The 72,089-nt window shown below is 35.7% G+C and overlaps 3 protein-coding genes and 2 long non-coding RNA genes across 10 annotated transcripts; 4 read left to right on the plus strand and 1 right to left on the minus strand.

The window, feature by feature from the left end:
• Window positions 1-20,084: 20,084 nt before the first annotated feature.
• Window positions 20,085-21,229, minus strand: LOC108339675 (N-terminal acetyltransferase A complex catalytic subunit NAA10). The gene is made up of 2 exons (XM_017576862.2): window positions 20,885-21,229; window positions 20,085-20,553 (listed from the first exon to the last, which is right to left on the minus strand). Exons 1-2 carry the CDS (start codon window positions 21,182-21,184, stop codon window positions 20,293-20,295), a joined length of 561 nt encoding a protein of 186 aa, XP_017432351.1. The 5' UTR covers window positions 21,185-21,229; the 3' UTR covers window positions 20,085-20,292.
• A 16,179-nt stretch (window positions 21,230-37,408) lies between these two features.
• LOC108340153 (uncharacterized) lies at window positions 37,409-39,664 on the plus strand. Its single transcript, XR_008249112.1, has 4 exons — window positions 37,409-37,491; window positions 37,574-37,648; window positions 37,759-37,839; window positions 39,433-39,664. It is a non-coding gene; the product is annotated as an uncharacterized LOC108340153 (long non-coding RNA).
• Window positions 39,665-45,778: 6,114 nt separating this feature from the next.
• Window positions 45,779-56,011, plus strand: LOC108340313 (uncharacterized). 6 transcript variants are annotated; one of them, XR_001833200.2, is made up of 8 exons: window positions 45,779-46,117; window positions 46,185-46,714; window positions 47,105-47,261; window positions 47,482-47,593; window positions 47,986-48,039; window positions 48,186-48,270; window positions 53,488-53,610; window positions 54,933-55,141. It is a non-coding gene; the product is annotated as an uncharacterized LOC108340313 (long non-coding RNA). The 6 variants fall into 6 exon arrangements; XR_008248802.1 differs by having other exon boundaries at window positions 47,487-47,593; XR_008248803.1 differs by lacking the exons at window positions 47,105-47,261; window positions 54,933-55,141 and adding an exon at window positions 55,695-56,011 and having other exon boundaries at window positions 45,780-46,117.
• A 5,759-nt stretch (window positions 56,012-61,770) lies between these two features.
• On the plus strand, window positions 61,771-63,374 carry LOC128196748 (uncharacterized). Its single transcript, XM_052878283.1, has 5 exons — window positions 61,771-62,690; window positions 62,768-62,872; window positions 62,939-63,014; window positions 63,103-63,198; window positions 63,279-63,374. The coding sequence occupies exons 1-5, from the start codon at window positions 61,879-61,881 to the stop codon at window positions 63,372-63,374; spliced, it is 1,185 nt and encodes a 394-aa protein (XP_052734243.1). The 5' UTR covers window positions 61,771-61,878.
• Window positions 63,375-65,727: 2,353 nt separating this feature from the next.
• On the plus strand, window positions 65,728-67,287 carry LOC108340117 (MLP-like protein 43). The gene is made up of 2 exons (XM_017577341.2): window positions 65,728-65,958; window positions 66,740-67,287. The coding sequence occupies exons 1-2, from the start codon at window positions 65,772-65,774 to the stop codon at window positions 67,009-67,011; spliced, it is 459 nt and encodes a 152-aa protein (XP_017432830.1). The 5' UTR covers window positions 65,728-65,771; the 3' UTR covers window positions 67,012-67,287.
• Window positions 67,288-72,089: the final 4,802 nt, after the last annotated feature.

The raw sequence follows: 72,089 nt of genomic DNA on the forward strand, positions 1-72,089 counted from the left end.
ATTTTCTTTGACATAAAAAAATACCATGTTTTGATCCAGCTACTTCAATACCCAAAAAATATTTAAGGTTTCCAAGTTGTTTCATCTCAAATTGAGATGCAAGGTATTGTTGTAAGCTAGAAATCTCATCTTGGTCATTTCCTGTAACAATCATGTCATCTACATATATAATCAAAGTTGTAATTTTTCCTTTTCCTTTCTTCAAGAATAAGGTGTGATCAGAGTTACTTTCTCTATAGCCAAAAGCCTTCATAGACTTGGTAAACTTTCCAAACCATGCTCTTGGGGTTTTAATCCATATAAAGCCTTCTTTAATTTGCAAACCTTTATTCCAATTGAATCTGTCATGCCTGGTGGAGAATCCATATAAATTTCTTCTGAAATTTCTCCATGTAGGAAAGCATTTTTCACATCAAATTGTAGAAGAGGCCAATCTTGGTTTGCAGCTAGTGATAGAAGAAGTATTCTCACAGTGTTGAGCTTGGCTACCGATGCGAACATCTCTTGGTGATCTACACCATAAGACTGAGTATAACCTTTAGCCACAAGTCGTGCTTTATACCTCTCAATAGTTCCATCAGCTTTATGTTTGATTGTAAAGACCCATTTGCAACCCACCGTTTTCTTCCCTCTTGGTAAGGACACAAGATCCCAAGTGTTGTTTTTTTCTAAAGCTGTCATCTCCTCAGCCATTGCTTTGGTCCATCTAGGATCTGCCAAAGCTTCTTGTATATTACTAGGAATAGGAATTGAAGATAATTGAGATACAAAATGATGCATATGACTAGGATAACCTATGAGATGACACATATTTACTAATGGGATATTTAACTTTGGCTTGGAGGTCTGGTTCATATTTAGCTGGAGGTTGACCACGATTAGAACGAGGTGGAAGAATATATTGAACAGTAGTAGACTTAGTGTTTGGTGTGCTGGTGGTCTCACGAAGACAAGAATCAATTACATGATCAACTTCATCTAAATTAGTATTAGCAAAGATAGGATCAGAAGGTACCTTTAAAGAGTCAAGCTGAACCTGTGGAGAAGATTGAGCCAATTGGTTATGATCAAAAGACATTGTATTATCCAGAAAAGAAGTGTCCACATTTAGGATTGGCTCACTTCCTGCAGAATGATCCTCACACGATAATTTATCTTCACAACATAATTTTATATCTGAGATATCAAACATACTAACATCATGATTATGCACTTCACTTTCATTGCCTCCCTAAAGTGGAGAATCAACATAAAAAAATTCATGCTCATTAAATGTCACATCCATAGAAATATAATTTTTTTTAATGGTGGATGGTAAGCACGATAACCTTTTTTAGTTGATCCATACCTAACAAAAACACATTTGATCGCTCATTCTTCAAGCTTTGTACGTTGATGTGGGTGTAAGTGAACATATATAACACATCCAAAAATATGAGGTGGTAAATAAACTATGGGAGGAAGGATACAATGATCAGACAACACATCGAAAGGCCTTCGAAATTTAAGCACACTAGAAGGGGTTCGATTAATTAAATAAATGACAAAGCTCACAGCCTCACCCCATAAATGAGATGGGACATTACCATCTATCAAAAGTGATCTTGTCACCTTTAATATATGTCTATTTTTCCTCTCATCCACTCCATTTTGTTGTGGTGAATAAGGACATGTAGTTTGATGCAAGATGCCTTTAGAGTTCATGAACTCTATTAATTCAGTCTTAAAATATTCCCCTCCATTGTCTGATCGAATAACCTTAATAGATGTTTTAAATTGTGTAACAATCATATGATAGAAGGAACAAACCACATCACACACATCAATTTTATGTTTAAGCAAATATACCCAGGTTACCCGAGTACAATGATCAACAAAACTGATAAACCATTTTTTCCATTATGTGTAGATTGTGGGACAGGGCCCTAAACATCTGTGTGAATTAATTAAAAAGGAAAATCAGTTTTGTTATTGCTTAAAGGAAACACAATATGATGATTTTTTGCCATAACACAAGTTTCACAAAAAAAATCAGAAATATTGCATTTATGAAATAGTGATGGAAATAATTTTTTTAAATAACCAAAAGAGGGATGTCCCAACCATCTATGCCATAACCAAATTTCCCTTTTGTTTTTATCTTGTATGTGATCATTCGCAATACAAGTCAACCCTCTTTTATGAGTTTGTTGTGAGACATTTTCAAGATAATACAGTTTTTCACTCTCTCTACCACTGGCAATCTTCTCCTTGGAATGGATGTTCTGAAAAGACAATGGGTTGGGTAAAACAAGGCAACACAAGAATGTGATTTGGTTAACTTGTTGACGGAGATAAGATTACAATTTAATGTAGGAACAAATAAAACATCAGGAATCGATAAGAAGGATGAGAGGGCACTAGAGCAAAAAGGACTTTAGACGTTTGTTATTTTGGGCTTTTAACGTCTGATCTCTGTCTGACGTCTATATGGGTGACGTTAATGAGACGTCGGACCCTTTAGGTCAGACGTATATATAGGTCCGACGTCTATATAGACGTCCGATCCATACAGGTTAGACGTCTCTGAGGTTGCTCCTGACTCATGGTGATTCGAGTTTACAACTTTATATTTTAGTTGAAGAGAATGTATTGTACATTTTTTTTATTGGATGGTTTTAAAAACATAGTGGAGGGAATTGGAGGAGTACAAAACGCAAGAAATCGCCGCCATAGAACGCCGCCTAAAGACACGAGAATAACTGCACCAAAACCCAACGAAAACGCATTTTAATCGGTTCAAATGAACGATAATGCATCAAAGAGTGATGTAATCGAAGTAAAATTAATTTAAAACGGTCCAAAAGTGAGAAAGCGAACCTGAAAAGCGTAACCCGTAGAGAGAAAACGCGACGAAGATTATGAACAATGAGTGCGCGTAACGGTTGTCTCGCGTTCACGGTGTTTTAATGCACAAATTTAGACGTCGGTTCCCCCAATTAACAGACGTCTAAAGTGCTTTAGAAGTCGGAGTGGCGGGATCAGACGTCTAAATAGAGTCAAAAAGTTACTTTTTTAATTTCTGGATTTAGGGTTTAGACGTCGGTTCCCCCAATTAACAGACGTCTAAAGTGCTTTAGAAGTCGGAGTGGCGGGATCAGACGTCTAAATAGAGTCAAAAAGTGACTTTTTAAATTTCTGGATTTAGGGTTTAGACGTCGGTTCCCCCAATTAACAGACGTCTAAAGTGCTTCAGAAGTCGGTTCCCTCCATAACAAACGTCTAAATAGAATAAAAAATTATTATTTTTTAACTTTTTCATTTAGTTTTGACGTCTATTCGGGGGAGCTAACATATATGAGTATTTAGACGTCGGGCCCTTCCATAACCAACGTCTAAATAGTTGTTTTATTTACGAAAAATGCCACCGGTCATTTTTTACGTTGGATATTCGAGGGTCAGACGTCTAAAGGGTGACGTTAAAGGTCTTTTTTGCACTAGTGGGGATACAGTACATATACCTTCAATAGGAGATGAGACTCCATTGGCATTAATAATAACAGTTTTAGAACAATTAGAGGAAAAATTAGTAAATATATGAGGATCACAAGTCATATGATCAGTAGCACCTAAATCAATTATCCAATCACTACCCTTAGTAACAACAGAAAGATTAAGGGCAAAGTTAGATATACCTGACTTGGTCACAAATCCGACAGTAGTAGAAATATAACTCATGGAAGCCGCGGAAGTTCTAGAATCATGTTTCTCCGATTGATTTTTATCAGAAGAAGCCATTAGAAAATATTAAAAAAAAGCATTGATTCCTATATTGCAGAGGATATTAGTGTTTGGCTCTTGATGCCATATTAAGAAGTGAGTTTTTAAGCCTAACTCAAATCCACAAATCGGCTTGTAAAGTGAGGTTTGCACCCCATTTATATATTATAATTTGGCCTTATCTCTAGTCGATGTGAGACTTCCAACACACCTCCTTCACGCCGAGTTATAGACATCTCGTGCGTGATAGTAGAAATTGGATGGTCCGATAACGACGCGATAGCGAGTGGAATGGAAGAATAGAATACCCACATAGATCTCGTTAGGATAGGCTTGAACCATGGCTCTGATACCATACTAAAAAGGTTTAAAGAATAATTCTTATGTATATTTCAAAGAGTAGAGTAGTATATATATATATATATATATATATATATATATATATATATATATATATATATATATATATATATATATATATATACACACACACACACAAGGATCTTATAATCCTTCATCTATTAAAGGAATGACAGGTGCACAAATCTGCACAAATTATAATAATATCTAAATTATAACTAACATAATATTTGATTTTCTAATATCCATTAATAAAATATTTGGCATATCTTAACAGAAATTTGCTTAAATTTGATCCTCGTTTACAGTTGAAATTTCATTGAGTCGATTTTCAATTAAAATTCGATCGAATGAGTCGATTTTGATCAAATTTGATTGAATTTGACTGAGTTGATTCTGATTAAAAGTTGGTTGGGGATTGTCATGACCAAAACTTGGTTAAATTAGTCTCAATCAAAATTTGATTAAATTCGGTTGAGTCAACTTTAATCGAAAATAGGTTAAAAATTGATTAGAAGAATTACAACTGAAATTCAGTTGAGTTGATTTTGACTGAAATTTAACCAAGTCAGTCACGAACAAAAATCAGCCAAGACGGCCACTATTGAAACTTGGTTAAGTTAGTCCCGACCGAAATTTAGTCAAGTCGTTCGGATCGAAAATCGGCTTGTCAGACCTCGGAAAAACGCACCAAAACCCCACCTGTCTAATCCATTTAAAACGCACCCAAAACTCTGTAAACTGACGCCAGGTGTCAAGATTGGAAGATTCAAAAATCAGTAGTGGAGGACGGGTGTCTACAGGAGAGTGTACGTCCGTTGGACGTGGGGTAGACAAAAATGATTTTTCTGAAAAACCCTGCTCATTCTGATCTGCATGCACCTTCTCCTTCCAAACTCTGATCTTTCATTTTTCTCCTCCTTCTCACTAGGATTCCTACCTTCTCTCTAAGAAAACTAACCTTTCCTCTTCTCCGATCATCATTCAGAAACCGTAGAACCGTTCCCGGTGTCTTAAGCTTCGTTTTGAACCGATCACTTCAACGTTCTGATACTGGTAAGTCTTCTACTTCTTAACCGTTCGTTCTGGCCAGCATGCAAACCAAGTTCTGATTTCATGAGTCCTTAGTTTAATTCTGAATCATTGTTGATCTGTTATTTGATTTGGTTCGTAGAATAGTTGAGCTGTTAAGGGTAGAAGGAAACCTTAGTTCTTTGGCAAACCAACTTCAGTCAGTAGGACGTCCGTCTACACTAGAGGTAAGGGAAGCTTATTTGATTTAATTCGTATGTTGTGTTTTGTATGAATGTTCGTTAATTGACTGCATGAGTATAATGCATGATGTTTGATGAGATTGAATTGTATGAACGTTCGTTGATTTATGGTTGGGAATGAAATACATGAATTTACATGATATGGATTGTATGAAATGTGAGAGTTGATGTTGATATGAACGCATGAAACTATGAGATTGCATGATGAGAAATGAACTGGAACGAAAATGGATTGTATAAGAATTTCCCCATAATAATGTACGTTCGTTGCTGAACGGTCTTTGACCGTTCAGTTTTCCCTTGTAACATAGTAAAAATGGGATTCTTCATTTGGATAGAACCCTAGTTGAGGACGAGCGTCCTCGAGTTAAAATACTATGCTTGAGCGTTAGGCCAAGCACAGTTGTATCTAGTTTTCTTGGATAAACTCCATTCTTTTATATATATATATGTAATAGTATATTTCCCCGTTCATAAACATTACCTTGACAGCCCCTTAGTATATTTATCAAATCTACTATTATAAGTTAAATGGTGCTCGGTCTTATACCAAGCGCTCGTACTGAGTAGTGCTCGATCTTACATCTAGCGCTCGCTCTAAGTGGTGTTCGGTCTTATACTGAGCGCTCGTACTCATTCTTATAAATTAGTCTTAATGAAATAGCGTTCGTCCAACTTCAGAAGAACTTTCCTTTACCACGTTCGGTCATTGACTGGTAGTGGATTTCAGTATGAGAATTATTCTAAATATGGTTCGTTAACGTCTTGAGGTGTCTACATTCTATGTATTCGGCCTGGAGCCTCCACACTTAAATTATCCCTTGAAGTATTGGTTTGAATTCACGAGGGTCAGTTCATTAAACTGATTCACATGGTAAATAACGTTCGTCCCTTGGAACCTGATATTATTCAAATCTGATAGTAACTCCGTCGTTCGTACTCTGATCTAGAACGGGCGTCTTCTTGGTCCCGTCCACAGCGTTCGTCCTCGTTTTGAAAGAGGAGTGAACGTTCGGTACCTGATGTCCTTAATAAATCTTGGAACAAAGAGGAAATTGAAATGATTGGTAATGAAAGACAAACTTGAGATGATTGATAATGATTGATGAAGAAAATATGAGATGAATGGAATGTTGTGAATTTGAACGAGCGTTCCAGGGAGGAACGACTCAGGTTTGAGAATTTGAGATTTGTAAAGTATGACTGTGGTTATGCTAGTGCTGGCAGTTCATCCTGATGTTTCGTGGGTACTCGTCCTCACGTAGAGGAGGGTAGGTCATGTGTGGAAACGGCAGGAGGTCCCATTCTTAGGGGTACTTTGGATGAATAGGACTAACCTCGGGTGGCAGCTGATGAGAGTATTCCAGTTACTACATCACCCGGGTGCAAGAACGTCTGTAGCTACACAGATTCATACAGTCCGGACAGTCCGTCTAGTGTTAGTTTTCGTATAATTATATGTGTTGAACTATTTTTGTGTTGATTGGAAATGTTTAATTTAAGTGTTGATGTATGAATTAAATTACATAAGCTTATCCTGTGTTTCCGTGTGGATGTGAGCAGATGGAAGCGCGCTACTTGAAGAGGCGCTGGAAGAAGAAAATTTGGAAGATGCGAACCTCGTAGATGTGGAAGTTAAGACCGAACAGTAAGACGTTCGGCTAGTAGTATAGGTGTTTGATAGAGTGGTCGTTCGACCACCTTATCTGTTTCTTTTGTTATGTTCGACCGTTCGGTATTTTCTCCTGTAAACCGTTCGGTCAGGTACTACTTATGTTTGGCTTAAATTTTTGTAACTCGCATGTAAGGACGTTCGTCTTTATGCTTTCGTTCATTAGTGGAAAACTGTACTGAATTATTATTAAATGTGATTATTCTAATATATAGTTTATGGCTGTATATTTGGGATGTTATACGACTAAACTCAGTCAAGACAACAATAATCAAAACTTGGTCATGTTTGTTCCAACTAAAATTTGATTGAATTTGACCAAGTCAACCTTAACTAAAAATCCACCGAATTTGGTTGAATATACCAGGACCAAAACTCAATTGAGTCGATTGTGATGAAAATTCGATTGGGTCGAGTCTTGCCAAAGTTTGGTTGAGTTCACAACAACCAAATTAAACTTCAACCTTTATATACTTTTAAACAAATAAAAAGTATAAAATAATTAAAAATATAAAATAAAATAGTTTTATGTTAATAAATAGTTAATTGAATTACAATTTTCAAGGTTTAATTTTTTAAAATTAAATTATAAAATATTACAATTTAGTTTTTAATATAAACAGTTCAATATTTTTAATATAATATAGTATAATTAATTAATAATTAGTTAATTTTACTCTCTAAAATCTCATTCTTCACAGTCAAAACCTTTAATAGAATGAAATTAAATTAAAATATGTGTGAGAGCAAGAAGCAACTTAACATCAATGTTAATGTATCATTGAATTCTATATCTTCTCAAACTCTCTTTAGCTTAAAAAATTAGCCTCGTAAATTTGAAAACTATAAATATGTTAACGTTAATAAAAAAAATCATACACATGCATTGTTTTACTGATCACATTAAAGACCACCACAAGTTGGAACATAGAAAGTTGTATTGTATTTGTAATTTTATTGTAATCTCTTCGGTTTTATGACATGGTCGAAAATTATACATGCATAGTTGTTTCATGTTTTCAAAAATGTTTGTGAAATCATGTATATATATATATATATATATATATATATATATATATATATATATATATATATATATATATATATATATATATATATATATATATATATATATATATATATATAGTCGTGTCATGGTTTTAGCATTTAAATTTATTTTATTTTATTAAATTGTCTATTTTTATGAAGATACAGAAAGAGTTTTAATAAGTTCTAAAAATTATTGAGATTTAATTTAATCTGCTGTTCGATGTACAATTCGATGTCTCAATTTTACAGAAATTAAATTTGAAATAATTATTTCATTGTATTTGATAGCAACGTTTTTATTTGAAGTTGCTGAGCCACTAAAATAATTTATAAATAGTAATTAGACATAGAATTTAGCGGGGTTTTATGATTTTATATAAAAGAAAGTGTTTGTAAACAAAAATGAAGTGGTCATAATTAATGACTGGTTTTTCTAACACCTTATACTCAGTTAACCACTTTGTCGACTTGAATAAACGGGCTTATAATGCTTAACATGTGTCAAAATTCTAAACAATTTAAAGAGAATTTGTATTTCTTTTTTGGATTTTTTGTGTTGTCTATACTGAATTCTTAAAATATATTAATGTTAATGTATTAAAAATATTTAACATATTTTAGAATATCAAAATGGGTACATAAGTATATTTTAAAATCTTAATATAAAATACTGCTAAAAATACCAATAACCAATATATACAGATTTAAAAGAGAGAAAGTTAAAGATAAATGACATGTATAATGGGATGTTCGCACGAGAAAAGACAATACACTAACAAAAAAATGTTTTTTAACGCGCTATATACGCCTCGGTTTTACTGAAACCGAAGCGTATAAAAGCGTGGTGGCAGTTTTGTAAATACTGAGTGATTATATGTCTCGGTTATTTTTGAACTAGTGCCTATGTCTGTTACTGTCTCAGATAGAAGGACAACCAAAGCATAAAAGTCATGTCACTTCACCACTGTCAAGGGGTTTATTTTCTGACAAAGCGCTATCACCTCGGTTCAACTCAGAACCGAGGAATAATATGCGTTACTACTTCGGGTACAGGCCCAACCGAAGCATAATGGGCTGTAGACTTCACTGCAAAATTAGGCCCTTAGGTTAAAATCTGCAAAAGGCTTTTCTCTTTCTCTCTCGCACGGGATTTTTCTCTCATCTTTGCCTCTCCGCCGAGCCATTTTGCTGGTCTGTGCCTCCCTCCGCCGGTGCTTCTTCCAAGGACTCCACGGTGCCTCTAGTTCTCTCGCTGTTGCCGCTTATTCCTCCGACAACTGACGTCGCTGCTCCAGTTCTCACCTCTCACTGATCTCTCTACTCTTCCTCTGATTCTAACTCAAACCCTCCCGCCAGACCCTCCCAACCCATCATCATCCAACCAGTTTCCTACCTTGTCAAGCCTAAATCCCCGCAGCTAGAACCCTCGCCGGAATCCTCACCACCACCTGCCGAACCGCAATCCCTCCGCCCGCCATCGGACTCGCAGCGCGCATGGAGGCGCGAGGACATCCGATACGTGAAAGACGCCACCAATGCCAGATCTGTGGTCATCGTGAGCCTCCAGAATCTCCTTCACGTCTTTGTCTACGGGGAACATGCCTATTCGGCCACCATCGCGCGTTTCTCCCCCAACGGCGAGTGAGTCGCCTCCGGTACCGTTAGGATCTTGGGCACGTGAAACGACTTCGTTTTGAAGGAGTTCAGAGTCCTCTCCGGGAGCATCGACCACCTTCAGTGGTCCCCCGACGGCCTCCGAATCGTTGCCTGCGGCGAAGGCCTAGGATCTTCTCGAAGCTTCTTTGTGTGTGTGTGTGTGTGTGTGATATTATGTTTGACTTCGTTTATATGTGTGTTGTTGTTCTTACTGAAACATGCTTTGAGTTCTTACTATGCTATGAACCCCCAAAATGAAGCCTTGAGTTCTTACTGTGCTTTGTATGTTGTTGTTCTTACTGAAACATGCTTATTGGTTGGCTGACAGTGAAGAGATGATGCCTAAGCCAAAGGAGGAGCAAGAAGTGAGGAAAGTGGTGATTAGGAAGGAAAGCTTTGGGGACTCTGAGCTTGAAGGTAGCAGTGGTCAACAAATAATGTCAAGGATATGAGGATCAAGGAGATGAGGATGGCTATTTACCAGCTTTGGGAACATCATAAGATCATTTCACAGTGAATCAGTATCTTAAAATTTGAAAAAAAAGAAAACAAGTTACCGCTTCGGTTACCTAAAAACCGAGGCATAATCCATTCCTTTATGACTCAGTTCATAACCGAGACATAAAACCTATGTCTTATTACCTCGTATGTATATGCTTCGGTTGTAAAACCGGTGCGTATAAATAAAACCTATGTCTTAATAAAATATATTTTTTCGTACACTATTAAAGATTATAATTATAATATATTATTTGAACGAAATCGTACTATATTATATACGTCCAAGTATGACTCGAACATGTAAGTACATGACCTACTTCCTGTTAAACACATGTCGACCTATTAAGTCGATATGTACCCAACCTACACTTACTCAACCAAGACAACATCATGTTAATTGTACTTAGTCACAATAATTCATAAGTTAAACTAAAAGATTTACAATTATTTATTATAATTCAAGATTAACAAGTAATTACGTCACATGGCCCAGGCCCATCGAGATAAAAGATCATAAGTAGTAAGTATAAATAGCACATTTTAAGAAGTACATTGATTACATTCATTAATTACCACATTTATTACCTGATGATGCACTTGATTAACTTGAGCATCGAAATGTCTTCTGTAGGCACAACCCCTACCTGACTAAGAGAGGACGAGTACCATTGGAGAGGATGAGTACCCCTGAAGTTGAAAACCTAAAGTGTTCAAAGTGCTTGTTGGAATCTATACAATATATATATATATATATATATATATATATATATATATATATATATATATATATATGGCCTTGTAAAAATAATTGGAATGTTGTGATGCACAAATAGAGCTTGTTGGAGAAACTAAGATATTTTCGTTACAAGAAGGTTGAGGTCTAAAGATAGGAGCAATAACGAATGAAGAAGGAGAGAAGGCTATAGGTCAAGTTCTATTTTACAATGCTAACTTATTTGAATGGACCCTAGCCAACCTCCCAAGGGTCGACCTAATGGTAGCCTCCCATATGTTGTCTATCTTAAGAGAAGCTAGGTCAGTCTTGCAAAAAAAGCTAGAAGAAGAAAGAAGGCTAGTTGCTAAGGCCAAGGTAGAGAAGTTGTTACAAGACAGATTCGTTAAGGAAGCACATTACACAACATGGCCCAAGGACGCCTAGCCACTATCTAGCATCGACCAACCCATAGATGGAGTTGTCTGCTACAATGTTTTAAGTTTCCTAGACACTTACTCAGACTATAACCAGACTTCTATGACTCATAGTGATAAGTTGAATACTACCTTCATTACGGAGGAAACGAACTGCTACCACGAGGTCATGCCCTTTAGCCTAAAAAACATTAAGGCAACATACTAAAGATACATGGATAGGGTGATCAAACACCTAATCGGCAAAAGTGTTGAGGTGTACATAGATGGCATGATGGTAAACTCACCCACCCTTGTCCACCATTCTCAAAGAAGTTTGTGTTTAGAGTAGATGGAGAAAATTTCCTAGGATTTATTTTGACACATAGAGGAATCAAGGTGAACCCTAAAAAATGTCAGGTCAAGATTGACATGAGGAGTCTAAAGAATGTCAAATTGGTCCAACATCTCATTGGGAGGTTAAGGGTCATCTCTCGCTTCCTCTTAAGGTTTGTTGAGAAGACTCGACCAATGCACTTTTCATATTAGCTTAAAACTATCAAAGTTGCAAGCAATTGTCAACTTACCAAGAAATTTACATGGAAGCTTAAACCCTAACAACGTTTTTAGCAAGAAGTTTACATGGAAGCTGTTCAAGGTACCCACAACCCTCTTATCCTCTTTAGATAAGATGTCCTTTAGTCATTCCTTGTATCTAAAAGGGTCATCAGTCAAATAAAAAGGAAGCTTTGGCTTGCTGTTCTCATCATAAAAGTGAGTTTGGGTAGTTAGATTCACCACTACCTTGAAAAACCATTTTTGAACGATTACGAGTACACACTAAGTAAATATCTACTAGCTTTTCTCACTAAGGACAACCATATGACGAGTGTCCTAAGCCAAGTCAGGTAAAAATAAAAAAGCATTCATGTAAAGAAGACAAGTATAACACTTGACACACTAACCTAAATGCCTGCAGAGAACCCCAACTGTTTGGATGAAGTCCTGTTGGCACAACGTTAAGAAGACGTAGAACACCCATGGTGAACTCGTCAAAAGGTAGTTGATATGTTGTTGACTAAATAAAAACATATACACGTTATCTATGGCGCTTACCCTCCTAAATGATAATGTGTTCTCTACCCCTTCATTCACGAACATGTATATGTTATTCAACCACGAGTTAAGTATCCTCAACCACCTAAACTTGGAGAAATATTTCCTCACTAAGGCTTTGTTCACATGAGATGATTTGTGGGAGATGATTTGGGAGAGAGTGATTGAATGGATTTGAGGGTAAATTTTTTGTTGTTTATTTGAGTGGATTTAGAGATAATTGAGAGTGGATTTGGAAGTAAAGTTTGTGAGAATTAGTGTAGGATTTGATTGATGTGATAGATTTAAAAAATTTGTTTAAATGGTAGAAATTAAAGATTACCAAAATGTCCCTAGTTATTAAAGTAATATAAAATGTTAATTGTTAATGTTATATGTAATTGTAAAAATGTTTATAAAGAGTAAAAAAATTAAAAATAATTATTAAAATTAATTTTTAAAAAGTAAAAATATTATAATTTAGTAAAATGAATTTATTTTCAAATGTAGTATTTGTTTGTAATATAATTTACCACCAAGTCACCTGTCTAATGGCCTTGTTACAAGATTTGAAAGTAAGAAACAAATACAATTTACACAAAAGAAAGAGGAAAGTGGGGCAATGCAGCTCTGGCTTCTCTCAAAGAAGGATTTACTGATTTTTGGACAAGCAAACAAGTCTCACAGTTGTTGGGAATGAGGATTTTAAACTGCTGTCAATAGTGGCTGTAGTAGCAGCGTTTTGTGAACACTGACAAGGAAAACCATGAAACTGCTACACCAAAAATCATTTCCAATATTCATCTTTCCTTCCTCCAATCTACTTCCTAGGATGCTACCAATGTTGTAGGACTGCTTGGGATACTTCTGCACCGAAAATAGAACTCAAATGTACCACCATCAAGTAATTAAAACGTAAGAAAATCAGCCCTACTGCTGCCAGAAAATGCTAAACCAGAATGCACCACTGAACTTTCATCAAACAGTTTAGGTGCAGGATTTTCAAACAACTCAAATCAATCAATTAATCGGTTTTCAACGAAAGGTGACACTCAAAAGGAACTTAGGATAGGCTCTAGAGTAGATTTAAAAAGCAAGAAACGCTTACAAGTTGTGTAGACAGTGAATTTGAACTCAAATTCAAAATAGGTAAAACTGTTTGTTAAAATGCCTAAGAGAGTTTTGTGACTAATGCACCAGAATTAAAAATTTTGCTTGGCACTGGTTCAAGCAGCCTTTTACTGTGCAGTCTTTTATTAATTTTGAACTGTGCACTTCTTTTTAATCAATTGAACCAAGCTTTTGCTACCAATTTAAGATAGAATTCGGTGCAATAATCACATCAAACAGTCAATACTAAAAATCTGCAACATATATCAGAAAAGTGTTGAAAAATTGGTGGTTTGGATAGCACTTTTGCACAAATGAATTAGAACACTTAATTTTATGATTTGAGCAACTTTGTTTTACCAAATAGGACTTCTATAAGCTACCAGTAGAGGCTAACTATTTGCATATCAAAATTTCATTGTATGAGTTGCTCTTAACATTAAAAATTGGTCCAATTCACCAACCAAATTTCAACAAAAGATTCAAATGGGAATGGAAACAAGTCTTATGACTTTAGGACAACAAATTAAACTTAAACAAGACTCTAGGATTGAATTTAAAGATGTTCAACAATGAATTCTATACTGAAACAGATTTAAAACCAAAAGAACTCAAGCAAAGATTGGTGCAGTTCGGTCAAGCTGCTATAATGTATTTTTCTAGACTTTGCAGGATGGTGCAACCAAGTTTCTTGTCTTAGACAATTTATTGTTCATATGGTATGCACACATCACATTTGCAACATTCAAACACATCCAGAAATGACACTTCCATACGGTGCAGTTTCAGAAAAATAAAATTCAGATTTTAATAAATTTGGCTACTGCATTGGTACTGCACTTTGAGCTCTTTGAATCATTGCTCTTATGATGTGCAGGTATTGAATTACTTCTCATGTCAAGCAGTTCTACCCATTCACATATTCAACTCAGAAATTTTGACATCAATAAACCAAATGAACATGACTTTGACATGACAGTATAAGATTGCAAAATAAAAAGACTCAATACAAAAATTGACCCGATTAAAATGATGAAACTAAATCAAATAAAAGTTGAAACAATTAAATGACTCGATGGATAGCTACTGAAACCCAGAAATCAATGTACCAATGCATTATAAAAGCAAAAACATGAAGTAACTATGTTGACAAATTAGAATGAAAGAAAAATGACTTAGCTGGAACAACCACACAACACCGTGAGCAACCTAGGCTCTGAATACCACTTGATGAGGTTGCTCCAGCATGGGGAATGGGTTGAAGACAGCGAAATATTGAAACCAGATTAGGCATCGAATATGTAGCAAATATGGGTAATTGGTGACATATCGGTCGTCCACCACCAACGAATACGCTCCATCGAACCGAATACGGCGTTGTTGCGAGAATGGGGAACTGAATACGCCGTTATTGCCAGAATGGGGAACCGAATAAGGGGCTGTGCAAGAATGGGGAACCGAATACTACTATGCCAGGAATCGAATACAGCTCCTTTGTGAATGCTTTGCAGGCCTCGAACCGAATACTCTAGGTATGGAACCAAATACGCTTCCTTCAATTTCGTGATGAAGCACTGTTCATCGTCTTCTTCACCTTCAAACACGCGCATTCCACTTAACAACTTTCTTCTTCATGCCATCAGCTCCTTCTTCGTCCTCATCTACAACCCTGCAACTCAAAAAGAAAAAGAAAATTGGACAAAGAAGATACTGCAATACTAATCTCAAGCGTTGCTCTTTGTCGTCAATGGAAGAAATTGGCGTTGCTCTTCGTCGTCAATGGAAGAAACCGAACATATTACACTTTGAATAATAGTTGTGGAGAGACCTGAGGGCGCCAATATATTAACTCCTTCGAATCGGTTCAACTGTTCTTCGCGTGTTTTGAATTTTAACTTCTTCAAATCAGTTTTGTAGTTTTGCAAATCGATTTTCTATATTAAGCTGATATACACACAAGGAATTGTATAATAGGTTGAAGGTACATGTGACATTTCAGTAAAATCCCTCCAAATCTCTTCACTTTCGCGGGTGATGAAAAATCGTTCCATCTCGCAAATCCGTCTTCAGCGTTCCTCGCTTTTCCTCTCATCCGAACACGAGTTCACTTTCATTTCATCGCTCGCATTCGCCTCTGAACAGTAAAATTTGTTCAAGTGAACACTGCGTAAGGGATCACCCTATCATATCCTCCCCTTTGAAGTAGATTGTCCTCGACATACTCCTTAGAGGGATCTTCCTTACTCTCTATAATTACCTTCGGACTATATCAAGCACCCTTGATGATGTAGCACTAAACGAGGATAAGGACTGTCTACTATCATTACTCGTCCCCTCTACCAATAATGTAGAAAAGACATTATAACAGGTAAAATGGACCTTTTATTGTCCTTGATCCTTGAACTTCAATCATTAATTTTTTATTTTTAACCATTGATGTCATCACTAACATCTCACACAAAGACCCTTAATTTATCCACTCATTAGCATCCATGCTAACTACTTACTATAACCATTATAGTAATACCATTATCAACATAACATAATTTGAAGCATCACAAGTACTATGATCATCATCATACATACAAACTCTTACCCAATAATAACCACAAATAATCATAATCATATACACATATAACATACAACCATAAACAAACAAAGGTAAGTTTCCCCATATATTGGTCAATTAAAAGATTTTATCTACAATCCTAAAACATCACTCATCTTCCTTTACACTAGTGATTTTTTGTCACTCTTTCTCTTCTTCTCCCAAAACATCAATCTCCTCTCTTCCTCTATTTTCTCTCTTTGATTCAGAATTTATAGATTTTCTAAACACCAAACCACCCATTAATCAATTTTTACACCAATTAAATAAAGATAAAAGATCTTAAGTAAAAATATTAAAAAACAAAACATAACAATTATGTTCTAAACAAAAAAATCCAAAATCTCAAAACTACTTTATTTTTAAAATCCTTATCTTTTGAATCTTGCAAAATTAAAAAAAAAAATTAAAAACATAATAATAAATAATTATAAGAAACAAAAAAATAATAAATATACATATATTGAATTTCAAAATCCAATAAATTTTTTAAAATATTTTAAAATCCAATAGAATGCTTTTTTTTTAATTCCAGTATAATCCTTAATTAGATTTTAAAATTCTAAAGAATCTTTAAGCATATTTGAATTTGAAATTCAAAAAAATCTTTAATTAGATTTCAAAATTCAATAAAATTCTTTACCGAATTTTATAATGCAATAAAATTTTTCATTATGAGATTCCAAAATTCGATAAAATGTTTAATCAAATTTCAAAATCAGTTATTTAATTTAACTTAATATTTTATTTAAAAGAACATAATTGGCATGGATGGAAAATTTAGGTGTGCAAAAGAAACAGTTGGAAGTGCAGGAAGAAACCCACTGTGTCTAATGCAGTCTCTCAAAATCCCAAACTGGAAGTGAGAACCCATGTGGGGGCCATTTCTTTCTGTACCCCCACACTTTTTCATGTGCAACCATGGAATGGTTAAAAGATCAAATTGTCATCCTGCTGCCACCACCGTCTGTCAACGTCATCACCGCTCCTTGTCTAGGTGCTGTATCATGAGTGAAACAAAAAAAATAAAGTGTTTTACATTTCAAAAGTCATTTTTACATAAACAAAAAATTTGCATAGTATTCAGAGGAAAATTTCAGATTATGCTATCTGAAAGATACTTCCAAATTACACAATTCATAAGTTTTTCTCAAGAAAAATAATAGCTTCAAGATTGCATAATCTGAAAACTTTTATTTGTCGTGCAAAAACATGCCATTCAGATTTGCATGTAATAAATAAAGAAATAAACCACTGGTTTATACAATCTAAAAAATTTTCTTTTTATAAAAAATGATACTCAGATTGTGTAATAAAAAAGTAGAGAATAAATTACAAATTTCATAATAAAAAAAAAATCGAAATCATACAATCCAACAGCTTTATTTTTATGCTAAAAATTTCATATATGTCTCCTTACTAGTGCAAAAATAAAGACAATGACTTTCTATCTAAAAGTGTTTGTCTTCAAAGAGCAAACAAGTGCAGAATTACCGATGAAGAGGTAAAAAGAAAAACAGACAAATTCATAGGAGAGAGCCAGTCTCCAAGGAAGAAACATTTCTTGAGCAATATAGTTTTAGCCTAAAATAAATCGACAACAGCAATATTTATACAATCTAAAAAAATTTCTTTTTATAAAAAATGATATTCAGATTGTGTAATCAAAAAGTAAAGAATAAATTTCATAATAAAAAAAAATCGAAATCATACAATCCAACAGCTTTATTTTTATGCTAAAAATTTCATATATGTCTCCTTACTAGTGCAAAAATAAAGACAATGACTTTCTATCTAAAAGTATTTGTCTTCAAAGAGCAAACAAGTGCAGAATTACCGATGAAGAGGTAAAAAGAAAAACAGACAAATTCATAGGAGAGAGCCAGTCTCCAAGGAAGAAACATTTCTTGAGCAATATAGTTTTAGCCTAAAATAAATCGACAACAGCAATATTTATACAATCTAAAAAAATTTCTTTTTATAAAAAATGATATTCAGATTGTGTAATCAAAAAGTAAAGAATAAATTTCATAATAAAAAAAAATCGAAATCATACAATCCAACAGCTTTATTTTTATGCTAAAAATTTCATATATGTCTCCTTACTAGTGCAAAAATAAAGACAATGACTTTCTATCTAAAAGTATTTGTCTTCAAAGAGCAAACAAGTGCAGAATTACCGATGAAGAGGTAAAAAGAAAAACAGACAAATTCATAGGAGAGAGCCAGTCTCCAAGGAATAAACATTTCTTGAGCAATATAGTTTTAGCCTAAAATAAATCGACAACAGCAATATTTATACAATCTAAAAAAATTTCTTTTTATAAAAAATGATATTCAGATTGTGTAATCAAAAAGTAAAGAATAAATTTCATAATAAAAAAAAATCGAAATCATACAATCCAACAGCTTTATTTTTATGCTAAAAATTTCATATATGTCTCCTTACTAGTGCAAAAATAAAGACAATGACTTTCTATCTAAAAGTATTTGTCTTCAAAGAGCAAACAAGTGCAGAATTACCAATGACGAGGTAAAAAGAAAAACAGACATTCATAGGAGAGAAAGCCAGTCTCCAAGGAAGAAACATTTCTTGAGCAATATAGTTTTAGCCTAAAATAAATCGACAACAGCAATATTTAAACAGAAGTAAAACGAATGTCAAAAAATTAAAAAAAAATTATGTTACTGAGCATCCACAGATGATAATGATCAACAGCAGCATCACCATTGCTTTTGTCAAGAATTTTTCCCAATAAAACAATAAAAACAATCTAAGTAATAAAGCATGAAGGAGTGCCATAAGTAAAATGAATACTGAAGGGTTCCATAATCTATTAATAGTAAGGAAAAAGTTCTCATACCTTCAATGTGTGAGAAGGCATCCCACATGCCAGAACCTCTACCACCCTCCTTGCAAGCACCTTCTATCCAGAAATTAGCAACCCGCAATTTAATGTCTAATTGAACAGCTTTCCCATCAGTTACAAATACAAAATTATTTATCTTAATATATTTCCATTCTCCTAATAATTGGTCAAACACATTGATCCAAGCTCTCCCTATCATAGAACATTTTAAATCCTAAACGCCTTGTTTTCTCACTATGATTACAAATTGCAAGAAATTTTGAATAAAAGGTTGTCTAGTTTGGTTCTAGCTACCATGAAAATCCACAAGATCGAAGCCAAATTTAGGATATATTTAGCAGAAACCGAGGAAGCCGGTGTATAAGAAAACAAAGTAAGAAAGATCAAACATTCTAAGCACTGCAGGGAATCTGCAACCAAAGAAGGATGATGAATCAGTAAGTTTAAAAGACCAAGAATTTCAAACCTAAGGCAAGAAGAATTAGGTGAGGTGCAGTCAATGTCTACAAATCCAAATTTAATTATGCTACGTAATAAGTTTAGCTAAAACACATCAATGTTAAACTCTGACACCATAAAAAATCAAGTATTCCCCACCAAAAATTGTGTCTAAGCACGACAACTCAGAACTAGCTCTGAAGAAAAGAGAAACAAACAAAAATAAAGTATAATAAAATAAAATGAATTGCAACATAAACTTCCTACGGTGTCCGAAACGCCAACACTAATCCAGTGAAAGCTAAAACACAGATCTTGAACCCAATATTACAATGATAACAATGGCATAAAAGATGCCTCTTTCCCAGCAAAACTGTCGACAGTAGAGACCACAACAGCTGCAGTTGTGCTAGAACCCTAGTGCAACAAAAATGAAGCCCCACTAGAAGATAGATGTCACTCCACACGGCGGGACACCGATCCACAATGCCTGCAACTAACTACTCTCCACACAGAAAATCTTGAACTGAAAATAAAATAAATTCTCATGACAAAACAACAAAGACACCGAAAGACAACAATCTTGTTATTAATCAAAGCATCATGAAGCCGAAAGAGTGTCTATATTCACCAAGCCAGTAAAGAAAAAATTCTATTAAAAATGAACTAACACAGCCCGATAAATCTACAGCAAGTTTGCACAACACGATTCAACAATTTTAAAACTAAAATTCTCATTTCATTTCTTTCCAAGACTCGTTAACCACTCATTCAGTTGGCTTTAGCATTTCCCTTGACCTCCCCACCACAACACCCACCACCATGCTCATGGTGGTGGTGGTGATGGTGGTGATGATGATGGTGGTGCTGCTTCCCTTTAAGCTCCTTCCTCATGTCATAAGCATCTTCTCCGTCCGCATAATACTTAGCCTCCACATCATGAATCTTGTACCCCAAGGTCTCGGTGTACAAATTGAAGGCCGCACGGTTGCTCTTGCGCACGTGCAGGGACACATACTCGGCACCAAACACCTGTGCCAGAGAATCCAACATAAGACAGTCAAAACAAAAATATATAAATATGATTTTTCATTAATTACAATCTTCGTCATCCCTAAATATTTTTTCGAAATTTTAGTTAATTAAAATCCCGTTCTTCTTTAAAGTAATTTCTATCTCTTAATTTTCAATTATCCACAAAATTGTTCAACTTTCAAATTCAATCTTCAGTAACTATTTTGTCAGTTTGATATGACAGTTGAGAAAACGCATCAAGCTTGCATGTCACTAAATGAGAAATAATTAATTATAATTTTAAAACTAAAAATTGAACAATGTTACTAGAAATATATTAGCAGTGGACCTGTTCCATGGCGTTCTGGGCGGCGGTCATGAGTTTGGTGGCGAGACCGAGTTTGCGGTGGGTGCGGAGGACGGCGAGGGAGGTGATGTGGCCGTGGCAGTCGGTGGTCTCTTCCTCCATCTTGGCGAGGACGTAGCCGACGATGCGACCGTTGTAGTCTTCGGCGACGTAGAGGAGCTGAGGCCAGGAGAGGATATGGTAGAGATAGTACTTCATCTGGTAGTTCTCAGGGAGGCAGAACAGGTTGCAAGCCTGCATCGCCAGAAGATCCTTCACCGTCGCCTTCCTTATGCACACCATTTTTCCCCCTTTTCCCTCACTCCCTATTGATGATTATGATCGAATTAGGGCTCCACTATCCATTCTATAAAGCTTATCATTTTTATTTTTCTTTTTTCTTAAATACTTTAATCTATAATTATTATGATTCCATTTAATTTTCAATTTGAATCTGTACCAAAATTTGATCACAAGCTTTCGGCCTTGCTAATAATTTTTTTTCTCTGATTTCATTATGTCATAATTAAAATAACAAAAAATGTAACTGACTTAATATTAAAATTACTAATAGTTAAAACATAAGAATCAAAATTACTTATGAGAATTCAGAACTAATATTATTAATAGTTAAAGTATTAAAATTAAAAAATTAAAAAGAAATTATAGATTTTATAAAATTTATAAGATTTGATAGTATTTTTGTTTCAATGCTATGATAATTATTTTCCATTTGGCTCATTTCCTATGACAAAATGATATAAAGTTTTTCATCATATCTCCACGTAGAGATATTAATTTGGTCCAACTCTAGTATTATTTATATGCATTAGAATAAAAAAAAGTCTACAAAGTCAAATAATTTCTCATTATAAAATTCCAAAGAGTTAAAATACTTACAAAATTTTATGGTCAAAATCAATGAACTTTCATTTTAAACATGAAAAAGTATTAATTTTTGATTTAGTGTCTCGGTAGGTTCCTATTTTCGTCCAGAATAAGTCTATTTTTTCGGCGTCTCAATTGGGTCCTTATTTTTGTAAAATTTAATCAAATAGACCTTACCGTTAAATTGAGAAGACGTCGTTAAGGAGGGTGTTACGTGGCATGCTGACAATGTCTTTTCAAATGATGTGGCATTAAAATCGTGTATGAAGTGTATTTTTTTAATTTTTGAATTAAAAAATAGAGTGCAAAGAGGGAAAATAAAATTTAAATAAGGAAAATGTGATCATCTCATTTCATAGAACACATGGAAAGGTCCTAAAGCACTGCCATCACCAAGCATTGCTCCTGGAATGCCATCCTTCATCTTCTCCGGTAACCAAATCACGCTTCCATGGCAGCCAACCAACTGCAAATTGCAGGAACCCAATCGCGAGTTCGCCCAAAAATTTCACCACTGTGAGACAAAATCATGACCTGCGAAAATTCCACAAATCAAAAACCAGAAAAACGCATAATCACGAAAATTCCCTAATATGTGGTATGCTTGGATGAAATCCGTTCAGTGTTTGCATCGTGAACACAACACACTAGTGCAGAATTGGCCTTTAACGTCACCCTATAAACGTCCGTCCACAAAAGCCCCAACGTAAATAATTGATCGGTGGCATATCCGTAAATAAGTGAAACTGTAGACGTCTGTTGTGGCGGGGGACGGACGTCTATAATATTAAAGACGTCAGGCCCCCTCCACAACGGACGTTTAACGGGCTGAAGACAATTAATTCTTCAACCACCTTGTCAGCACCCTAAACGTCCGATATGGGGGGACGGACGTCTATAATATTATAGACGTCCGGCCCCCTCCACAACGGACGTTTAAGGCCTGACAGAGGGAGTTGAAGAGGTGATTGTTCCAGCCTCTTAGACGTCCGTGGGAGGGGCCCTGATGTCTATAATATTATATACGTCTGTCCCCCTCCACAACGAACGTTTAAGGGGCTGACAGGGAAGTTGAAGCGTTCATTTCTTCAGCCTCTTAGACGTCCGTGGGAGGGGCCCTGACGTCTATAATATTATAGACGTCTGACCCCCTCCACAACGGACATCTAAAACCTCCCGCGAATATCAATTTTAAATCCCCAAAGACGTCATATTAGTGATGGCCCCGACGTCTATAGTATTATAAACGTCGGGGCCCCATAGTACTGGACGTCTATTGGTTTTTATAGTAAAACGCGAACCCGTGAGTAGTTACGCTCACTTTTCATCGTCTTCCCCGCGAACTCTCTTTGCGGCATTGCATTTCCAGGTGCGTTTTCTCTCTTTTGGACCGTTTAAATTTACTTTCAATCCGATTACATTGCTATGTGATGAAATATCTTTGATTTGAACCGATTAAAAATCGTTTTCGGTGCGTTTTAGTGCAATTTGGTGCGTGTTCTTGGGCGGCTTTTTCGACTGTTTTTGGCCTACGTTTTAGGCCGTGCCCTCCTTGATTTCCCTCCCTTTCATTTGGAATCAACTTTTCAGGTTAGCTTGTACGTTGATAAAGGTTTTTTATATGCATGTTATTGGTTTTTGTGTATGCATGTTTTTGACTCTATAAGATATGCATGTGTTATTGGCTTTTGAATATGCATGTATTAGTTGTGTTATTATAATTGTGATATGTTAGAATGTAAGTATCAAATCATTGAGTGACACTTAGTTCCCGTTTGAAATTTAACACAAACGATTAATCTTTTATAATCGTTTGTGTTAATTTTGAATTGTCCGATTGGACAGTTTAAGAAAATTAATTTTCATAATTTGCAAAACATGTCAATTGGAGTTTGTGGATAAGATTGATAAAATTTTGGTTCAGTATTTGTGTTGTTCTCCGGATGCATATTTGATTGTGGTCATCGTTGACTACTCTCATTTCGTGTATTTCGGAGACCAATGCGAAATGCTGCCGAAATTTTATCAATTTTATCATGTAGACTTCTTTGCACGTGTCTTAGCAAATTATGAAAATTAATTTTTTTGAATGGGTAGGGCCTAACCTTGTGAGAGTTAAAAAACTTATACTTATGATTTTACGAACATAGTATGGATCGAAGGTGGATGAATGAACGTCGCATCAGTGAAGAATATGATAAGGGTGTTTCGGAGTTCTTGCAATACGTTGAACAAAATGCTAAGTCTGTGAACGGGACATAGTTTTGTCCTTGTGTTCGTTGTCTTAATCAAATACGGCAAGACTTAGGCAATGTGCGTGACCATCTATTCATGTACGGCATAATGAGGACTTATACTGTTTGGACTTGGCATGGAGAAGTACTGGACCAGCCTACCACGTCACGAGGAACGGATTATGTGGAAGAATGGATGAGTGACCATTTAGAGGACATGATACGTGATGTCGGTGAAGATAATTTTGGAAGAGTTAATTTGTATGATTCTCTTATTAATGATTCAGAGCAACCGTTGTTCCCAGGATGCTCGAACTTTACACGTCTGTCTGCAACTTTAAAGTTGTTTAGTTTAAAAGCAAGGAATGGATGGACCGATAAAAGTTTCATCGAGTTGTTGGAGTTGTTGAAGGAGATGCTTCCAGAAAATAATACTCTACCTATTCGTAATTACGAGGCCAAAAAAATTTTATGTGCAATGGGTCTTGAATATCAAAAGATACATGCTTGTCCTAATGATTGTGTTTTGTACACAAAGGAGTTTGCTTCGCTAAAGTATTGTCCAACATGTGGTTTATCCCGTTTTAAAAAGAAATCTGACAGAATCACTGCTAATGAAGGTAGTGATGGTGCACATGCTAAGGTGATGTGGTATTTGCCTATATAATACCTAGGTTCAAACGTATGTTCTCTGTAAAAGAAGATGCAAAGAACCTTAAATGGAACTCTGACGAAAGAAAGTGTGATAATCTTCTTCGACACACTGCTGGCCAAGGTAGGGACGACATTCTAACAACGGCCATTGGAAGGCCCGAGCACCCAGGACGTGTACGTGGAGTTCCTGAGGCGATTGGTCTTCGTGACTACTTTGGCCCTACACAGAAAACCCCCCCATCAATGAGTCAGGAGACATTGAGGCAGATGGATCGTCAGTGGGAGGAAAGACTCAACCAAAGCATGAGATCAATGGAGCAACGATTCATGGAGCAGCTACAAGAACAAAAGGAAATACAAAGAGCGCTTGAAGAAAAGCTGCATTCCATGACGCAAGGCAACATGGGGGCCACTGAAACTCCAACACCACCTTGGGTCAGCACTAGAGGATCATGCTCTGCTGTAGAATCCACTCAGTATAGCAGTCAGTATGAGCTGTTGGTTGATGGGGATCCCCCACGCATTGTGGCTGTCGAACGAGTGCTTGAGGGAGGGCAGACTATTCATGGTGTTCCCATATTACCCCAGCACGTGCGTGTGACGATTGACGAGGTTCGGGATCCCCAGGCTTAGGTGCTTGTACCCACTCAATAATTAACTTTGTGGGGGAAGGCATAGGATCATTTATAGCCTGGCCTAGAGCATTGATCATGTCACACATCGCTACTCCACAGGTATAATGTCTTTTTTATTAGTATTTCTATGTTTATTCTTCAAATATTTGTTGATAACTCTTTCACGTAAATTCTTATCTTCAGTTCACACGTCCTCAGAAGCAGCCAATTCATGATACAGTCATACATGAAGATGATGACATGGCTGAAGCGGAGGATGATCCTCTATCAAAGTTAATGACAAGATTACTCAGGTTGAAGAAAGCACCATTAGAACTATACTGGGATTTGAGAGTATTTGGTCTTCCCACACATGTGCCAGTTTATATCACATTATCTTATGCATTGGAGATGATTGGGGGAGACCGGATGTTGAATATTTCCATCATTCAGCTGTGGTGCATGTAAGATAGTCAATTTGGTCTTTCATATTACTTTTATTTAGATTCTTATAGTTTCTAACAACTTAACTTTGTTGTTTTAGGTACATGGACACAATCGTTGTAGAACAAGGTCGGTCTTCCATGTACAGATTTGTTGAACCTCAGACCATTCAACCGTCTGGTAACACACTTCAAAACAGACAACATTATTTGCAAACATGGATGGATGAGTCAAAAAGAGACGTATACCTTGTGCCATACATTGATGGGTAGGTGTTGTTATATGTGGCCAGTTCATTATTATAGTTTCCTTAATTAGTTAAATAACTATTTATCCTTTATGATAGCATGCACTGGCAACTGATGGTCATCATTCCCAAAGCATGTAAAATTATATGGTTTTGTTCGTTGCATAGGAAGATGAAAAATGACTTGAGAACAATGCTTCAAGGGTAAGTGTTTCTCCAAAAATGACTTTGAATTTGATGTTCACCTTCAACTTTTATGATAAATATAGTCATATTAATTATACTTTGTGTTTTCCATCTGTACAGAGTTATTGGTAAATCACGTGGTCAACTGGTTCAAATTTTGTATCCAAAGGTTTTAAGTCATTTATAGTTCTAATTCATTATTTTCTATGTTATTGAATGATCTATATTCTTAACTATTTAGTTTGTTATTTTAGTGTAACCAGCAGCTAGATTCATGGGAATGTGGCTTCTATGTGATGTGTTGATTAAGACCATCATTCGAGCTGTCATTACAGATGACTGGAATGAGGTAATGACGTATACCTTGAATACATTACAAATCAAATTTATCTTCAAACATATATGAAACCATAATGAATCTTTCTTGAATTTTGCAGCACTTCAAGAGTACATCGCCTATATCAGAGGACACAATTAGACAGATAAGGCAGGAGTGGACCGCTTATCTTCTGCAAAGATGGAGTTAGGAGTAGTTTTATTTGTTGTTGAACATTGCCTAGTTTTAGTTTAAGTTTTAACTTGATAGTTTTGGTAGTGGATTATATTTTACATTAAGTAGAACTTTGTTTATATGAAACACATTGATATATTATTGCAAAATTGTTCTGGGACAATTTTCTGCTTTTCAGGTGTGGTTTTATTGCAAAAATAAATTAATTTCTAAAAAAAAAATGCCCAGTAGACGTCGATTAGTGCACTGTCGGACGTCTATATACGTCTGGCAGTACAAAAACGGACGTCCAACCCCAGCCCTACCACAAAACCATTCAGGCAGGTGGTCGTCGGGTGACACACCTCGGACGTGTGTATAAACGTCAGGTGGGAGGAGACGACGGACGTCTGTATAGACGTCTGACGGGGCACATCGGACGTCTGTATGGACGTCCGAGGGGTGTACACCGGACATCTGCATAGGCGTCGGGCCTGACACATCTGACGTCTATACACACGTCCGATGTGGACCCCCCGACGTCTAAGTAACGTCACCCACAAAGACGTCGGGGAAAGGTCGGACGTCAAAAAGCCAAAAGAACGGACGTCTAAAGCCCTTTCTGCACTAGTGACAAGACACGCACTGTGGACTCTCCACAGAAGAGAGGCATGTTGGTCGTCAATGGCGATTAAGCTTTCCTCATCGATAAAAGACTGTGAAACCCAACCTCCAAATGAATGACCAGATTCTCCATGCGCCAACGGTTCCCATTTCGAAGAACCTTTCTCACACGGCCAATCACCACCTATCAACACCGAATTTCGTCCGGATTGACTAAATAATATGTCTCTTTTTATTTTTGTATTTATTTTATTTTATTTTATTTTCTTTCATTTTCATTTAAATTCTATTTTTATTATACTATTATTTTATTTCGTTTTATATTTTTTTATTTTATTTTCTATATTAGTTTTTTTTTTTAAAAAGAAAAAAAAGGGAAAAGAAAAAAACAAAGGTACAAGTCGCACCATCATCATTCACGCACTTTGACACTAACACTCCCTTTTTGGCTCTCCACTCCTCTGCTCCTCTGACCGGGAACCACCCAACCACTTTTCCTTTTTCACTCCCAACTTCATTACCTCCAACACCCATCATTTTCATCCGAGGCCTCCATAACCTTGGAGCAACACCTCTATTCTTTACACATAGTGTCTTCATCATCACCCTTGATATTTTCCTCACCATATAGAATAACACAACACTGATTATTTTCTTGGGACACTGGACCCTTTTCATTTTCTCCCATCATCTTCAACTCAGGCACTTCGAGCCTTTGCTCTTCTCAGCTGCCAACGCCGTTCAACCTCTAGATTATTGAGCCCATTGGACCGCCTTCGAGTTTGGATCATCGTGCCACAACAATTCGAGTTTGCGGCCATCTCCAGCGAGACCACCATAATCATCTTCAGGTCCTCTTACACTACGCCTCACCTTCTTCTTCCATTTTCATCACCCAACGACATCCTTTCATCACCTGCAATTCTAACAGAACAACACAATACTCATTATTTTCTCTTCACACTTCACCTTCATCATTTCCCCTTCCTTCTTCACCCAATCAGAAAACCAAGATTGAAAGAGTAAACTGAAAGAATAATCTCAATAAATTGTTAGTGATTATCTCTGGTTCCAAGCTCGGTGGTGGTGTGAGCGGTGATTAGAGGCTCCAATGGCAGCGATGCTGTAAAGAGATAAACCCAACCAAGGGTTTGGTCTCGCATTGTACAAGAGAAGAGCGACGACAAAGGCGTGGACGAAACCTCAGTCAACGACAATGACGACAGTTGGGCTCTGGTTGGGGATGGAAGCACGCTAGCGGTCAGGGTTTGGCGCGATGAAGCTCCAAAAGATCGATCCGCGTCTTAATGGTGGTTGGTTTGGGGGAAGCAAGGTCCGCGCTGGAGAAGATGAAGTTGCTAATCTGCGGCGACGCTCTTTGCCGGCGGTAGCGTCACAACGACCACCTGTAGCAGCGGAGGTGCCTACAGCGGTGGAGTGGCGAGCAACGACGATGATGTCTCTTTGTAGCGGCGTTTCTGTCCCATGCGTGAAAGAGAGAGCGCGAAAGGAGGAGGGTCGTGAAGGGCGACGGCGCTTCCAACATTGGCGTTGTCGCCGACGATGTTCTTGTCTAGCCGTGGGACGCGACGGTGTCGTATCGGAGGCAGCGGCCGCCGCGGATGGAGAAGGAGGGTCTGGTGTTGTGGCCGGCGATAGCTCTAGCGGCGAGTATCATCCTTGGTGACGCCATGGACCGCGGTTTGCGGTGGCCGGTTGGATGGAGGCTGGGTCGTGGCCGTGAGTGACGGAGGTGAGTCTCTATGAACCCTTTTGATCAGAGAAGGAGGCCATGGAGCATTGAGTGCAGATGTTGAAATGGGGGAATTGTGTAGAACCCCTAATGTTGCTGATTTGGGTTAAAGGGCTTTGGACCTAGCTATTGGGCCGCATCCTCTCTTCCTGCCACACGCACAACTCTATTCACACCCCCATTCCGTTCGGGCTTAAACCCATTCTTTTTCTGCAAACAAAAATAAAAAAGAATATGGCCTCAGCACACTATTTCGGGATGCACCTCCAATTTCATCCTTACACCCCTGGCAGATACAAAGTTGGAGAAAAAGCGCTTTGACCCAAACCAAAAGAGCCTCAACTTTACTCCGTACCTCTGGTTTTTATCTCTGCACCCCTATTCTTGTTGGGCTGTTCTCTTACTTTATTTTTATGCTTTTGTTTCTTTATTTTTATTATTATTTGTTTGGTTATTAGTTTTTACTGTATGTAACCCCTTGTATGATAACCCCCACTCCTATATCTGGTGTTTTATTTTTATTTATTTATTGGGCTTGGTTTATTTGCTGCACTCTAAACACACACAAAAAAAGGAGAAAATAGGTATAAAAAATAATAACAAAAATAATGTTTTAAAGGTTAAGCACACGTGTGACCGCTCGCGTCGTCCTTGTGCTAGAAACATTTTCTCTTTTTTATAAAAAATAACAAAAATAATGTTTTAAAGGTTAAGCACACGTGTGACCGCTCGCGTCGTCCTTATGCTAAAAACTTTTTCTCTTTCTTAAATAAAAATTACAAAAATATGTTTTAAAGGTTAAGCACACGTGTGACCGATCGCGTCGTCCTTGTGCTAAAAACCTTTTCTTCTTTCTTAAGTAAAAATTACAAATATATGTTTTAAAGGTTAAGCACAGATGTGACTGCTCGCGTCGTCCTTGTGCTAAAAACCTTTTCTTCTTTCTTAAATAAAAATTATAAAAATATGTTTTAAAGGTTAAGCACACGTGTGACCGCTCGCGTCGTCCTTTTGCTAAAAACCTTTTCTTCTTTCTTAAATAAAAATTACAAAAATATGTTTTAAAGGTTAAGCACACGTGTGACCGCTCGCGTCGTCCTTGTGCTAAAAACCTTTTCTTCTTAAATAAAAATTACAAAAATATGTTTTAAAGGGTAAGCACACGTGTGACCGATCACGTCGTCCTTGTGCTAAAAACCTTTTTCTCTTTCTTTTAATAAAAATAACAAAATATGTTTTAAAGGTTGAACACTCGTGTGATCGTCCGCATCGTCCTAGTGTTCAATACCTTTCTCTCTTATTTAAATAATTAAATAATGGTATGAGTGCTCATGTGACCGTCCGCGTCGGCCTAGTACTCATTACCTTCTTTTTTCTCGAAAATATTAAAAAAAATATAAAACCTTCAAAAACTAAAAACACCCACACTTTCAAACAACAAAAACAATCTTTTGGCCAAAACTACGTGATCCTTGATTCTCCATCAAAAGTGGAGATACGTAGGAGCAAGGCTAGTGCTTGTCAGGTTCACTTACCAAAAATTCAAAATTATCCAAAATCATTCAAAACAAATTTTCAAACAATTTTCAAACAATTTTCTCAAACAGCTCCAAAAGAACTACGTAACCCTGATTTCTCATTTTGAATAAGAATACGTAGCAGCAAGGTCAATCCTTGTCGGGCCCAAAAAACTAAAAAAATATTTTTTTTCTTTAGAGTTTTATTTTAGGGGATAATTAAACATTTTGAAAACCACATCACATTCGCGTATTTAGTTAAAGGTACTGCCTTTGGGCAGGAACTGTAGGGTGCTAATACCTTCCCTATGCGTAACCGACTCCCGAACCCAAAATCTGGTTTTTCCTAGACCGTGCCTTATTATTTTATGGTTTTTCCGTAGTTTTCCAGAATAAACTATGGTGGCGACTCCACAATTTCTTTTTCAAACCCGTTTATTTTTTGGATCGTCGTCCCGTTGCGATTCCGGTTGCGACACCACCACTCACACTTCATCTTCTTCGCTCACTAAAGCGAGAAAGCCAGGATTTTCTCTCTTCTCACAATTCGAAACGCTTCTTCGAAACTCCTGCCAAAGTGCTCGCCACCTCCTTCAAATCCAAGCTCTCCTCGTCACTTCTAGCCTCTTCTGCAACCACTTCTTGACACACCGTTTTGACTTGAGCCTCCCGCTTATGCGACATCGCTTACACCCTTTTGATCTTTCGTCACATTAACTCCTCCGACACCTTCTACGTCAACACCGTGATCCATGCCTATTGTGATGGCGATGCACCTCATCAAACTGTTATCTTTTACTTTCGCTCTTTGATGCGTGAGTTCTTTCCTAATAGCTACACCTTTGTTCCACTCGTTAGCTCCTGTGCGAAGATGGGTTGCATTGATTATGGGAAAAAGTGCCATGCATAGGCCACCAAGAATGGTGTTGACTCTGTGTTGCCTGTCCAAAATTCTTTGATTCACATGTATGCTTGTTGTGGGAGTGTTCAGCTTGCAAGGGTGTTGTTTGATGGCATGTTGACAAGGGATTTGGTCTCGTGGAACTCGATCATCGATGGACACATGATGGTTGGGGAGTTGAATGTTGCACACTGACTGTTTGATGAAATGCTTGAGAGGAATTTGGTTACTTGGAACGTAATGATTAGCGGGTATTTGTCGGATAGACTCAAGGAAGGGAGATCGGTTCATCAGAGCATTGTTAGGATGTTTGTGAGGATGACAGAAAGGAATTTGATTTCATGGAATGCAATGATCTTAGGGAACTGCATTCAGGGGAATCCTGAAGATGGACTAAGCCTGTTTGGCGTAATGGTTGGGATGGATGAAAATGACAGGGAAGAGAGTTTGAGGATGCTTCCTGATGAAGTTTGAGTCCTTTTGGACCTTTCTATGTGTTCTATGAGATGACCACTTTATCCTTATTTAAATTTTATTTCCCCTCTTTGCACTCCATTTTTAAATTTAAAAATTAAAAAAATACACTTCATATACGTTTTTAATGCCACATCATTTAAAAAGACACTGTCAGCATGCCACGTAACACCCTACTTAACGGCGTCTTCTCAATTTAACGGTAAGGGTCTATTTGATTCAATTTTACAAAAATAAGGACCCAATTGAGACGCCGAAAAAGAAAATGACCTATTTGAGATTCTGGATGAAAATAGGGACTTACCGAGCCATTAAACCTTAAATTTTTTAAAATGTATTATTAAATTTTCGATTTAGACTAGTCTATCTCTATTTTCAATATAATATACTTGTCTCGACCATAAGCGAAAGTAGTCAAGGTCGACCTTTAGTCCAGGCCAACCTTTTTCAACCCAAGCTAACTCATCTCGAACTTAAGCTCGAGTTGGTATAAGTTGGTCCAAGTCGACCTTTGACCAGAGTTGACCAACTAGTCTCGATCTTTGGTCTGGGTTACACTAGCCTCAACCTTCAATCTAGGAAAACTCGTTTGAACATTCAAGTAAGGGTGAGACCAAAAGAAGTCCAAAGGTTAGTAATTTGGAGAACAGGAGAAAAAGTTGTGAAATTTAATACAATATTATTGAGTTTGGACAATATCTCGACCTAGACATTTTTTCGTACAAAGAATATGTTGTAAATCAACTACTTCAAAGTCTTTCATCAATAAAGTGGATTTACGATAATACTCACAAAAAGAAAAACAATATTACCGTACGGTCAAAATTTATTGGAAATATAAAAAATTTCTCGATAACAATTTTTTACAATGGGTTGAAATCCATCGATAATAGTATAGTCGATATCATATACCGATGAAACTTTATATCTGTTGGTAATTACTAAAAACAATTGTTGATAAATTTCGTCACTAATTATCGAAGAAAAATCCGCGATAAGTTTTGCCAGTAATTATAAAAAAAATGTTGCTAAATTTTGTTGATAATTACTAAAGGAAAAATCCTTCAGTAAATATCACAATCTAGGTTCTTCTTATTTTTTTCAAGGTTCCATTTGTTTGGTAGTGAAGAACTCTATTTGGCAATGAATCATTCAGGTATTGAACCAAACACTCTTCATTAGTAGGGAACCAACACTGTGAAATGATATTTTTCTTCCCTCTTCTTGCCTCTTATCGACGAAGAACCAACACCACAAGTGCATCTTCAACCGTCGTAGCCAAACCATATCAACCTCTATAACATGTGAAAATGCAAGTTCCTCACAAGCCATGTGATTGATGCCAAAAAACCAATCAGAGCAACACCTGAACATTGCCATCATCATCTTAGAAGAGAGAGAGACCTTTGTGACACTATCACGAACCACCACTGGCCTTTTCACGAACCATCGCGACTCCTTCACTAATGCACCATCACCACATGTCGCACTTAAGCCCCCATCAGAGTTCTGATGTCGTGAGCTGTGAGAACCTCGTGATGGAATATATAGAAGTTGCGCGCCTCCAACGCAAACCATTGTGAGGCTAAGGAAGAAGAAATTGATTGTGAGAGTTACAATAAACTCTCCATCACTTATGCACCTTCTAGGCTTAATATTTGGCTTCAACAAGCTGATGGTGTGCAAAGTCGGTGGAGAATTGAAGCTAAAGGTAGTTGTTGGAGTGGTGCACAAGAAAAACACTTAGCTAGATTAAAATATTGCTACTTGGCAGGAAGTGTTATGGACCATGCAGTGCAGCAGCTATCATTGGTTTGATTAATTCTAATAATTAGGTGCTACAAGTAAAGTGAAGAGGTTTTACTACATAGGATGTTTTCCATTGATTGTTTAATATTGGATCTACATTGTGTTTATAGTGTTAGTAATTGTAGAAACTTGGCTACAATTTAGTATTGTATATTAGATTAATGTACAATGTAATGTCATTTTATAATCTAGTTGACAATATTTGGATTGAATGTAAGTTTTATGTACAATTAATGTTTTAAATATTAGTGGACAATTTAATGTATGAAATTATTTTCATAAATTATTTGTTCGGTTGAATTTGTTGATTTCTAGGTAAATTGAATGGATAGGATGATAAAACATAAAATAGATTTAAAAAAACAAGCTTTCGTACATGACATTGTTTGTCATAGTATGTTAAATGTAAAACAAATGTAAAATGCTTTAAGAAAACAACCTTTTTATGATGTACAAGATAATGTTTGTCATAGTAAGTTGTTTGGAAATAACATGTGTTATGACAAGTGAATGAATGTTTGTCATAGAACATGGGAGATATTATGATAGGTGAAGATAAATACATCATAGAAGTCGAGGGTACTATGAGATCTAAATAGAACTACATCATAACAGGCTACACCTAGGGATGGAAACGGGTCAGGTCGGGAACAGGTAGTGCCTACCCGCAACCCAATCTGCATGTAAGAAATCATACCTGTTACCCGCTGCACTACCCACTAAAAAAATCCGCGAATTTTTTCCAACCCGTAGATACTTGTTGGATACCCATTTTCCACCAAGCCCAAATTCTGGTCCTAAAGTCCATTCTCCTTTCTTATCCAGAATTATAACTCACAAACCATAGTTTTTCACTTTAAAGACAACAATCGTCTCCTTCTCCAACAACTCGCTCCTTCGCTGCTCTAGACATCTTTCATTGGAGCAATTCACCAGAACCAAAGAAAGAAAAATCGTACTCTAGAAGTAGGCACCAAAGACACCTCAGATTTTGAATCGGCGGTTGAGACTAATGGACGAGGCCATTGGTGGTGTCGTAGTTCTTGGAGGTCGTCATCATCGTCTTAAACTCCTTAAAGTTGACGAATCTGTCGCTGTCGACATTCATCGACGAAGCAGTTGAGGTCGAGGCGGTTGAGCACAAGGAGCTCCTCAACTAAGATAAGTCCATCCGTAGAGGTCGAAGGCGTCGCAGAACGTTCTGGCTCCACTGTCCATGGAGTTGGATTGGCAGAAGGCTGCGAAATCAGTGAGGAATGGGGAAACTCCCTTTTCCTTGTTCAAATTTGAAGAAGAAACCTTGAAAAAGAACTCCCTTTTCCTTATTCAGATTTAAAGAAGAAACCCTAAAAACGATTTGGCTTTGGCCAAATTTTATAGCAGAGTGTGAAAAAAGAAAACCTAATTGAAAAGTTAAAAAAAAACCTAATGGATAAAATTATAATTTTATTTTTCAAACGGGTAATGGATATCCGCGAACCCGAACCCGACCCGTTAACAAGTGTGTATTAAAATACGTATTACCCGCGAATACTAAATACCAAAAGCGGATTTTACCCGTGAATACCCACATGTACGAGTTTTTTTTGCCAACCCTAGCTACACCTATTATATCTGATAACAGAAAGTATGTCGTAATAGACTGGATGTATTATGATAAGTGATAGAAAATACGTCATAGTAGGTTGCACCTATTATAACAGATTTTTCCATTATGTCATAGAAACCATGAGCTTCTATAACTGCCAGAATTATAATGCTAAAATCCCAAAAGGGGGAGTTGTTCATGTCCCAAGCACCATGGAGAATAGAATGAGAGAGTGTAACATTTTTGCCCTCTTGGGTATTAAAACCTAGGCCAACAAGTTAGCCCCCAAAATATTGGGCCTCTCCTAATTCACCAAAAATTGGGACTAATGTTCAAAAAGTCTGACCCAAAAGCTTAAAAACAAAATTACAACTAAATAAAAATAAAATGTTGAGTTGGAAAATGGTTGTTGACGTGAAAACCCTTTTGGAGTCCCAAAATATAATCATAAATTGCCTTGAAAATAATAACAGGAATAATTAAGCTCAAATAATTCAAATTAATTAAAATAAGAATTACTGGTCAAATTAAGCTCAAATAACAAAACTGGAGAAATATTGAACAATTAAGCACAATTCACTAATTAAATTTGGCACAGAAAACTAAGTGAATAGAACAAAATAATGATCATCAAGCATCTAAGATAAAAGTATTTTGAAACATACTTTATAGACAAAACCAAACTTATAATAACATTTTCTAAACTATACTACTAATGAACAAAGTTTTATAAACAATGTCTAATGAAAGAAAACATCTTTATTAAAGAATCAACTAATAGACTATATGTGTAACAAACAATGTCTTACAAACAACATTATGTTGAATGATTTATTAAATGATACATTTATTAATATTTCGCATACTTTTACAAACCTCCTAATTTTTTTGGTAATATGTAAAAAAAAAAAACAGTTATTGACAAGTAAATTTAGTTTTCTTTTGTAATATATGTCACCTTCATATCCAAATTATTTATCCTAAAATACTTTAAAAAAAACATACATAACTCCCCTCTTGTCATTCCTATTTAAAGAAAGATTCAACTCAAGTAAAATGACTATTTAAAATCCAGGAACTAAAAACAAAATATCCAAAATTATCAAAATTTTATTAACTAACTAATTAAATGAAGAAGATCACTTTTATCAACTTATTGAACTATGATTGATAAAAAAGAAAAAAGAAAACAATGTATCTTTTGTATTATGTAATTACTCTCAAAGTAGCAACCCAACAATTAAAATTTCAAATAACAGATGTCAATTGGTACATCAGTACAAAAAAAAGGTTATTTAGGGGGTTATTTTGGGGAGGTTATAAAAAACCCCCTCAAATTAACATACTTTAAGATGTTTAATTTAAATTATCTAACTGACAATATTTGTGGGGGTTTTAATTCCTTTCAAGAGAGGTTTATAACCTCTTCAAATAAAAATATATTTTTATTCATCATCTTTTAATTCTTTTACATTTTTCCCTCTAAAAATTTTAGACTAAATTTCATTTTAGCAATTTTAAAATTTTATTCCCTTCAGATCTAAAACTCATCTTGCCTAAAGCCATTATTTTTCTAAAAGTTAATTTTCCTCTAAAAATCTTCTGACAATTTCTCCCTTCATTTCACATGAACCCTAGTTTCTCCCTTCATTCCATCCGCTCACTCCCTCTTCTTTTCATTTCTCGTTTAGATTGCAGACCGCTCACTCCGCTCACCTGAACCCTAGGTTCTGCAAAATCCCCAATTCCTAAGGTTTCATCTCCAACATCATCCGCACTTGTGAAATCACCGGTTCCCAAGGTCTCATCTCCAACATCATCTGCACCTGTGAAATCACCGGTTCCTAAGGCTTCATCTCCAACATCATCTCCTGGGAAATCTCTAGTCCCCAAGGCTATATCCCCAGCATCATCTGCTCCTGTGAAATTACCAGTTCCAAAACCTACATCTCCATTATCTGCTCCTGTGGTAACTAGAACATTGTAGTTTCAATTAAGTTCCTCTAAACTGGATCTAGTTTGTTGATATATTGTTACCAATTTGATTTTTATTGTTACAGTTTTATCACCACTTGACATTCTTTTTTTTTTCTGTTCTAGATTTTTGAGCCATTTAGTCCTGTTGAGGTTGTCCAACTGCCTCTTGACTTGGAAACAGGCCACTGCAAGGGTTTTGGGTTTGTTCAAGTTCGTTTCTAACACCTAAATTTGCAAAACTTTGCTCTATGACATAATTGTATTTATCTCTTTAATTAATTTCACTGGGCAGTTTACCCATCTTGAACATGCCAAGGCTGCTTAGAGTTTAAATGGAAAATTGGAGATTGCTGGCAGGACTATCAAGGTGGAATTATTGTGTTGTACATTTTAGTTTTAACCTGGTATCTTTAAGTTTTGTTGATGACAATTCTGCTAGTTCATGTGTTTCTGATTGATGTTGTTCATCAAATTCAGGTCTCATGTGTAACGGATCATGTTGGAAGTCAAGATACCACCGCAAAATTGGCAGACTTAGATGATGATGAAGGTGGATTGGTAAGTTTGTTTCGTTATATAAAGTATTCAAAACTGGTTACAACTTGGCACGTTATTAAGAATTTTAAATCTAATCCTCATTGTGCAATATTTCAAAATTACTGTCTGTGCTTTATAGAAAAAGAAAGTTTTTCTATTAAAGATGTGTTTAAAAAATGTATGATAATCAATGTAACTCTTAAAAAGTAGTGTTTTGTCCTTCCAGAAGTTAGAAATATTTATCAAAGCAAAAAGTTTCAGAAATGCTATATCAATACCTCTAGGAAACTCCTACTATAAAAAAAATTAACAAATTAATTTAAATTGTATTGAAGTAAAAACAATTGTTAAAATTTTAAAATGATTTAATGTACTGTAAAGAACATAAAAATAGAAAATTAGAATATAGTGTCTAATTTGTCACTTGATGAGCCAGAACTAGAGAGTATGTTTTTTAGTAATGATGATGTAGGAGGTCACCAACTCTAGATTAGATACTTTTGAAGCAACTAGAAATTGATGCCACTTTTTTTTGTGAGGCTGCTTGTTAGTGTGCTTAACTAGTTGTCTTAAGAAATATGTTTTCATCTTGAATTTTTGATAAAAGATTGCACTGTGAAGTGACCACACATTCCCTCGTAATATTTTCTTTGCATGTTATTATCATAAATATTGTCACGCATAACAAGTTTATATTTTCGAAGGTGAAAATATAATTCTTAATTCAATTCTCAATATATGTTCCCAACACAAACACACGTATGGTGTCTTATATTTTAGACATTAGCTGTGCCTAAGTGTCAGTGTTTAGTGCTGGTGAGGATTTGCTTTTAGGTTATAAGTAAATTATGTACATAGGTTAGAAGCTGGTGCTTTCAGCATTCCCTCTTTTATATGATAAGATTTATCCTTTTATTTTCTTCACCTTTTATCCTTGGACCTTCACTTGTCATTTTGTACTCTCTTATGACACATTTCTTTATAGTTGAGTACAATTCCGAGGGTGTTAAGTAAGCTCCTTTGTTCCTGCCTTTGTTTTTATTTTTCTGGTATAATAACAATGATCTACATTCAAATTAAGAACCCTGCTTATCTACTGTACTCTTTTGCTGTGCAGACTTTAAATGCTCACTCCAAAGCATTGCTGATGCAGAGGCTGGCTGGTGCTGACAGAAAAAGTGCAGGTTTTGTCTATTTGCAATTTGAAACAGTGGAAGCAGCGAGTGCTGCTCAACGTGCAATGCACATGAGCTGGTTTGCACGCAGGTTAATTTCAGCAATGTTCATGGTAATCTTTTGGCATGCACACACATATATATATATATTCATTACACAACATTTGTACTGTATTTTAATGTCGATACATAAGATGATTTTGACTCAAGTATGTATATCTGTATATTTATAGTCTGTAGCTGATGTCCTCAAGTTATAAATTGGTTATACATAAGATTGATTTTTTAGAACATGTTTATTCTATTTGATAGAAGATGTTTATTCTATTTGATTGATAGAACATGTTGATTCTATTTGATTGATTTTTTATATATTAATTTCAAAATGTGAGCACATGTAATTGAGTTTATTTTATTAATATTTTTTATATTATTTCAGCAAGCTCGTGATGCAAATGAGCCAGAGTCTCCTTTGGGAACAAGACAATCATCTGATGAAAGTAATCTTTAGGAAATTTATGATATTGTTTTAGGATAAAACTATACTTAGTTTATTATGAATTGGGATCACATTTCTTTCTTTGTAACTATTTCTGCAATAGGATTACATTGACTTCTAGCCTATCCTTCTGTAATATACAATTGTCTCTCAATTTATTTTTCTAAATTCCTTCCTACTCAGGGGTTTTTGTTCTATGGTATCAATTTTTTATTTAGAGAAATCATATTTGTTTGGTATTTAATAATTTAAAAAAAAATTTACTTAATTTTCAAATTAAAAAAAAGAAGAAAAGAAAGAAATTGGTGAAAATAGGTAGTTATTATATATTTTAATAATTATTAAATAAAAAACGATATTATATATTTTAATAATCATTAAATAAAAAAACTGAAAAAAATATAGAAAATTTTTGTGATCAAATAGTTAAAAATAAAAGAGGTTAAAACCCCCCACAAAATAATAGTCAGTAATAGAGGAAGTTTTTACCCTCCGCAGAAAAACCTCCGCAAATTAAATGCGATACCAGGGGTCGCAAAAAACTCCCGCAGATAGTTTGTGGCGACTCAAACTTCGGCGGTTTGAAAAACCTCCGGAATTTATTTTGCGGAGGGTGAAAACCCCCGCAAATCGAAAAAAAAACCTCCTCTAAATAACCTTTTTTTTTGTAGTGCATCAATTGTCTCAACAAATGCAATTAAGATTAATGCTATTAGTAATATGCTTCACAATCCTTCGAAGCTGTATTCCAAACGTCACACCTAAATTGCACAAAATTAAAAGATAAGAATGGAGAAGAAGAAATCAGAGAATTCAGTATAGAGAGAAAATATGAGGGAGAATGTTCATGCCACGATTAGCCTTCCTGGTTTATAAAAATCTCATAAATAAGTTTTCTTTCTTATAATTTTGTTTGTTCATTCTCAATTTCGTATGATATAGAACTTCTTCCAAGTGTCCTTTTATTGTAACTAAACTTTGATTCTCTTTGTGATTTTCTACTTCATCACGACATGTTACATTCCAACTCAAATAAGAGGTCTACTCATGGACCTAACCTCATGGACCTAAAGCAAAGTATCTAAATGTATCCAAATTTTAGTGTGTAGCTAGTCAAGTTAATTAAATCACTTTTTTCCACTGATTACACTAATAAATAAGAATTACATAAAAAAATAAAAAATAAAAACAAAATAAATTTAGAGTATAAAAGTACTAACTCTATTTAAAATATGAAAGAATAAAATGATCTATTAAAACTACAGGCCCAAGAGCCTCAAAACGCTCAAGTCCAAGAGCGTGAAACTAAAGTTTCACTAGAAGCTTCCTCGCGTCAGAGAGTTGGTAGAGTACAACTTCTTGTGTTGCTTGTGAGAGAGAAGCAAAAGAGAGAACGCGTGACGAAACTCCGGCGGAGCTCGTAGCAACGATGGCTGAGCGGAAGCAGGTCAGCCAGTTGTAGAGAAGAAGAGGCGTAGTGACAGAGGTAAGAAAGCACTTTTAATATTTCTCTTATTGATATAATCAAATTTTTGTAATTGAATATCTTTTCTTACTTTCGACAACACACTGGAACCCTGATTATATAGGGTTCCTGTAAGAACAAGAAAGAGATAGAAAAATAGTTAGAATCCTTAAGACAAAACAGAAATCCCTAATCCAAAAACCCTAAAAGACAAAATGTTGCTCTTAGGAGCATTAATTACAATAACAGAAACATTAATACTCTCCCCTCAAGCTAGATGGTGGATATTCATTAATCCAAGCTTGAGGATGATAGATTTGAAATGCGTTGGGTGAGGAAATTTGGTGAACACACCAACGAGCTACTCTTCGGATCGAATGGGAAGAAGGCATAGAAATTTGGCTTGAATCTTCTCACGAACCACGTGGCAGTCCAGCTCAATGTGCTTGGTCCGCTCATGGAAACTCTGGTTGTGGGCAATGTGTCTGGCAGAGTTATTGTCACAGTAGAGGACATTAGTAGTAGTGGGCTGAATTTGAAGGTCTTGAAGGAGGTAGTGAAGCCATTGCATCTCACAAACAGTGGCAACAAGGGCACGATACTCTGCTTCAATAGAGGATCTTGACACGGTGCTTTGTTTCTTTGACCTCCATGAAACCAATGAGGATCCTAGAAAAACATAGTAACCAGTGGTTGATCTCCTTGTGTTAGGGCAAGTGGCCCAATCTGAATCATTGAACCCTTTAATATGTATGTCAGAGTCAGCTGCAAAGAAGAGTCCTTCTGAAGGGCTGGATTTGACATATCTTAGAATATGCTACAAGGCAAGTAGGCTTCTGCATAAACTGACTTAATAGGTTAACAATAAAACACAAGTCAGGCCTAGTATTAGTTAGATAGAAAAATTCCTTATTAATCTGCGATAGGCATTGGGATTATCCATATAATTCTCTGTTTTATATAAGGAGTTTGTGTTGCTCAAAAAGGGTGTAGAGCATGGTTTGCTTCCCAGCATTCCTGTTTCTTGAAGGACGTCAAGGGCATACTTTCTTTGACAAAGATGGATCCCCTTTTTAGATTTAGAAACCTCAAATCCTAGAAAGTACTTGAGTTCTCCCAAATCTTTTATCTGGAATTGACGATGTAAAAGAGCCTTTATGTGGGGGATCTCATTCATTGAATTTCTTGTTAGGATAATGTCATCAACATATACAAGTAAAGCTGTGAAATCTGTCGGGGTTTTCTTGACAAAAAAAGAGTGATCAGATTTGGATTGAACATAGTTAGCATAAATAAGGAAGGTAGATAGCTTTTCAAACCATTGTCTACTAGCCTGTTTCAGCCCATATAGAGACTTAGTCAGTTTGCAAACTTGTCCCTTGGTGTTAGTGTCCAATCCAGGTGGAAGATCCATGTAAACATCCTCTTTTAAATCTCCATGCAAGAAAGCATTGTCTACATCAAGTTGATGTAAAAACTAGTTTCTTGAGGCAGCAAGAGCAAGTAAAAGTTTGACAGAAGTGAGCTTCGCAATAGGGGAAAAAGTATCCAAGAAATCTATCCCCTATTCTTGGGTGTAGCCCTTGGCTACTAGCTGGGCTTTATACCTTTCCACAGTACCATTAGCTTTGTGCTTTACCTTGTAAATCCATCTACATCCAATGGCTTTCTTTCCAGGAGGAAGTTGGGTCAAAAACTAGGTAGAATTGTCTTGCAGTGCCTTGATTTCCTTTCGCATAGCATCAGCCCATTTAGGACTGTCTCTAGCCTCCTCATAGGAGCTGGGTTCTTTGCTAGCAGTCATGGCAAAAGTATACCTTAAATGTTTCTTGGACAAAGATTCATAAGATAAAACATTAGTGATAGGATAAGGAGTTTTCAAACCATTTTTGACACATAAGGATGTAGATGAGGGCTTATCAGTTTGATGTATGTAGTCCTTTAAGTACTCAAGAGTCTTTCTTATTCCGTTAGATCTTCTCTGATTCATTCCTTGTGCTTCTTCTACGAGATTAATGTCTTCAGCAGTGGTATTAATGCTTTCAGCTGGCCTTTCACTGTTTCTTCTATCCTCAACCAAGTCCCTTCTACAACTGTAGGGCAAATTATCAAGGAAAAACATATTGTCTTCCCTGTCATTGTTGTTATCTTTATTACTTTGCTCATTCTTATAGGGAAAAAAGTCTTCATAAAAGATAACATTTCTACTAATGAAGATTTCCCTAGTATTGATGTTAAGAACAATATATCCTTTAACACCATTTTTGTAGCCCAAAAATATACCCTTTCTAGCTCTAGAGTCAAGTTTATTTCTGTTACTTTCCAAAGTAGAAGCAAAACACAAGCAACCAAAGACCTTTAGGTCAAGATAAGTAGGAGAATTATTATGTAGTATATCATAAGGGGTTTTATCTTTAATAACAGAAGAAGGAAGTGTATTTATCAAATATATAGCATGAGACAAGGCATAAGACCAATAAGCATAGGGAATGTTAGATTGAAAGATCAAACTACGAGTAACATTCAATATTTGTTGGTGCTTACGTTCCACAACAGAATTTTGTTGTGGAGTTTCAACACAACTTGTTTGATGTTCAATCTCATAGGAATCATATATGCTGGAACAATTGAACTCAGGTCCATTGTCAGTTCTAACAGTTTTGACAATTTTATTAAACTGGGTCTTAATTTTTATGATAAAAGCTTGCAGAAGTTCCCTAATTTGACTCTTATTATGCATGAGAAAAGCCCAAGTATGCCTACTGCAATCATCAACAATAGTGAGGAAGTATCTATGCCCATGTATAGATGGGATGGAGATAGGTCCCCATATATCACAGTGTATTATATCAAAGCAATTAGTAGACATAGAATTATTCTTAGGAAATGGCAATTTGTGTCGCTTAGCATAATGGAAAATTTCACAAGCATTATCAAAAGTAGTTTGAACATAAGGAAAAATCTTGCATACTCTTTCAATAGTTTTGTGTCCAGGATGGCCTAGCCTATAGTGCCACAAATTTATATTTACATGCTCATATGAGAAAACAAAACTAGGTGTTGGGTTCCTTCCAAAAGATTGCAGGTAGTAAAGCCCCTTGTACACATTAGCACATCCAATCATCCTCAATGTAGAGCTGTCCTGAATTTGACACATCTTAGAAAAAAAAAATCAGTGTGCAGTTTATATCTCTAGTTAAACTTTGGACAGATATAAGATTGAAAGTAAATTCAGGTATATATAAAACATTAAAGATTATGAATTCATTGGAAAATTGTAAAGTTCCTGCATAGTGGGTAGTAACAATGGAATTGTTTGGCAGTCTAACAGATATTGGCTTGATTTTATTGAATGTTATGAATTGATTCTTGTCATGGGTCACATGATCAGTAGCCCCTATGTCAATAATCCATGAGAACGTACCTTGTTTGTTCTCTGTAGTGTCTTTGTGTATTTGGCTGACACTATGAGAAGGGTTGTCCACCTTTTCAAGCATTTGTAATAATTTTTGCATCTGTTCTGGAATGAAAGAACTTTGAATAGAACTCTGAGTAGGACTCTATTGACTGGTCTGTTAAACAGTAGAAGTAGAGCAAGCATTGGCAGAACCCCATTCACTTTGTCCCACATTATTCTGACTATTATTGTCGTTTTTCTTGTACCATGGTGGATATCCATGTTTAGAATAGCCTTCATCAACTGTATGGTTCATTTTGTGGCAATGAGAACACTATTTGCCATAATTTGGGTTTCTTCCTCTCCCTCTTCCCTGACTACGAGGGGCAGATCCACGTCCATGACCTTTCCAACTCTGGTCACTCCTTCACTAATTGTGTTTTTCAGTGGTGCTGGCGAGGACCTTAATATCACTTTGATTGGTGAGGCTAGAGTCATGTTTTTCTTGTCTCTTACTGTATAATGAGAGAAAATACACGATTGATGTTTGGTAGAGGCTCCATCAATAATATATGTTTCCTCACAATTATAACAATCATTTAGGCCCTTTAGGAAACAAATAACATGTTCCATTTCTCTATACTTATGAGAAATTTTAGACAATTCATAGCTGCAGGGAATCTTGCAGCTACAACTTGGGATGGGTCTGAGAAATTCCAGTTCTTCCCATAAGATCTTCACATCAGTAAAATACTAACTTACACTCCTTTCTCCTTATTTAATAGAGTGAACTTCTTGGAGCAAGTCTGAAAATTTAAAGTAATCTCTTTTAGAGAACCTTTCTTTCAATTCTTCCCATAGTTCTTGAGCATCTTCCACATATATAACACTTTCTGCTATTTGGGCAGAAAAGGGTCTTGATGATCCAAGACAACACCATCATGTCACTTCTTTCCCAAGAATCAAAAAGGGGATCATCTCTTTGAGGTTTCTTGATCCCTCCATCTATGAATTTTAGCTTGTTCTTGGAGAGGAGGGCTCTTCTCATATTTCTACTCCAAGAAGTGTAGTTGGATTCATTAAGAATCTAAGAGATAAGAAAGATGCCTGGATTCTCTCCTGGATGAAGATAAAAAGGGCTAGAAGGGTTGTTGGATTCACTAGTGCAACATATATTTTTTATAGCAATTTTTTATACCTGTTAAAATCCACCAGATATAAAAAGTGATGCAATGGCAGTATCGTAAATAAAATAATTTTTTTACACCGTTTCCATTAAAAACAAGTATAAAAAATAAAGAATAAAATTTTTGTACCGGTTACACTCGAAAATAGGTATAAAAAAATTATATTTTTATACTTGTTAAACTTATAATAGGTATAAAAGTAATGGTACGATAAAAGTATAATTCTGAAAATCTTTTTCTACACTCGTCAGATACTATAATCGGTATACAAATTTTCATATTCTACCAAAATCCCTTTTCTCGGTTCATTTTCTCTTCTACATCTTTCTCTCTACGATCCCTTTCTCTCTTCTGCAGCAAGTGCGGCGATGCTCATTATTTGAGATGCATCTGGCTGTGTTCGCGTTTGCTGCTCTGGTGGATTGTGGTGGCTCTCGCAGTGGGGATGGAAGTAGTTCTAGGAAGGTGTAACAGACGCCGTTAAAAGGTTTATGGAGTTGATCTCTTTCGACAAACAGCTCTACAAGCAAGACATAAAAGGGAAGCATAGCGCATGCTTTGATGCTAGCTCACTATGTCAGTCACGAAATCTTTCACTCTTCCAATTCAACGTTCAACGAAACACTCATTGTTCTTTATTTAGGGTTTGATGAGCGCGAGCGAGAGAGACTCAATTATCGAAGGTTTGGAGGAAATAGAGAGGCGCATTAAGAATGGAGAGTTGAATTGGAGACTTTGACAGAGAGGATGTGCACATGAACATCGGTGAGCCTGCGAAGAAGCTCCACACTGCTCGGAGTAGGAACGATAAGATTTTTACTAACTTTCGCCTCTGGTGCCGCGACGCCATCAACGAGATCCTCGTGAGCATGAAGCAGCTTCAGGATGATGTTAGGATCCTTCGATCGCTGCCCGTGAAATTCATTCGTCATGCCGACACGGAACCTATACTGAACAACCCTTCATCTCTCTTGCCCTTTGATTTTCCATTCATTATCCAACGTCAAATTTTGATACATTTTCTCTACCTACTTTGATGCAATTTTGTTATGTTTGGTTGATCTATTTTGGATAAATCTCAGGTATATGACGGAGTGTGCCTAAGGGGTTTTAGGACATTGAGTTCGGGACGTTGCAATCCATCCAGAGTTATTGGGAACTTATTTCCAAAAGGTATGTGTTGAAGATAATAATGCAAGTTTTATTTTTGTTCTTTTATCACATTAGATATATTATATTTTTCTTTTCTATCTTTTCTCTCGAAGTGCAGATGAACATGAAACATTTTCTTTAGTTCCATGCGAGTTTAGTCTTCTTGTCAAATATAAAGAGGCAATGAAATGTAATAAAAAAAAGCAACTTAAAATTGCCTAATATAGTGCAATGAAGATTTCGCTTTATAATTTTCTAGTCTGGGGGAAAAGAAAGAGAAAATTACAGATAAGACAAAATGATGCTGTATAATTTCGCTTCATTTTTTTTGTTGAAGAACATGAAAATTGTATATATTATGTGTGGGTGGGTATACCTTTGCAATTGTTATCTGATGGCTAAGCCAAATAGGTAAATGATGTATGAGTGGACGTGATGGAAAGTGATCCTAGGATTGTTCTTTGTGATGTTGCGGAAAAGCACCTTGCTTCAATGTTGGTTGTGGCATCTTAGAAGGACCAATGTGGTGATACCCCCATTTTTAGAGAATGTAATTGAAGGTTTCTCTGTAAGTAATTGAAATACTGCAATTAAATAAACTTGAGTGTAATAGTAACTTCTGTTATTTGTGTATCCTTCCTTTTGTATTTGTAAGCCTTTTGGGATCCCACTTTTAGTGTTATTTTGTGCATTAAGATTAGTTCTATAAAATGTGGAAATGAATACATAATTCTTGGAAATAGTTTGCTTGGGGAAGATTGTAAAGTAGTTGTTCCCTTGCTATTCAGGACAGCTGGTAGTTGCATCACTGATTCAGTAGAATATTAAGTCACAGTTGATACTTAGGAATCCTGAGAAGCCACAGAACTATTTGGTGAACAAGATAAGGAGAAACTGCAGGTACACCATCTACTCTTGATTGAGCAGTCAAAATGAAAATTTAACTGCTTAAGTAGTCCCTCTTGGGTATCAAATAGGTGTGACTCAGTTCACATTACACAATGAACCTATTGGGTAGGACTTGGATTCAATTCTCACTAGACACATTCTTGTAGAGGTTTTAGGAGTTTTAAGTGTGACTAATCTCTGGACAGAGGATTAGTCTCATAGTAAATCTGAAAGACCGAAGCTTCTGGAGATAATTCGGGGTCTCGCTACGGTGCCAAAATTATTGCGATGGTTATCCAAAAATAAAAAAAGTTGTCCCTTTGAGGAGCAAAAAAACTATGTTGGTTTACTTTCATCCATTTTGGATTTGTTTTCTAGTTATATCGAGCTTCTGAACATAATAGGTACTCAAAGGTGACACAAGGAACTAGGAAGATTTGTATCCATCTATATTTGAGGTAAGCTCTTCAGGGTATTTTACAGAATAATACTTGTTTTTATCTGAACTATTTTCATTGTTATGATTCATTTCAGTCAGAAAGAAAATGTAGGAAATAATTTTCATATCTTTTGCTTTTCTTATTTTTATTTACTTTATTTTTAGGGTGTCACACACGTGATTTGCTGCACCGGAACAACAACATTTCCTTCAAGGCGTTGAGATGATGATAATACACCAGAAAGGGTTGGTAAGAATTTTGTCATGCATATATTACAACATTTGATGTCATAACTAGAATCCAATAGAAGATTAGTTATCTGAAGATTCAAGAGCGGAAAATGTAAGCATAATACTGATGCTTTTATTGAAAGTTGCCTAAAAAATAATCTTCATCTACTCTTCATGCACTTGTCGATATTTTTATTTTAATATTGACTAAGTTTTCAATTTGAAGATTGGGTGGGAGTGAAGAATCTAGTATCTGCATTGCCTTCCTGTTACATATGGGAACAGTAGGCCCAAAAGAATGACCCGAAGGCCTGCAGGGTGGTCTAATTTTATCCATTCTTAGATTGGTCCATTTCCTTTACCTTAGAGAATTCTAGAAGTAGTTTGTTATATTTGTTATGATTGTGTAAGGCATGAGTGCCACGTAGCAAAGAGGAATCTTCTGTCTGCATTTCCTTTAATTGGTTATTCTACATTGAATGAAAGGGAGGAAAAAAGTTTCTCATCTCCCCTCTTGTCCTTTTCTTAGGAGGCAGCCTGACCTCAAATCCAGGGTTTATTCCACTGTTTTTAACATTTGGTGCTTTCATTGACCTTTGCAATGGCTGATGGTACACGTTTGAAAAATCTCTCTGACAAATTGGACGATGTTCTCACACAAATGTCTCTTCTCCACCCAAATGACCGACATCCACACACGTATCTCTCACCTTGAAGCTCACCCCCTCACCCCTCCTCCTTCACCTCACCACATACATTCCAATGACACAAACTCTTCACAACGTCATTTCCTGAAGCTGGATGTGCCTCGCTTTGATGGTACCGACCCACTCGGATGGATCTTCAAAATCACACAATTCTTCGAATATCACAATACCCCCGAAGAAGAACGCATTACTGTTGCATCGTTTTACTTGGACGACACCACCTTGGCCTGATTGCAGTGGATGTATTGCAACGACCATATCCATTCATGGAAACACCTGCTTCAAGCTCTGGAATCGCGATTCATTCGCTCCCACGACATTCGAAGATCCACGAGGCAAACTCTTCAAGCTCGCCCAAACCACCATTGTCTCTGATTTTCTAACAGAGTTTGAGGCAATTGCAAATCATGTGGTAGGTTTACCTCCTTCCTTCCTTCTGAGTTGTTTCATTTCGGGTCTTAAACCAGAGATCTGCCGTGAGGTGGTGGCCCAACAACCCCCAACATTATCGCATGCGGTCGGATTAGCAAGGTTGCATGAAGAAAAACACTAGGATCTCACCCGTGTTCAAAAGGCGAAATCAGTATCTCCTTGGCCTCCCCCGGCTTTCACCCGCACAATTACTTCTCCTATTCAACCACAACTCGCGAAACCCCTTCCCCATTCTACCCTCCCCCACGCAAAAAACCCGTTACTGATAACTCACTGACGCAGAGATGACGGCCCGTCGTGAGAAGGGACTCTGTTTTAATTGTGATAAAAAATATTCACGCTCACATCGTTGCCCAGCTCGTATTCTTCTTTTCATTACTGAAGAGACTGACCCTGTTGGGGAAGTTGACTCTGAATTTGCCTCTTTAGCTTTGGGCCATAGCGAGTCAGGGACAAGTGTCGACAACCCAGATCAGTCAGCCCAAATCATTCTTCATGCCCTTTTCTGGCACTAGGGCTCTTGAAACGTTGCGACTTATGGGCCAAATTGGGCCTCATCAGATCAGTGTCTTAGTGGATGGGGGCAGGAAAGTAGCTCAGTTATTAGGCTTGGCCTATTTCCCTTCACCTACTTTGAAGGTTTTGGTTGGCAGCGGAGAGGAACTTATGTGCTCATGTGTGTCAAGGGATAGATCTCTCTCTTCAGGGTCATTCATTCACATTGGATTAATATGTCCTGGACATAGGGTGTCATGGTCCTGGGAGCCCAATGGTTGAAGCAGTTAGGGCCTATTCTAATGGACTATCAAGCTCTCACCATGAAATTCATTTTCAACGATTCCATTATTGAATTGCGAGGCGATTCGGGATTGAAGCCCACTCCCATTTCCATTCATCAATTAAAGCGGGTTGTCTGCACCAATCCATCGGCCCAATTCTTTTCCCTCTCGGTTCCTCCATCTCATCTTCTAGACTCTTCTCCATCTCATCCTAATCCTCAAGTACAACATCTGCTTCACAAGTATTCTACACTCTTCTCTGAACCATCCCATCTCCCCCCCTCAAGAGCTACAAATCATGCCATTCCCTTATTTTCTCACGCCCAACCGGTCAATGTGCGACCCTATAAATACCCTCACGCTTAGAAATTTGAAATTGAGCGTCAGGTTTCGAAGATGCTGGAATCAGGTTGGATTCAGCCAAGCACCAGCCCTTTCTCGTCTCGAGTCCTCCTTTTGAAAAAGAAGGACGGTTCCTAGCGCATGTGTGTTGATTATCGAGCATTGAATGCAATAACGGTTAAGGATCACTTTCCTCTCCCAACAGTGGACGAGGTTCTGGATGAATTGGGCTCTACTTGTTGTTTTTCCAAGTTGGGCCTCACTTCTGGGTTCCATCAAATTAGATTACAGCCCGACGACGTGCACAAAACAGCCTTTCGGACTCACGATGGCCACTACGAGTACCGTGTGACGCCATTTGGATTGTGCAACGCTCCTATAACTTTCCAGTCCACTATGAATGAGATCTTCCAGCCCTTATTGCGTAAATCTGTTATTGTTTTTTTTTATAACATCTTGGTTTTTAGCACTGATTTTGAGCAGCACTTGTCTCATTTGAATGACATATTTGCCATTCTAGAGCACCATCAGTTCTTTTTGCAGCCACATAAGTGTTCCTTCTTCTAGTCGCAAATTACTTATCTGGGGCACATTGTGGCTAATGGGGGTGTGTCTCCTGATCCGATGAAGATACAAGCCATGGTTCAATGGCCTACTCCAACATGCATTAAAGGGTTACGTGGTTTTTTGGAGCTCACTGGATTTTACCAGAAGTTCGTTCAAAACTATGCTGCCATTGCTTTTCCTCTCACGGATTTACTCAAGAAGGGCAATTTTTAGTGATCTCCGGCGGCTAAATTAGCCTTTGACGCTTTGAAATCATCCATGACGAGTACCTTTGTTCTTGCGCTCCCAGAATTTTCTAAACCATTCTACATCCAGACAGACGCATCGTGTTCGGCCATGGGGGCCGTTCTACTTCAAGACAATCATCCAATAACTTTTTATAGCAAGGTTTTTTGCCCTCGCTTGTCTAAGTCCTCTGCATATATTCGTGAGTTTACATGCCATCACGAGCGTGGTGAAGCGGTGGCGTCAGTATTTATTGGGACATTCATTCATCATCCAAACGGATCAGCAAAGTTTGCGTGAGTTTTTAACGCAAGTAATTCAGACTCCTGAGCAACAACATTACTTGGTGAAATTATTGGGCTATGATTATGAGATTCAATACAAACCGAGCAAACTAAATGTTGTGGCTGACGCTTTATCACGTTCTCTAGGCCCATCTTAAGCTACTCTTTTCACACTCACTACCCCTCAGTTTGTATTCCTACGAGAATTGAAAGCTTCCTTGCTCACTGATCCTGAATTCATATTGATGCGTGATAAGTTTCTTGTTGATCCCTCTTCCAATTCTTTATTTCGATTTCATGATGGGCTATTATTGTACAAGGGCAGGATCTGGCTTAGTAACACGTCTCAATTTGTGCCACTATTATTGCGAGAGTTCCATGAAACTCCGATTGGGGGCCATGCCGGCATTAACAAAACTTTAAAGCGTCTCAGTGCAAGTTTCTATTGGGGTATATGGCTAAGGATGTGAAGTCCTTTGTTTCTCAGTGTGTTGTTTGTCAACGAACGAAGTATAACACAAAACATCCAAGGGGTCTTCTTCAACCCTTGCCTATTCCGACAGGAGTTTGGGAGGACATTTCTTTGGATTTTGTCACTGGGTTGCCTCCTTCCAATGGTTACACGGTACTTCTAGTGGTTGTGGACCGTTTTTCCAAGGCTATAGACATTGGTGCTTTACAATCCAATTTCACCGCTTTATAAAGTTGTTGGCTTTTTGTCTCTATCGTTTGCAAGCATCACGGGTTACCCCGCAGTATCGTGTCAGATCGCGACCCCATTTTTATCAGTCGCTTCGGGTCAGATTTATTCAAATTCAATGACACACTCTTTCGTATGAGCTCGTCATATCATCCGCAAACGGATGACCAAACTAAAGTTATGAACTGCACCATATAATAGTATCTTCGTGCATTTGTTCATCACAAACCTAGTCTCTGGTTCAAATTTTTGCCATGGGCTGAGTACCACTATAATACCTCCATCCATTCCGGTTCTGGTTTGTCTCCTTTTGAAGTAATGTTCGGGAAGCCGCCACCATCAATTCCCCATTACATTGAGGGATCTTCCTCTAATGATGGTTGTGATACTGTGCTCTCCTCTCGTGAAGAGATACTTTCTCTCTTAAGACGTAATTTGATAAAAGCACAAGTTCGTATGAAAAAGCATGCTGATGTTAAGCGTCGTAACTTGAATTTGGAGGTTGGCTCATTGGTCTACGTAAAACTGCAGCCTTATAGGCAAATTTTAGTATCTGGCAACAAATATCATAAGCTTTCCAAGCGTTATTATGGGTCGTTTAAGATTCTGGAAAAAGTCGATCCTGTTGCGTATCGTTTAGAGCTTCCTTCACATTCAAAGATTCATGATGTGTTCTATTATTCTATGCTGAAGCCACATGAGGGCCCGGTTCCATCTCTCATAGATCAAATTCCTCCTGATTCTGTTGATATTAGTCCTCTCATTTCACCCTTGGCAATCTTGGATTTCAAGACAGTGACTCTTGAGGACTCCCCAACGCGTTATGCTCTGGTTTAGTGGAAAGGGCTATCGCCTGATGATACTTCTTGGGAAAAATGGAATGATCTTAAATCACTTTCTAACCTTGAGGACAAGGTCATTGTCGAAGGGGATGGTAATGTTACATATGGGAACAGTAGGCCCAAAAGAATGACCCCAAGGCCTGTAGGGTGGTCTAATTTTATCCATTCTTAGATTGGTCCATTTCCTTTACCTTAGAGAATTCTAAAAGTAGTTTGTTATATTTGTTATGATTGTGTAAGGCCTGAATGCCACGTAGCAGAGAAGAATCTTCTTTTTGCATTTCCTTTAATTGGTTATTCTGTATTAAATGAAAGGGAGGAAAAAAGTTTCTCATCTCCCCTCTTGTCCTTTTCTTAGGAGGCAGCCTAACCTCGAATCCAGGGTTTATTCCGCTGTTTTTAACACTTCCTTAATGAAGAGAGTTGTTCTTGTGTCATCAATATCAATAGGTGTGACCAAATTCAATGACTTGCCATGGAGGTAAACATATCTCATTTTGCTTTTCTTTATTTTGTTGATATAACTTTCCTTCTTGCCAGACCCAATAATTAGAAGAAGCACAAAACGTAAAATATAACTTATGTTATTTATAATTATTGAGATCTATTTTAATAATTAATAAATAAAGCGAGGATTAGAGATGTATATTATATTTTGGGTACACTTTCTTTTGGGTATATACCTACATATACTATACCTTATTTAAAATACACAACTCTACTCTTTGTTTTTCATTGGCTTTTTGTAGATAAACTAGATTTTGTGGAAAGAATAGAGAGACGTGGATAAGATTTGAGTTGTTAGCTTCTTTCTTTTTTCTACTTATCCTAAACATCATGATTTAATCATCCGTTTATTGAAAATTATTATTATAATGAAAACTTGTTTTTTTTTTCAAGTTTGCCAATATTATAATCAATCAAACAAATTTATTTTTTATAAACTTGTCTGTAAAAAGTCACATACGAATTTTATATATTTAATTAGTTTTTTTAAATGTTCAGACATTGATGTGTGACCAGAGGAACTTTATTGTTTTAATATTTCAATGGCTAAAGTAGTATGTGGATATGGTAAATTTCAATGGCCAGAGGAACTAAATAATCATTATAGGGATGATTTTCTAGGTAGATGCATTTTAGAAAGTAGGATCTGTATTGATGTTAGAGAATGGTTTTTCTAGTAGACAGAGGAACGACCTTCTCTTATCCATTTTAAGAGTGACATACCTGAATTCTCTACTACTTTAAATACCTAATTCATATTTACAAATTTTTATTTTTCTCTTTTTATCCTATTAGATTATCTATCATATTATGCAGCAAAAATAAGTTACTTTTTATATTTAAATTTTTCTGTTCAATCATTTCTTTTCTCTGCTACGGTCTTCAATTATAATGTTCAAAAGATCTTTTTATTTTAAAAGAAAGTGTAAAACTAAACATCATAGTAATATTGAAGTCCAGACCTTCTTAAAGCTTCCCTTTGTCATCTTTTATAATTTACAATATTTAGCATAGCATACTCGATCATCTTTTCATGCCATGCACCTAATTCGGTCCAGAAAAATAAATTTCAATTTATTTAAAGTGTATTTTACTCGTTATAATTTAAATAATGTGTGACTTGAATTCCTTAATCTTTTTAACCATTTTTTATGATTACTTTCTTAAAATTTGTAGCCATTTAAGTCACTGTTTAAAAGTTCAGTAAATTCTTTTTCTTTCTGTGATTAATTTTCTATCATCAAATTACCATAAATTAAAAATTTTTAGATTCAAGGTTGACATTTTTTTTTTCAGATTGACATCATATACAAAGATTGACATTCATATACTGCATCGAGCTCCATTAGCATCTAGGTCTGTATAACTCTAGTGATGTTAGGTGTCAATTTGTATATGTAGAAGTTCTCTCTTGTTGAGGGATATTTTTTTTCTAAAACACGTGATTTTGTTGTAAAACACTTGATTTTGTTGTAGGGACTATGTAAAACACTTGATTTCTGAAATATTTTATGTGTAACTATGTTAAGTAACCATATTAGATAAATATATTTACGAACTTTGTTGGGTAAATATTACATTTTGATGTGTTAATAGAAACAATATTGATTATTTGGCTTCTTAATGATTATTTAAACTGTATTATGTATTGGATTGAATTTGATGCAGGTATAGATATGGATAGTAGCACATACAAATCAAATATTCTAAAAAAATGTCACTTTTTACACCGGTTATAACATCACCAAGTGTAAAAGTGAGACTCTTTTATACCTATTTTTAGCACCAGCAGGTATAAAAAGTAATTTTTTTACCTATGAAGGTGACTTTTTATACCTACTTTTAGAATAGCAGGTATAATATCAAACTTTTATACTTGTTACAAACAGAACCGGTGTAAAAGTTAAATTTTTTATACCAGTTCTAGAACGATGTAAAAAATCGAAAACTTTTTATACCCCTACTTCAATACATGCTTGAAAACTAGTATAAAAAACATTTTTAACATGTATAAAAAACCTTTTTTCACTAGTGATTGATCCATATTTTCCATAACAGCAAGAAAGGCAAGAAAAGATTAGCATCAAGAAAAACAAGAAAGATTTAAGCGTAGCAAAAACATGGGTAGAACAGGTACAAGACCTGCTCTGGTACCATATTAAGAATACAAGCCCAAATACCTGAGGCCCAAACGCTCAGGTCCAAGAGCATGAAACTAAAGTTTCACTAGAAGTTTCCTCGCGTCAGAGAGTTGGTAGAGTCCAGCTTCTTGTGTTGCTCGCGAGAGGGAAGGAAAAAAGAGAACTCGTGACGAAACTCCGGTGAAGCTCGTACGTAGCAGCAATGGCTGAGTGGAAGCAGGTCAGCCAGTTACAGCCAGTTACAAAAAAGAAGAGGCGTAGTGAAAGAAGTAAGAAAACACTTTTAATATTTCTCTTATTAATAAAATCAAATTTTTGTAACTGAATATTTTTTTTACTTTCGACAATACACTACAACCCTGATTATATAGGGTTAGAAAAATAGTTACAATCCCTAACATAAAAAAGAAATCCCTAATCCAAAACTCTAAAAGACAAAATGTTGCTCTTAGGAGTATTAATAATAGCAGGAACATTAATTACAATAATAGAAACATTAATATGATCCATAATTTTTCAGATTTTGTGAGGAAGTACGATAAGGTTATGAAAGAGATGAGAATAAATAAATAATCTTTTTAAACATATCTAAACACGAGATGCGGAGATAGACCTTTTTGACAGGTGCATCAAAATCCTATTGTTCGGTTTGAAAGTTCTTATAAAGAAATATTTAGTTATTAACAGAGAAGAGGTATTGTATTTATTATACTAATTTTTATAGCCACGAGACGCATGATCTATATATTTTATGCTGGATAAAAATTATAAATAATATTTAATTTTCATATTTTACATATACTTTAAAAATTACTTTTGTAATTAGTATTGCTAATGGAAGTTAAAGAATTAAATATTGTTTTAAAAATTTTACATTCTTATAAATATTTCTTGTTTTATAGACGCACACGCATAATGAATTTTTTTTCCTTTATAGCATTTTTGCTTGTTTTAACCTTTAAAACATGATCCAAAATTATAAGATTTTATATAAAATAAGATTTATTTTGTTGTGCTATCTAAACCAAACACACCTAATCTAATTATTTTGCTTAAGCATGTATCAAGTCTTACATTAAGAACGAGAAAATTGGAAATCAAACGCAAAACTCCTTTCCTGGTAACTTATATTATCTGATCTGATTTGGTTAGATAAGCTGCTAAAATCATATTCTTATAACCTTCCAACAACTATATCATATTTTAAGACACACTTTTAAACAAACATTAAACACAAACCAAATAAGAAAGCATAACATTTATAAAAAAACTGAAAAATCATAAGAAAATAAAATATATAACAAAGTATAAAAGAATAACAAATGCTCAAATTGACTAAGACTTATGGTCCAACACAAGTCAATTTGAGCATTTCTAACATTTTTAGATTTTGTTGTGTATTTTATTTTCTTATGCTTTTATTCTCTAAATATGAAATTAAATAAAAAATTATAGTATCTGTAGTTTGGATTAGAAAAATGTCCCATTAATTAATGTGATTCATTACATAAATAAAAAATAATCAACCAAAATAAAAGGCGTAAAGTGCCTTCAGTTTGCACTAGAAAAAATGAGTCAAAATTTTTGTTTATTATTTTATGTGAAAAAGATATTAATTAATTGATCAAATATTATACATATTGTTTTTAGTTAACACTACTAAAAAATAGGGTTTTTAAATCGCGTATTCTGCCTCGGTTTTTGAAAACCCGAGACATATAAAAACGCGGTGGCAGAAATGTAATTTTGGAAACACTATATGCCTCGGTTCTTTTAAACCTGTTTTTGAAAAGAGTATACTGCACCGGTTCTTTTAAACCCACTTTTGAAAAGAGTATACTGCACCGGTTGGAAATTAAACGAGACATTTATGCTGCGGTTTTATTTTAATTGAGGCCTATATTTGCCTCGATTACTGGGTTTGAGGGTTAAAGTTCAAAACTTTATTCACGCAAAACCTCTCTTCCCGCAAAACCTCTCAGACTCTCGCTCATATCTCACGCTCTCGCTCATATCTCGTGCTCTCGCTCTCGCTCTCATCTTTGCCTCCCTCCCTCCGATTTCTCCTCTCCACCAAACCCCATCATCAGTGCCGTTCAACCACGCCGCCGGCCACCACGCGCAAACCCGCAAGCATCGCCATTCAACCACGCCGCGACTGCATCGCCTCTCGAGTGAAGAGCAAGTGGTGGCAGATCCAGATCCAAATCCAGATCCCGTGCCAATGGTGGAGTCGCTTGCCGTCGGGAGCCGCTTCGCGCTCGCCGCTTGCCGCTTGTCGTCGCTTGCCGCTTCGCGCTCGCCGCTTCGCGCTTGCTGCTTGCCGTCGGGAGCCGCTTGCCGTTGACAATTTTTAGAAACTGGGAAATGGGGTTTGAGGCTGGGTTTCAAAAGTATGAATCCTTGGTTTCTTTGATTTTTTTTTTCATTTGTTATATGCTCTGTAATGTATCTGAACTATTATTTTCTGATTTTTCTGATGTATCTGAACTTTGATGCTTTGATATGATTTTCGGATTTTATTTTCTGATTTTGTTTCCATTTGTTATATGCTCTGGAATGAACAACATGAATTCTTTCATCCCAGTGGCTTTTGTTATATGCTCTGTAATGTATCTAAACTTTGATCTCTGTAATGAACTTTGATGCTCTGTGATGAACTTGATGCTCTGTGATGAACTTGATGCTCTGTGATGAACTTGATGCTCTGTGATGAATCCCAGCAGGTTCAACAGTATTTTGAATTTTTTTTATTGAATTTTCTAAGATACGGTCTCGGTTCAAAGGAGCACTAGTAAAAATATGGGTTTCTAACGCGCTATATACATCTCGGTTTTATCGAAACCGAAGCGTATAAAAGCGCGATGGCATAATCGTAAATTTGGGGAAGGAAATATGCCTCGGTTACGATGGAACCGAAGCGCAAGAGGTCTACTACCTCGGCTGAGTCAGCAACCGATGCCTAATGCATTGCCACGTTGCCCCTGCTCTAATGCAAATCAACTGACAACTTTTTTAAATTCAGCTTACTGCCTCGGTTACAGTCAGAACCGAGGCGTAAACGTTGCCACGTACCTGACTTCTCTGCTACTCCTCTGCACATCCTCTGCACATCCACTACAGCAGTTGATTGACATCCATACTGCTTCGGTTATCTGCAGAGCCGAAGCAGAAAGGCTACGCTATGGCATCGTTTGGGTCCAACCGAGGCATATAGCTATTATATTTTTTATTTTTTGTTATTTTCTGCTAGTTTAGGCACCGGTTAGTATTAAAAACCGAAGCAGTATACGTTTATCAGCCCAGCCCTCCGCGACTGTTCCATTTATAAAAGTCTCTGATTTTCTTCTGACTGCAGCATAGACTACCTCGGTTAGGATAGAGCCGGTGCCAAAAGTGGATACGACCTCGACCTTAAATGAAACCGAAGCATATATAATTTTTTTGAATTTTTTGAAAGATGTTTAGGCATCGGGGTTTGGTAGAACCGCTTTAGTAGCTGGCATACGACTTCAATTTTCTATGAAACCGAGGTAATATCCTCTGGTTTATTTTTACCAAAGCGATTTACAGTTCTTAGTCTTCCACCAGCCCTTCTTTCTCTTTGACCAGAGAAAACGTTGGCGGTTTCGATTTCTCTTCGACCAAAGACCAAAGACCAAACGCGAACTGCTGCCCGGCGAACCTCGGTTTCGATTTTTGTCACGGGTGGCCTTTGTCGTCTTCTCCGTGCATCCATAGCCTTGCCGCTACAGTTCCACCCCCTCCTTCACCTCCATTGTCTCCAGCGAAGCGCTGTTATAGTAGGAGTATTCTCTCCGAGCGTTGCTTCTGCCATCGTTCCCGCCTCTCCACCGTCGCTCCACTACCTTTGCTGCTGTTGTTTGCCGCCACGATAAGTTCTTTACAATTTCATGTCTCTGTGGTTTGATATTTGTTTGAATGAAGAAAGAAATGTCTGTGGTTATTGATATTGGTTTATTTTCCTGATTTTTTGCCCACATTGAAGCACCAGATTTTTGATTCATGCTTGGCTTATTTGTTATTGTATCGAGACAGTGGTGGTAGTATCTCTATTGTGGATGTTATCCTTGGTGTGTACGTTGGGTGATGGAACAGCGTAACTTTTGTTTTTTTTTTTTAAGAAGTGAAATTTGTATTCTCCGACAACAGTTATTCTCTTTGGAAAATAATGCAAAATGTGTAGCAGGCAAATCATATATAGTAGAGAAACCGGATAGAGAGAAATTGAATATTCTTCTATTTTTTCTTCTCACCATTTCCTTCTAAATCAAGAGCCCCATTTTTCCAACCATTTTAGGGTGTTTCGCATGTGGAACTTGGAATATTGCTTAAGAACCTCACATGCTCAGTTGGTCGACTATCACATAATTCACAAAAAATGAAACTAAATGGGACTTACTCTCTACAATTTTAAAAAATAGAACCATATTGGACGAAAATGGAATGAACATTGGCATGCAGATATAGAAGAAAAATACCCTATTATATTAAAATACCTTATTATATTAAAATACCCTATGCAGATATTCTGAATACACTATTTAAAATTTACAAAAATAAAAATATGAATTAAAAATAAAAATATGAATTAAAAATTTTACATTAAATAAAAATAAATTAAATAACATATAAGGAAAAAAATACTTTTAAGTCTTAAAGTTATATTTACCAATTCACTTATATGAGTCATTCTAATTACTTCTAATTATAATTAAATAAAAAAACTACTCTGAGAGTGGTAAGTGGTTAAGAAAATTAGGTAAAGAAGTAAGAGGTTAATTTAAGAGGTTGGAATGAAAATGCACATTATCAAAAAGAATAAAAGAGATGAGAATTTTACTAATTAAATGGGGTAATGCAATTTATAATATGAAAAACTCTAAATTAACTCGTGACTAAATTTAAAGTTTTAAAACTTATGAAAAACATTTCATAGTTGCTTTTAATAGTATTTGACTGATATTTGTCTGTGGTGATTTTAATAGTCCTTTGCTTTTATTTGATGTTGTATGTAGCATATGTAATTCTTTGTTTGTTTGGATATATTCTTGTTTTTAATTAGCCTTAGATTCCCATTTGAGATTCAATACAGAAATTATTTACTATCTCCAGATTTTTCTAAACAAATGTACTTTTTAAAAATGAATACAAAGGAGATGGTAATAATAATTTATAAGTATTGAATCTTGAATTGTCCGGCTGGACAGTTTAAGAAGAGTAATAACTTTTTATAGTTTATTATAACATATCAATTTTAATATACATGTCTTAAATTCATGAAAATTTACTGTTGTGTTTTGTATTGATCTTCGGGTGCATATTTGATTGTGATTTATAATCACTTTCATTTCGTGTAACCTGAAGACCAATGCGAAATGCTGGCAAAATTTTGTGAAATTTAAGATATGTCGTTTAAAATTGATATGTTTAATAAACTAAAAAAAGTTAATCTTCTTGAATGGGATAGGGTCACACCTTGAATACAAACACAATCAAAGTGATCATTCAAGATTATTGAAATTGTGTAAACAATTTCAGTAAACATGCGTACGGATAGAGGGTGGATTAATTTACCACGCATCAGCACTGAGTACGAGAGAGGGGTAGAAGAATTTATAGAGTTTGCGCAACGTAATGCGAGTACAAGTGGTGATGATGAAGTCAAGTTCAGATGTCCCTATGTGAACTGTTTGAATGGGAAGAAGTTGAACGCAACTGATATTAGGGAACATCTTATCTGTGATGGTTTCATACGAAGTTATACAACATGGATATGGCACGGCGAATTAACATACTTTCCAACTGTCTCTACAACTGAAAATGTTTATGATTCCACAATGGATATGGAAGATCAAGCAGAAGAAGACAACTTAGAGGACATGATCCGCGATGTTGGCGTAGAAGCTTTTGCCCAAGCGCATGTGTATGAAACGATGTCCACTGATGCGGAGACTCCTTTGTATGCGGGTTCAACTAAGTTCACACGGTTGTCAGCGGTGTTAAGGCTCATGAATTTAAAGGCGAGCAATGGATGGAGTGATAAGAGTTTTACATAATTGTTGTCGTTGTTGAATGAAATGATGCCAGATGGAAATACGTTACCCAATCGTAATTATGATGCAAAAAAAATTCTTTGTCCGATGGGTATGGAATATAAACGGATACATGCATGTCCGAATGATTGCATATTATATAGGAAGGAGAATGAAGTTTTGATAAAGTGTCCAAAATGTGGGTTATCACGATACAAGTCAAAAAACAGCGGTGAAGATGGTGGTCACACAGAAAAGAATGGTTCTGCAGTGAAAGTAGTTTGGTACCTTCCACTAGTTGCCAGACTTAAGCGTTTGTTCGCGAATCCCAAAGACGCTAAAAACTTAAGATGGCATGCAGATGAGAGAACAACTGATGGACTGCTTCGTCATCCAGCTGATTCAACGCAATGGAAAATTATTGATCAAGAATTCCCCCAATTTGGTGAAGAATGTAGAAATCTTAGGTTTGGCTTAGCTACTGATGGAATGAATCCATTTGGTAATTTAAGTACCAATCACAGTTGTTGGCCCGTTATACTGATAATTTACAACTTATCTCCTGGATTGTGCATGAAAAGAAAGTACATGATGTTGTCAATGCTGATATCTGATCCAAAGCAGCCTGGAAATGACATCGATGTTTATATGAGGCCACTAGTTGAAGACTTGAAGTTGTTGTGGGTTGATGGGGTTGAAATATTTGATGCCTTTGCTTCAGAAACTTTCAACGATGTATATGGGTTCATTGACCCCTCTATGACTCATGAAAGAAATAAATTTGATGATATCCAAACATACATCACCACCTGCTTTGGAATGGGGAAGGAGATATATTTTCTCTCTTATATACATGGGTAAGTGAAGTTTGTTAACTTCAACACATTCATTTATTAATTTTGGTATATGATTCATAAGTTATTACCAATTTCAGGTGTCATTGGCAGCTACTTGTGATCTCCATACCGGAGAACACTGCTGTCTGGTTTTGTTCATTGCAGAAGTCTCCTCCCAGCCCTCTTAGACATGTAGTAGATTGGTAAGAATCTCAATGTTTCGACTTTTTTTTTATATAAATGTATGCTAAAGGAATTGTTTTTAATAGTTCCCTTGCAACACATATGATGTTATCTGGGAGATCTATTGCTACAGCTAAAAAGCTTGCATGGGTTGCCCTTAAGGTTTGGTTTTTTAGTCCATACTTTGTTACATTTGGTTCCATTCAATTGATGTTACTTAACATTTTATAATTATGATGATATATTGTAGTGCAATATACAAACGGGGTCATATGAATGTAGTTACTACGTCATGTTTTGGATAATGACCATTATTCGTGCACATTACACCAGTGGATGGGAAACGGTATTATTTAGGTTTCAATTTTATTTTCCTTATAGTTTAGATTTCAAATACACTAAGTTAAATCATTGTATTTTATGCAGAGATTCAATAGGACTGCTCCAATTCCAGAGAAGTCACTTCAACTAGTGAGGAAAGCACTGGCTAAATATGTAATTCATTTATATAATAGTATATAGTAGATATTAGGATATAGTAAGTTCTAAGTTTATGTTTCTAAGTTGTTTGATGCTTATCTACATTACTATTAGTTTAAGTTTGTACATTACATTGATTTAGGCTTCAAACTTGATTTATGATTATAATTGGATTGATTTATGCTTATAAGAAGTTGATTTATGATTCAATTGAATGTATTTATGTTTTATTATAATTTTCATTAAAAATATGCGTTTTTGGATTATTTTCGACTGTTCTGGCTGTAAATATATATGCAGGTTTGTTTCTGTTGTTGGGAATGTTGTAGAAACAAACCTGATTTTAAAAAAAAAAACAAGCACATATGCCTCGGTTAGTGCCAAAACCGAGGTAGAAAAGCAGCTTATGCCTCGGTTATGACAACACCAGAGGCAGAACGTACTACGTAAAAAAAAAAACAGACCTCTACTGCCTCGGTTCAAGCTAGAACCGAGGCAGTAGGGTGGCACATATGCCTCGGTTAGTGCCAAAACTGAGGTAGAAAAGCAGCTTATGCCTCGGTTATGACAACACCAGAGGTAGAACGTACTACGTAAAAAAAAAGCAGCTTATGCCTCGGTTCAAGCTAGAACCGAGGTAGTAGGGTGGCACATACGACCTCGGTTCCCCCAACCCGAGGCCTATAGTCCATCGAAAAAAAAAAAGAAAAAAACCAAAAACCTTACTGCTTCGGTGGCGATAGAATCGATGTCAAATCGTCTAGTTTTATGCCTCGGTCAAGACCCGAGGCCAAAAGTAGTACACTTTTTGCCTCTCCTGCATATGCCTCGGTTCAAGAACTGGTGCCAATAACGAAAATCAACCGCTGTCGTTTCGCCTGACTGTACTAGTGGAGGACCGAGGCGAAAATCGATCTCTTTTTGACTCGTTCGCAACCGAGGCATTAAACTTATCCTTTTTACCTCGTCTCTATATGCCTCGGTTGCAGAACCGGTGCCTATAAACGAAATTAACCGGTGCCATTTCCGTTTTCTGTACTAGTGTAAGTATATTGTATGATAACTTACTGTAACAACACACAGTAAGTATATTGTGTTGGGTGTTAGGATTTAAAATAACTATTATCTTTAACATTTTCTATAAAGAAGTAAATAAGTAATGAATTCTGAAAATGAGACAATGATTTTAATATAATTGGCATGACAAAGGTTCATTTCTTTTTATATATAAATAAAAAATTATTATGACAATAGTGCCACCAAATATGGCATGATGCTTATTTTAATAAGATGCTTACAGATCGTCATATTCCATGATATATAAAATTAATTGTTGGTAAAAAAAATCTCTAAAAAAAAATAAGGAATAATGAAAATAAATCTTTGAAGTTATAACTCAAATACCATTATAAAATATAAAACATTAAAATTAACTTGAATACATTGCAATTTTAAATATAAAATGTACCGTACGGTCTCTAGATTATCGTACGGTCTCTTGCACACAGCCAGACCGACCACCCAGGTCGACTTACCACCCGACCGACCATCCCGACCAATCAACCACCAGGCCGACCGCATGGTTAGATTATAAACAGTAATAGCTCATTAAAGGCCCTAATGAAAATTAAGGCGTGATTGAGCCGTCATTAGACCGGCGAAAGGTAAAAGTCCATTACAACCAGTATAAATAAGAGTTCCAAGTATGATTTCTGGACAGATTGCACATGTTGCATATTATGCACCACTTACATTATTTGTTATAACCGTTCGTTCATTTTAGTGACTTGAGCGTCGGAGCACCTTTAACAGATACGCTCCCATCCGGCTTGGAGAAGGAGAGAGAGAGCTACGTCTGACCAGTCTTCAATGCCCGTCCGCTACGAGAACCGTCCGTCCGCTTCAATGTTTGCCATCCCAACGTCCGCCGCCATGGAGCAAAGCCCGCCCGGTCTACAGTCTGTCAAACCCCGTTCGTCCGTCCAGTCTTCAACGTCTATCCATGTTTTGGCAGGGGACCTCCAAACCTGACCGGAACATAAAACATTGAGCTCACATTAATAATCACCACATAATTTTTTCTCAGATATAGTATATCAAAGTATAATTGTTCTAAACAAATTAAAATTGAAAAAAAAAACACTAAAAATAATTTGGAACTCAGTACAAAGAAAATACAAAGTATATATTATAGACATTTAATGTCAATATTCTGGAAACATGTGGCTGACAATGCGAAATCAATCTTGTGAATAATTTTTTTTTCTAAAAAAACTCTCTTCTCCATGTTTTATATTTGGACCCATGGTTTAATTAATTAGTAGTTGTTAGGAGTAGGTAAGTTAAGTTCCTATATAACAGGTTTATGGTGGCAACTTTCTTCCCCATCCCTCACCCTTGTTTGTTTCTAATATTTCTTCTTTCTTGGTTGATCACATCATGCCACTTTCTGGTAAAATCAGCACTGAAATTAGGGTTCATGCAACTGCTGAAAAGTGGTTCAACCTCTTCGCAACACAACTCCATCATGTTCAAAACCTCACTGAAAGAGTCCATGGAACAAAGCTGCACCATGGTGAAGACTGGCATCACAATGAATCCATCAAACACTGGACTTGTACCATAGGTATAACTGAGTTCTAACTATAATAACTAATATACTGTTTGAGTTTTGCCCTCATGATTCTCTTTCAGTTTTAATTTTTGGTATTTAGAAAGTAGTTTAGTTTTTATTTTCTAGCCAAAAAAACTTCTTTTGGTTTTAAAGAGTATACATCCTTAATAAATATAATAAATTTATCTAAGAGGTTTTTCGAGGGAGACATAAGGAAAATTTGACATTAATAAATTATTCATAAATTTATATAAAAAATCAGATCATTATTTTCAATGAATGAACCATTTACTTATATATATATATATATATATATATATATATATATATATATATATTATTTTTTTTTTTCATTTTTGGTTAATGTAAGATTTTTAATTATGTTTGAATTCCTAACAATACCAATAACAAGATATGCAGGACACATAACAATATTAAGAATATTGAAAACCTGAGTTTAAGTAATTTATTATAAATATATATGAAAAGGTTAAATATTTATAAAAAGAAAAACTTATAAACTTATTATTTTAAATTATTAGATTGGAGATAATATTAATTTTTAAACGGATTGAGTTCAGATCTTAATGATATGTGTTTTTAGTGAATTTCTAATAAAAATGCTCTTAAAAAACAAGATATAAAGTGAAGACACTATGATTAAGGTTAGTTTCTCAATGATTTTTTAATTAAAGAAATTAACATTGAAGCTAAGAGAATTATCAAAGGGTTTAGTTTGTTCTGTAACTATGTCTATTTATGATGTGGTATTGATTGCTTATAAAAACAACAGATGGTAAGGTTACAACATATCACGAGAGCATTGAATCAGTTGATGAAGCAAACAAAAGAATAACCTACAAGGTGTTCGGTGAAGATTTCGATGACAAGTTTAAGGTTTTTAAGGTAATATTCGAAGGAACTCCTAAAGACGAAGGTGGTGACATCATCAAATGGATCATTGAATATGAAACTACAAGTCAGGAAGTTGATCCTCCTTTTGGCTTCCTTGAATTCTTGCACAAAGGAAGCAGAGATGTTGATGCCAATCTTCTCAAGGCATAGCTACAACAGTTACGAACAAAACAATAATAAAATATCAAATAATGGAGTTGGACTAAGATGAAGTCATTTTATAAACCATAAATTCGTGAGACAGTCCTATCTTTGTGTGGAATTAAACATGACTATGCATGTTCGTAATATATATTCGTGCCGTCCTTTACGTTGTTTCTTACTTGTTTAAAGTAAGTTTGATGTGCCAAATATCTTTCTCCTGATGTAATGCAATACCCTGAAGTTTAGGAATTTAATATATATATATATATAATAGTTTATCAACCCTTGCTGTCCACGATATGTTTTTTATTAGTAACAACTAATCTTTTTATATATATTTAATAAGTGGAGAATTTGGACAAAATAATTTTAAAATAAAAAAAGTTATTGCCTTAAAAAGTTTGGTTAGGTCACTTTTCGAAGTGGTTAGTCCACTTTAAGAACTACATAGTTCCATTTCTTGTATCTGAAAACAAATAATAAAATTACGATGAATATTATTTTTAAAATCAATTCAGGAAACTTTAATAAGAACCTCCATCATTAATCAACAATTATGGTTAAAATGAAAATTATCCAATAATGGTTGTTAACGATAGGCTGATATTTTGAATTCGATATAAACTTAATCTTCCGATACCCAGTAGTCAACGATGTTCGTGCAATTCTTTCTTTCTTGCCTTTCTCTCAACCACTTGTTCCAAACTCATATCTAAGAGTGCTCACCGTCTTCATCAACGTCCACCACCGACACAATCTTCACCGCCGATACCATCATTCAACAGTGGCAGCATCATCTTCATCAGCGTCGACCACCGACACCATCTTCAACAGCGGGAAGGTCATTGATTTCACCCTCCCTTTCAATATCTTTAATTTGTTTATTAAAAGGGTGCTTATTACCTTCTTTAATGGGTGGCTTTTATCATTAAAAGGGTGGTGTTTTTGTGTTGATTTAAAGAGGGGATAAGAGGTATTATATCAACATTCTAGAGCATCTTATCTTGCATTGTTCTTAGTAATAAATTAGGTAGAATTTAATAATATTTAATTTGATTTTGATAAAGATAAAATAAATATTAATAATTTTGATTTTTCATTTTATTTTATTTTATTGATATAAGATAGAAATAGATTAAATAGTTATTTTTATTTTGAGTCAGATATATTTTGTTTTTAGTTTTTATTATTTGTACTTGGTTTAAGGTCCTATTTGTATATATTTAAAGTTTGTTAAGGTTCAATGAAACTTACCATAGTGATCTAAAAAGCCCAATTATTTGTGTGTGTCAGAGTTTTAATTTTCTACGAAGTACTATTAGAGTTTTATGCTCTAATTACTGATAGAGAAAAAAAAATAGAGGAGAGTCAAACAATATGAGAGAAACAATGAGTGTTTGAGTGTTTTGTGAGAGAGATGAAAAAGGTTGTCAACGGAATGAGTCTACTACATCTAACGAAAAAGAACAATTATGAAAATTGGTGGCTATAGATGAAGGCGTTGATGAGATCCCATGATATTTGAGATATGATGGAAGACAAGTACAATGAACTTGATGAAGACGAGCATCAAATGATGGCACATATGACTGCGTTTAAGAAATTACATGCAAGAAATGAGTCAACATTGTATTCTCTCTATAATACAATAAATTGGTTAGGATTCACTAGTGGAAAAATCACTTTTTATGATAGGTAAAAATGACCTATTATGATAGGTAATTTGGCATCATAGTTCTGAGCATCATAATAGGTCTGTGCATTTTATGACGTACAGAAAACTCCATCATAATAGGTCAAGCGTATTATGACGTACTTTCTGTCACCTATCATAATAGGTCTAGTGTATTATGACATATTTTCACTTATCAGTCATAATATAGCGAATTTATTATGATGCAGCTGGATTTACCTATCATAATGTATAGCGTTTTATGATGTAGATTTTTTCACCTATCATAATATGTAGAATATATTATGACAAGTAATTTTTCACCTATCATAATATATACTTTTCAGAAATAAGCTTTTATTACATACATTGTTCACCTATCATAAAAACTTGTTTTGTAAAAAAAATTTCATTATTACATTTGACATATCTATTCACTTTACAATTAATTTCCTGTATTATAATCTCATCAATCAATTTATAATCAATATAACATGAAATGAACATATTAAATTAAACTAACATAATGAAATTCATTTCAAACATTAAATTGTGTAATAATATTTAATACATAATTTGTACATCAAACCATATATTAAATCCAAATATTAGATTAACCTACACTACATTATAGTCAAGTTTCTACAATTTACTAACACTTAAAATAAAAGAAGCCCACTTAGTTCTAATGTCTTCAATCTCTGGAGCTTCCATTGGAGATGAATCATTAAAGATCTACAAATAAAATAATTAAGTTAGAACAATTTTGTAATGAATAGTTAAATAAGTATTTAGTTAGTTTTTTAATTCCTTATTCCATGAATCAGTAATGTTTGTACAAATAATGGTGTGCATGTGCTTCATTACGTAATACCCACACTCATAGCTGCCCAATTGACGTCAACACTGCAAATTAAACACAAATAATCAAAACTCATTCAAACTAAGGACATAGAAGATCATATTATACTATAGTTATAGCCTTTGTACCATGTAGCTTTGATCAATTTTGGTAAACCAACAAGCCAATTCCTCATCAAAATAGAAAAATCATATTATACAGAACAAAGATCAACTTCTCTTACATTAGGTGTCACTATTTGCATCTTCTTCCTAGATACAGATGGAGTACCCTACAACCTTGAATGGGCTTCCAAAGACCTACAAAAGATAGACATTCATTATATCATTATAATCATATAGGAAGGAAACAAAATAGAAATGAAAACTTACGCTCTAAAATATTTTTGATGGACAATGTGTTAGCTTTTGTTATGCAAGGAACATAAGAGAACTACAAGAGAACGATCAGGAACAATTACTAGCAATTGCCAATGACCCCTACAAGTGACAATAATATTAATTAAAAATAAATTTTAAATTAGTTACCACGAATTCAAAATTTGTGTACTTACTTATGCAAGTAAGGTGCTAAATAGACCTCTTTACTAGCTTTTTCAAACATCTCTGTTAAGTATTTTTGCACCTCCTCTGATTTATTTTCTACACTTTGAATGATAACAGGGTCAAGAAATCCATAGATAGTAGCATTCTTTCTGTCGATGCTAAGGTGATGCAAATACCTTCAATATGAACAAATAATGTTAGAATCAATACATGAATGCAATATGAGAATATTTTCATGGTTTGTTAAGGTTGAACTTCCAAATTCCAAACTTGTAGAACTATTGTAGAGAGAAGATCATTACTAATGACAATTTCACAAATATCCCTATGACATACAAATAAAGTGGTGGTAGAAGTCTTGCATGTCAGTTCAGGAGGCATATCTATCTCAATAGTTTTATTCCCCATTGTCACTACCACTACACCAAGTTGTTGTAGAGGAGACAATTGTGGTTGTGGAGGTGTAACAACGTTTGTCTTCTTAGAGATGTCCTACATTTGACCACAAAATAAGTCTAAGAATATATGCATCCAAATACAAGAAATACTTAAGTAATTAAGGTAAGTATGAATAACAATACTTACTAAATTTGGCTTTGCCAATCTAGATGGCCAAATGACAAAATTCCCTAGTGCTTGTCCCATTGTTTCACTAGTGCAGAAAAGACCTTTAACGTCACCCTTTAGACGTCTTTCCCACTGTTTCACTACTTAAAAAGTCACTTTTTGACTCCATTTAGACGTCTGATCCCGCCACTCTGACTTCTAAATCCATTTAGACGTGTTATGGGGGGAACCGACGTCTAAATATGCAGCCCAAGAATTTAAAAAATCACTTTTTGACTTCATTTAGACGTCTGTTATGGGGGTAACCGACTTCTAAAGCCCTCTAGACGTCTGTTATGGGGGAACCGACTTCTAAATGTCGGCACTAAAACACCGTGAACGCGAGATAGCCGTTACGCGCACTCAGTGTTCATCATCTTCGTCGCGTTTTCTCTCTACGAGTTACGCTTTTCAAGTTCGTTTTCTCACTTTTGCACCGTTTTAAATTAATTTTACTCCGATTACATCACTCTTTGATGCATTATCTTTCATCTGAACCAATTAAAATGCGTTTTCGTTTGGTTTTGGTGTAGTTATTCTCGTGTCCTTGGGTGACGATTTCTTGCGTTTTGCTCTCCTCAAATTCCCTCCACTACGTTTTTAAAACCATCCAATAAAAAAATGTACAATACATTCTCTTCAACTAAAATATAAAATTGTAAACTCGAATCACCATGAGTCAGGAGCAACCTCAGAGACATCTGACCTGTACGGATCGGACGTCTATATAGACGTCAGACCTATAGTGTCCGACGTCTCATTAACGTCACCCATATAGACGTCGGACAAAGATTAGACGTAAAAAGCCCAAAATAACAGACGTCTAAAGTCCCTTCTACACTAGTGTTTGAACCTCCTCACTAGGCATAGGAACACGAGCAGAACAATCTTTAATATCTACAACCACCACTTGCAACATATCATCTTTAATAGTCTCATGGTGGATGATGCTTCCGAAATTATATATTTTACGTAAGACACAAAAATAGATGACAATTGTTCAGTACAATGGTTGACACTAATAAGAATAACTACAACATTAAACTTGGTAAATATTAAGAAGATTCAACAAAGCATACACAATTTATATCTTATAAGCTGTAAGTAAAGAGGGATTCCCTACATGTATAATGATGTGTGATTGAGAAGATGTGATGAAGAAGAAGAAGAAGAGATGAAAATGATTTTCATCACATTGAGAATGTGATATTCTCCAGCTTGGTTCAGTGTTAATACCTATTTCAAAGTTGTTTGCATTGTTGTCTGGTCCTTTGTTTCACTAAAACTCAGTTTGGGGTGTGAGGTTGCTTATTTTCCTGCATAATGGTCTCTTAGGAGGTGATATTCTAATATATGTTTTTTCTATTCCAATTCCCAGCTTAAACAAATCCAACTTTAT

This window comes from Vigna angularis, chromosome 5 (genome assembly GCF_016808095.1).
Source record: "Vigna angularis cultivar LongXiaoDou No.4 chromosome 5, ASM1680809v1, whole genome shotgun sequence".
Taxonomy (NCBI): domain Eukaryota; kingdom Viridiplantae; phylum Streptophyta; class Magnoliopsida; order Fabales; family Fabaceae; genus Vigna; species Vigna angularis.

Excerpts from the sequence above, each read along its gene's own strand:
- LOC108339675 (XM_017576862.2), bottom strand. The coding sequence starts at position 21,184 with ATGGTGTGCATAAGGAAGGCGACGGTGAAGGATCTTCTGGCGATGCAG. Across the intron at positions 20,554-20,884 it reads CCCAGAACGCCATGGAACAG|GTGTTTGGTGCCGAGTATGT; the intron begins GTCCACTGCTAA and ends TCTCTGGCACAG.
- LOC128196748 (XM_052878283.1), top strand. The coding sequence starts at position 61,879 with ATGATGCCAGATGGAAATACGTTACCCAATCGTAATTATGATGCAAAA. Across the intron at positions 62,873-62,938 it reads CTTAGACATGTAGTAGATTG|TTCCCTTGCAACACATATGA; the intron begins GTAAGAATCTCA and ends TGTTTTTAATAG. Across the intron at positions 63,015-63,102 it reads TTGCATGGGTTGCCCTTAAG|TGCAATATACAAACGGGGTC; the intron begins GTTTGGTTTTTT and ends GATATATTGTAG.
- LOC108340117 (XM_017577341.2), top strand. The coding sequence starts at position 65,772 with ATGCCACTTTCTGGTAAAATCAGCACTGAAATTAGGGTTCATGCAACT. Across the intron at positions 65,959-66,739 it reads ACACTGGACTTGTACCATAG|ATGGTAAGGTTACAACATAT; the intron begins GTATAACTGAGT and ends TAAAAACAACAG.